This window comes from Daphnia pulex, chromosome 8, assembly GCF_021134715.1.
Source record: "Daphnia pulex isolate KAP4 chromosome 8, ASM2113471v1".
NCBI classification, from domain to species: Eukaryota; Metazoa; Arthropoda; class Branchiopoda; order Diplostraca; family Daphniidae; genus Daphnia; species Daphnia pulex.
Genome location: NC_060024.1, coordinates 3,558,274 through 3,610,921, shown reverse-complemented (window position 1 = coordinate 3,610,921; position 52,648 = coordinate 3,558,274). Strand labels below are relative to the sequence as shown.

General features: G+C 40.8%; 4 protein-coding genes and 1 long non-coding RNA gene across 6 annotated transcripts in view; 1 reads left to right on the top strand and 4 right to left on the bottom strand.

Annotated features, from left to right (window-relative positions):
• Positions 1–6,610: 6,610 nt before the first annotated feature.
• On the bottom strand, positions 6,611–7,453 carry LOC124199601. The gene is made up of 2 exons (XM_046595439.1): positions 6,999–7,453; positions 6,611–6,939 (listed from the first exon to the last, which is right to left on the bottom strand). The coding sequence occupies exons 1-2, from the start codon at positions 7,343–7,345 to the stop codon at positions 6,663–6,665; spliced, it is 624 nt and encodes a 207-aa protein (XP_046451395.1). The 5' UTR covers positions 7,346–7,453; the 3' UTR covers positions 6,611–6,662.
• Positions 7,454–10,141: 2,688 nt separating this feature from the next.
• Positions 10,142–11,281, top strand: LOC124200286. 2 transcript variants are annotated; one of them, XR_006877252.1, is made up of 5 exons: positions 10,142–10,466; positions 10,525–10,600; positions 10,661–10,736; positions 10,796–10,998; positions 11,086–11,151. It is a non-coding gene; the product is annotated as an uncharacterized LOC124200286 (long non-coding RNA). The 2 variants fall into 2 exon arrangements; XR_006877251.1 differs by having other exon boundaries at positions 10,796–11,281.
• A 14,163-nt stretch (positions 11,282–25,444) lies between these two features.
• On the bottom strand, positions 25,445–26,461 carry LOC124200525. The gene is made up of 2 exons (XM_046596795.1): positions 26,315–26,461; positions 25,445–26,037 (listed from the first exon to the last, which is right to left on the bottom strand). Exons 1-2 carry the CDS (start codon positions 26,459–26,461, stop codon positions 25,750–25,752), a joined length of 435 nt encoding a protein of 144 aa, XP_046452751.1. The 3' UTR covers positions 25,445–25,749.
• Positions 26,462–39,870: 13,409 nt separating this feature from the next.
• Positions 39,871–42,105, bottom strand: LOC124200524. The gene is made up of 4 exons (XM_046596794.1): positions 42,011–42,105; positions 41,792–41,937; positions 41,298–41,407; positions 39,871–41,229 (listed from the first exon to the last, which is right to left on the bottom strand). The coding sequence occupies exons 1-4, from the start codon at positions 42,103–42,105 to the stop codon at positions 40,966–40,968; spliced, it is 615 nt and encodes a 204-aa protein (XP_046452750.1). The 3' UTR covers positions 39,871–40,965.
• A 7,340-nt stretch (positions 42,106–49,445) lies between these two features.
• The window catches only part of LOC124200465 (N-acetylneuraminate 9-O-acetyltransferase-like), a 13,216-nt gene continuing 10,013 nt past the window's right edge, over positions 49,446–52,648 (bottom strand). Inside the window, exon 6 of the mRNA XM_046596712.1 lies at positions 49,446–50,067. Coding sequence (XP_046452668.1) covers positions 49,851–50,067 — 217 coding nt within the window. The 3' untranslated portion in view covers positions 49,446–49,850. The remainder of the gene's footprint in view (positions 50,068–52,648) is intronic.

The following is a 52,648-nucleotide window of genomic DNA, read 5'->3' as shown; positions in this document are numbered from 1 at the left end:
CGAACCCCTCCTCCAAAAATCTTAAAAAAAATCAGCAACTAGGTTGCTAATTAAAAAATAAAAACTAGAATCGCCTAGCGCCATAAGACGCCATGCTAAAAGCGGCTGAAATTGGTACAGTGTACCAATTTGGTATAGTGTACCAATTTCGTAGGTAGGTACTGTATTGAAGTCTATATTGTACAGTATGGTTCAAAAAAATCCGAACAACCTAAAAGCCACCTATCAGTCATGCGGGAACTATGTTAGGCTTTTTGTTCCTAATTTTGGGGGCTAAGAACAAAGCGAAAGGTGGGAAGAAGGGAAAAGGAGTAATAGGCTCATTTAGCCACCGGTCATGCCTTTCCCCCCAAAAAAATCATGAATGAAACCAGTCTGGAATTTCCTTTGCGGGTAAAAACGAATAACCGCATTTCAATAGCCTTAGGCCTGAGGCCCTAGGCTCACTGTCAATATTTCGACAAGTGACAAGAAAAGAAAAAAGCTGTCCAAATCCTGCACCATAAAGCGGGAAAAATTCAAAGTTATCGTAATGTTGCTTTGAATCACGTTTCATGCAAGTCAATTTTGACCGAATGTCGTGTACATATATATGCTCTTTTTTAAGCCTTATTGAACCCACCTAGCCTACTGTTTCTTCCCGTAAAAGAGAGCAAAAGTAGTAACATTTACTACTGGTCCTCTCTACTGTCCGGAAACTTTTACTCTCTATTTAAAAGAGCCCTTCCCGTAAACAAAACAAAATCCCCAAAAATATATGTTATAAAATTTAAGCCTAAGAAACCCCTGTCCAAAAATCGTTTTCGTCCGACGAAAACTTTTTTAACGACGAAAACGATTTTTGGCAAATTTTCAAAAAACCCGTTTTCCCATAAGCTTCTCTCAGCTGTCCGGAAACTTTGGGTAGTTACAGTAACTACAACGATTTCAAAATTACATTCCTCTCGGTCAATCATTTGTCTCTTTGCCTGTCTTGCCGAATGAATCAGAAGTATCTCAGATCAGGAACATGGCTTTGTATACGGGCAGGTCCAGTGAGTCAACTTAAATCATAACATTGACCCACCAATTCATCGCCTTGTTGAGAAATCAGCCAACCAGATTAATTGATCAATCGTGATCCTTGGCTTACGCGGGACTCAAAAAAGCACGAAAATTATCCTTTTCACTGATGGCCGGAAAACATTGGGAACTGTAAACTACGAGCCACTGGTGAGCGTTTCGTACGAGCAACTCACGACACTGTCACAAAACGGAAAGCCGCTGAAGCTCTTGCCCCGATCCTTGCGTTTGATTCATCCCGTGACTAATACCAAAAGAAGCACCGTTCACGTAGTAAAATGAACAACAACGACGCTAGTCTGACATGCTCGACTGGCTATACCAATGGGATCCTTTCAGGGCCAACGGCAACGTTACGGTCACAATAATTCCGCGGAAACGATCGGAAACTGGGCGCGCGGATGGCTTCAGGAAACGTGGAGGCTCGAAAGAATTCCTTTTTCAGGTGGATGAATTTGGATGGCATTGAAAAAGTTTGACTCCGATTGTCCGTCAGTTTTGGGTCCAGCTAAAGATAAGCCTTAGGTCCATGGAACACGAACGCACACAAACAAAACCAGTTTATGGGATTTCGACAAGCGGGGGGTCAACAGCAATTTCTCTCCTTTTAAGACAAGCGACCAGACGGTTTCGTACAACGGATGCGAATGTTATGAGGTCAACAGCTCCCGATGGCGATTTTCTGAATCCAACATGTTGGAGGGAGGATTTGCACTGACTGGGTCCATTTTCTGTCGATATCTTCGCTACATGAGTCGTTCGCTCATGGAGAGCAACAGACAATTTATGTCGCATCTTGTCGAATTCATCCCTCTCGTGGACCTTTAGAAAGCACAATAGAGGATGATTTGGAAATCACATCCCATTTGAAGTCCTGATTTATTTCGACATAGTCCTTCATCTTTTCAAGAGTCGAGCTGAAGATGATCGTTTACCATCTCAATTTAGATCGAAGCTCAGAATGACATCAGTGAGGGTCTCGATCACGTCCGTTTCTAGAAAAAGCTAGAAAAAATGACGACATCAACTAATATCGGACGTTATTTGGTCCGTACACATAAAAGAACTTCAATAAATTGCCACCACAACTTTTTCGTGTCGTTTCGTCTTAAAGTCAGTTTTTATTATGAAATCAAACGATTTTTCGACAATTTTAAGATTAAAAATTTTAGAATTTAAGAATTTTTTACGAAAAATCAGTAAGAAATCAGCTACATTTGATGAGATACTACAGATGTGAAATATAAATTATGGAATTTCATTGCCCCGAGTCCGTTTTCCCCGTGCATTTCTCATGGGGGAAAATGGTGTCTCGCGAAACCGTTAATTGGTAATTAACAGTTTTCACTAGGATCTCGGGAATAATATCAATAGAAAGGTAAGTGAATAAGCTTTATTATAGTATTAATTGTTGTGACGTATTTTAATGAAAATACGTCAAATTTAAATCTTTTCCCTGATGTTTATGGTTTTAGAGACCGAATCCACATAGAATCGGCCCAAGGGAATAAAAGGGAGAAGAGGAAAATATGGGCCCCCTTTTTCATACTTTCCTTTTGGGGAAATGTGACCGCATAATAGAGCAGTGACAGGTGCTATGGTCTTTCAAATTTTAAAAATTTCAATTTATCAATTTAATTGATCTTTATTTTTCGACTTGGTCGAGATTCGATCCTTGGTCCTTCGACATATCAACCGAGATACTGACCATTACGCCACCGTTGATATGGTAGCCATGGGGGGAAACATGGGCCCGTATAGTATGGTACAGGTAAACCCCCCTTTCACTCACCCCTCTCCCAAGGGTGCGCGCAGTCCCCTCCGCTCGACACCCCTTTAGGCCGGCTTGGGAAGCGCGTCAGCTCCGTAAAACTCAAAACTTTGAACGCGTTTTACGGGCACTTCCGCTCATTTGCACACCCTAAACCCTATGTTAAAATGATCACCGTAACGAGATCTACAACCCTGTATCAATCTTTCTTCGATATTAGAAAACCTGTCTTGCTAGGGAAGAGCCCTTTCGGTAATGTCCTTCGGACATATTTGAAAAAAAACATTGTACAGACATGTAACGTGGGTCAAAGATAAACAGATTTTGGATACAGGGTTGTAGATCTTTTCATGCTGATTATTTTTAATGCATGGTTTAGGGTGTGCAAATGAGCAAGAGTGTCCGTAAAACGCGTTCAAAGTTTTGAGTTTTACGGGGTAAGTGAAGGGGTATGCCTGTCCCGCATACCCCATATATACGGGCCCATGTTTTTTCGTGACACAGGAGGTCTAATGGTCAGCAGCCCGGGATGCCATTCTAAATGACTATGGTTCGAGTCTCGGACAAGTTGAAATAGAAATTACCAAAAACTTTAAATCAATCTATTGCTCAATATTTATTGCTCTATAACCCGCAGAGTTGCTATTTCAACCTTGGCTTTATGTGTGATGATGTTTGTTTGTTGGTTTGAACGTTTGGTTGTTACTGTTGCCGCTCCACTGACGTTTGCCTGTAGCGGCGAGACGCAACCAGTGGCGATAAATTTGCAATTTTTCCATTTTGATTTATTTTGAATAAGACTCTTTCTCTCATTTATATTATTTATACTCCATGTGACGCCACTATTATACTCAGCTCATGAAAAATCAAGGGCAAGGGAATAAGCTTCAACAAAGGATTTCACTTGCGGGGAAGAGATCCACGGGCAAGGGAAAAATAACGGGCAAGGGAATTTGCATAAATGGCCTAATTTACACTAGACCAACTGATGACCGGCCCGGGACGGGCTTAAATTTACTAGTTTTGAAATAATAAAATACAATAGCATCAGTCACTGCTATATCATACGGTCACATGTTGCATTACAAAAGTCAATGTCTTGGCTAATTGATAGCGAGCTACCAACCGGCCCATGCCAACCTGCCAACCCCATGCCAACCTGGCCCAATTAAATGTTAATGGTGGTCTAATGGTGAGCAACCCGGGCTGTCACTCATAGATTTTTGTTGAAACGTATTATTCAGCGGGTATAATATAACATAGGGATTACGTTGAGTAACTAGAGTTACAAAAGATTGACAGTAACATATTATTATAGATTAGGAGACGGGAGATAATAGTTACCGTACCAGAGTTAGTTTCGAAGTAAGATCAGTAATTAAAAGCTTCAAGAACTGACCAGCAGAAGATATCCAGATTCCCAATTGGCTTTGGCAACCGTCACCATTAAGTCGCGGAAACCTATAGCTTTAACAGTTTTGTGTTTCGAATCTCGATCACGCCGGTTGAGAATACTAACCTAGATTTTTGAAAGTTTACACTTAAAAAGCTTGCGGAGGTAATGGAAGTGGAAAATCAGTGGTATCTCTCACGACCACGAACAGATCTTGATTACTGTGGAGAGGACAAGAGAAGAAGATAGAGATAACCCAGAGCTTCAAAATGAGTATTATCTAACATTTTAAAAATGTTCCTCAACTTCTTCGTTGATGACTAACTGTTAAAAAAACGAGTCATAGAAATTTTACTTGGCCAAAAAATTTATTAAAATCAAGACAAAAACAGTAAACAGAAAAAGAGGTGAAGCAATGAAACATCCAAGTTAAAAAAGTAATAATGGGAAAATACAAAGTAAAATTAACAATAAAGACGAAATCGAACGAAAATAATGAAAACCAAATCAAATCAAATAAGAACAATTTCGTCATCTCTATCTTCTTCCCTTGTCCTCTCCACTCCGATAGCTGAATACTTGTCTTGCTAGGGAAGAGCCAAACTTTTTATCTTGTTGTTTTTGTTTACACTGCTGTGTACTCACTGCACTGTGCACTGCAATAACAGTTTTAAGGTTACGAAAACAAAAGCGAATTCACTGCCTAAGATTCGGCAACCAGCTAGGTAACAAGTACGCAAATTAATTTTTTAAAACATTAATTAAAACAAATGAAAACCCCACTATACGGTGTATCAAATTTCGACAGAATTATGTACAAATTTTGATGACGATTGGTCATTCAGGGAAGAAACGTATAAGGCAATACATAACGGACATTGAACCTTCTGAGATCTACTACTACTACCCTACCCCCTATTCCCCACACCCTAATATTGTTAAGGACCTTCGTATTTAAATATACCTCAGGGATGGCCCAGGTAAATATCGGATCGAACGCACATTTCTTTAACTTTTCCAATGAATTTTTCAATAAATACACCCAAAGTTTAATATTTACAAATTGTAATTATTTATTACATAAAACTTACATTTATATAAAATTAAAAAGTTTAGGGCCGAAAAAATTTACAGTATACTCAAACCGAAGTTTGAATTTTCAAAAAATAAATTATCATAATTTCACATTAAATTACGCTGAAGTTTTACTTTGCACCCGTTATCATATTCTCTAAAATACTGCATTTCCATTTGCATACAGTACCCACCAAGCTATTAGGTACACCCTCTTTTTTCACTGCATTCTTATGGCACTACGTGTCTTAGAAAAAGTGCAAAAACGCACCGAACGGCTTGGGCTAGATTTTTTTTCTTTTTTTCCTGAGTAGATATAATGATGATCTACATTTTTTACACACACAAAGTTGTCGTAGGATTAACCCCCATGGCACTAAGGTATCCTTCAATTTATTAGGTACACCCCGTTTTCCCTCATATGCGCCGTGTTAAATACGGCGTTTTCAAAAATAGACAAAAAATACTAAAAATTAAGCTAAAATCTTTTTCTTTGTGCCAAAAGATGCAGATTTCTTCAATATTTATGAATTTAAAGAATGATTCACAATAAAACCAATTCAGAGAACCCTTCCCTATACCTCAAAGTTTTCCACTTCAAAATTTGTACTTTTTACTACAAACTTGCACTGTCGCCACCAGAGGCATTACAAATTTCGACCAATTTTGAAGTGGAAAACTTAAAAAAACTGGACAAGTGACGAGAAAACCTAAAAGCTGCCGAAATCTTGCATATAAAGCGGGAATAATTTGTTGTTCATTTTTTCACGCCATGAATATTCCAGACAGCCTGTCTGATTTTGTTCATATTTTTTGGGGGGGATGGGGTGGAGACATGGTCAAGGGCTAATTGAGCCTATAACTCCTTTTTTCATTCTTCCTAATTCCCACCATTCGCTTTGTTCCTTGCCTCCCGAATTTATGTCTAAAGCCAAACAGTTTCCCGAAACTCCGAAAGATGGATAGGTGGCTCAAAACAAAAAAATTGCCTTTCGGATTTTTTTGTAGGATACTGTACCTCAACCTCTATCATAGGGCTCTATCACCTCTATATACCATCTACCAATACACAATAAAAATGCGGGTTTTTGAGCTACACGTAAAGAAACTTACAGCCACGACAGTATGTCTTCTTTAAGCAGGCATATTTTCTAGAGAATTATTGATTTTCATGCTCTATGTGTATTTCACATACTTGTAGCATTGATGCTTAAAACGATTTTTGTTTTCTTTTGAAACATACTAAAAAAATAAGAAAACAAAAAAGGAAACAAACAAAAACAAACAAAATTGATAATGCAGTAGTAGACAAGGTTTTTTAAAATGTATATTTGAGACCAACAAAGAAGCCGAGAATGGTATTCATTGTTTTAAAAAAATATGTGTTAATTTTTCAACGATATTAATTTTCTTTCCAGTGTTTCCACAGAGCGGGAATCCAGTTGTGCTACTGCAAATAGCTGTCAGACTGCTTGTTGAAGTAGTAATAACTATGCTTGTAATTGTTGATGTACCTGCTGCTAAAAGAAATCTATTAGGGCCTCCCTCTGGTGCAGAAAACCCAGGTTCGATTTCCAATGGGATTAAAGACAATTCTTCGATGGAGGTGTTTGGTTTCTCCATTGGAGGATTTTTTATTCTTTAATTTAAACTCATTAATCAGCCAAATATCCAATGAAGCTTCACTTTAATTCTTACTTTTTTTCACTTGAAAGAAAGTCGCTGCCTGTCTCAGTCTCATCGTCGTTATAGAAAAGTGCTCTACGACTACGACCATTAGCTGTAGCGTCGTCGTAAAAGAGTCCACGTCGACGACGGCCAATAGTGCAAGTAGTCAGAGTTGCCGTAGACGTTGTACATGTTGTTACGGATGTAAAGGTAGAAGTGGTCGTGGTAGTTGCTTTAATTATTGTAAATGTCGCAAAAGATAGAGAGGTGGAACCAAAGAAAAATCGGATCTGGTTAGCTTCGGTGGCTATTGCTGATATTACCACGTTAGCCAAACTAAATCCTAAGATCAACAAACAAGTTCTTCCCAACCTCATTATTTAAAATAAAATAACCGTTTTATACCGCTTTTGTTTGAATACCGTTTTAATAGTGTTACTTACTAATATTTATTTAGCACCAACTCGCACAGTGGGCATGAATGAATGGTTATCCAATGTGGAAATAACTCACTATTTATATTAAATCATCTCCCCGAGGGAAGAATAAAAATGAAAATCCTTCGCTCTTTTCATTTTCTTATCGCTTTTCTCCCCTCGGGAAGGATCTGTCTTATTCGCCATCTAAAGAAATTGTGACTTGTTTTTGCAAAAATCACAATTATTTTTTTATGTAATATTCATTTATAAATGGCCATATTATCTATTGGCTTTAAGTGATTTCAAATAAGAGGAATTACATTTGAATTGATTGTGATTTTTTAAGACACTGTTTAACGCGCAATTATATGAAGGAAACAGTGCTGTTTGATTTTCAAACGATTTGCTTTTACTTTTAAGCATATAGATATTAAAAGTGTGGAAACACCACCGCTTTGTTTTGGTACTGATTTACCTATTCATTTTTGAAATTTATGTAAAGCGCATTTTATATTTTCAAAATTGTAAAATAAAATAACGCTAATTTTCAAGACTTTTACTTTAAATTTTTTCACATCCTTTTTTTAAAAAATCCCTTTTTTATTCTCTTTCTTTCATTAGAAAGTTTTCTCATTTTAATACTCTGCTGTTTATTCACTCTTAGTCAGCACCATAGCCTATAATCTTATCTTAGTACATCACATTACATCATAGTACCAAAGTATATCATCGTTTGAATTCAGTATAAGAAGACCGAACCGGAGAATGCTTAATCAATACGTACTCTCTCGTACATTTTTCATTCGTTTTTTGTAGTCGAAGGCCGGGTAGGGTCTCTTCGAGTATGCCTTCGATTACCCTAAGCATAATCAAAGGTTTGTATACCCTATACCGACCTAAGAGTTCCATACCCAAATTCGGTTACCCTGGCGCACCGAAGCCCTTCGTTTTTCTCTTCGAGTACGCAGAACTAGCCTTGACAGTACTGGAGATTTTGAGTAGGTCAATCGAACAGTTAAACTTAGGGGAGACCGCTTCTATGTGGGACTAGGGGCTAAAATGTACAGGGAAATTTTTATATGTACAATTTGTCTACAAATTATGAAATATATACAGTGTATGTTAAATTATATTTTTTTTATCTTGTAAACTTTTTTTCTTGAAATTATGATTTATTTGTCGAGTTTTATGGGGAAAACAAAAACAATGGGAATTGGAAAATATTTCTGACGTTTAGTTTTTCATCATTGTAATACTTTTTTTAAACTTTTATAAAACCCAGATAGCTGTTTGATAGGGTTTTTTTCTAGTTTAAGATGCTATTAATATTTTATAAAAAATGTGTTTCTAAGTATGTTATAATTTTGTTTATTTCATGTTCGGGGGGAACTGTTAGGTTGGGTTCGGGTTAAACGGAACATGGAAAACGGGGTAAAACAGGTATTCCCAGATCAACGTTATTTCCAGAAAAACGCCCCCTGACAACAAAAACAAGGAAAAATAATCGAAAAAACTTTTTTTTTTAGTATCTCCACTTCCATTTTATAAAATAAATAAAAAGAAGGCACTTCTGAAAGGGAAATGAATTTCCTTTTCACAAGTGCATTATTTAATAAATATAATTAAGACGTTGCAGAGGAAAATTATGTTCCATTTTACCCCTGGTTCTGTTTCCGTTTAACCCATTTTTTCTTGTTTTTCGGCATTTTTTCATGTTGGCATTTCATCAAATAACTTTTAAATTATTTAACGAAAAAAATTTAAAAAATTACCATACGTAAATTAATGCCAGGGAATCACTCCCATACTTTTATTTTTTCATAATTCTTATTTTTATTTAAATGGCAGCGTAAAGAAAAAAAAATATCCCACATAGCCCCGGTCTCTTCTACTCGAAATTCGGTGCGAAAAGCTTAATTCTTACACCTGGCAACAAAGCAAGCCAATCTTAGTGTTTGGATCGTTTGTATACTTTCTGTGTTTCGAACTTTTATTATTTTAAGACTTCTAGGCTTCATTCAAATCGAATGAAAATTTGACCACTTTTTCGCCTTGCGAAACAGCGGTTTCCCATAAGGTTCTCTCGGGTGTCCGGACACTTTAGGTGCCCACTGTATAAAAATTGATTGGTCCAACCTTGTACACGTCCAACCTCAGATAACACAGCCCCGCGCATAAGACGTCCCTGAGACGTCTTTTTGGTACGACTGCGACATCCTAGGGGACGACAAGTTTTTCGACGTTCCATGGGACGCATTAGGAATGCCCCAATGTCCGCTTATTGCATCCATATGTAGTACCTAGTACATCCCTAAGCGCGGTGAAGGGACGCGATTTATAATAAAAAAAGGGACAATTTTCCGTATGCGATGCATTTCCTTTTCTATGTGATGTGCTGTTGACACGATTTCACGTGACAACGTGACGACAAGTGTCGTGTTGGAACAAACATCTATTAAAGTGAAGGACCAGAGATGTCAATAAGGGACTGTAAAAGTAGTTGGTTGCGGACTTAAAAAAATTGTCCAATTTAAAAGAATGGGTCAGCCGGTCAGTTTTAAGACGGATTTGAGACGACCCGTCTCAGCTGTCCCTCTGGCACGGATATTCGACTGGATTGGAACGACAATTCCTATCTGGGATGACTCCGCCCTCCCCTATACCCAGCAGTCGGGTCTAGGATGCCCCATCGACTTATTGATTTACTAGATGTAACAGTTAAATTGTAACAGTCAAGAATTTACCGTATGAAAGAAACTACGCACTCTTTCCAGAGGGCTTGGTACACAAACTCCAATTTGGGCAGACAGAGGGATAATCGAGCTACTTGTGTTCAGACAACCTGGATCGCCGAAATCTGTTCAATGTTAATCTGGCAACCCCGAGCAATTTTCCGCTTTTCTTTATTGCCTTCCCTCTCTTTAGCCCTCCTTTTCCCTCTGACTTCTTCGTCTGCTCTATAGCGTGGTGGACCTGTCAGAGTCCAGAACGACACATTTCTTTGTTTAAAGTTCTTTCATCGTCCTCAGAGTTATATACTCTTCTGATTGTTAGTGTCTCCTCTTCCTACATTTTCCAGGTATATATTGTTATAAGTTGTATTTGTGCCCCATACTAAATTACTGATCTGTGTCCAGTCGCCACCTTGGCTCTAAAGATTATTCGCCATTCTCTGGCCCTCCACGTGATAATCTGTCAATCATTCTGATTTGGGTAACATTCACTTATATATATCATATGTATCTGGCCCTAATTTGTGCTTCACTCCATCAGGTCTGATTGTGTCTGTCTGACTCTTTACAATCATTACGAGTCACTCTCTTCTCATTTTGTGTGTGTGCAATCCCAGGTATTGTTCGTTATCAAATTCATTATTCCCCCACACACTCATTCCCCTATCTTTTCCAGATACCACACGTTGTCTTTCATACCTGGTGTTCTCACCACCCCTTTATCGAATACAATATTCATCAGTCTACAGTCAGGAATTTAATTCAAGGTTTCACCAAGGGAACACAACCTTAAATAGATTACGAACGGGAAAATATCTTTCGAATAATTTGGCCGTATTCTTTTCCAATTCCAAGCCATTACCTAAAAAATAATTTCATGTAAACAGTTTAAATGTTTTATTTTATTCATTCTGAATTTTTTGGATTTATTTCGTAAATACGCTAGTTAATATGGCTATTTTAAAGGTCATTGATTGAAAAAGACGTAGCCAATTCAGGAAGGGGAGACCGGGGCAAGTAGGCTCTTTTTTCACACACCCGGGCCTGCATTTCATAATATTTATCGGAATGGTATTTTTAAAAAATTCAAGATTATTATCTTAGCTAAAATGTAGCGTAAAAACTACGTAAAAGTTATAAATATACAATCATATTGACTGGTTTATCACTTCAATTTTAAGGGAAAATCTCTACCGCTTCCAGGGGCACGTTGGCTAGTTTTTAAGGCGTAAGTATACCATCAAACAGCAACATGAGATAATTATGGAAATTCTATTTGGTGAGTGCAACAGTTCTTTTTTTCAAAAGGTTCTGGAAAAAAAATCTGTTCTCTTTTATAAACCAATAGTACCAGAATTTAGGTTACAAAAAAAAACGTTCTTGCTGATTGGAAAAAACCATCCATTTTCTTAAGGTAATCAATACTTTTTCTACCTACTGTTTAGTTTATATTTACCAACGAACATATTACTGAAAAAAAACTATGAATGTGTTGTTCGCATAGCAGCTAATGTTATTGATTAATATAATTTCTAGTTTCAATAAAAAAATGTTTGCATAAGCGCATGGTCAAAGTTGAAAGGCCTTGTTCTATAGTATACAGTGCAGTCGTCTCCATGAATATCCAATCCCTTCCCCCCAAAGGTGGGAAACTTGCTGGGTTCACTTCAATATTTGATAATTTTAATATCACTGGACTGGTATGTGCGGAATGCACATGGCATTTTTTTCTGTATCTGTAGACTTTATTATACATTGGAATGGCCTATAGGGGGGGGGGGTTAAATCAACACATATTGTCCATTAAAAAGGAGTCCGCCTTTAGAACAGACCAAAAAGTGTTTTTTGCGAAAATCTGCGCTTTAGGGGTTTTTTAAATAATCTATTTTTATTTGCTTCATTGATTTTCATTAAAAAATTTTACAGACAGGATAAGAATTTTGCGAAAAATTGTGAAATTTATTGATCCTGTTAGTTATTTTAGCGATTATTGTTAAAAGATTATTACAAAAAGTGCTGGCTAAGAAATACTGTCTAGATATATCTAGAAATGAGTTTTCCAGAAAATTTTCTAGACAATATGTCTAGATAAATCCGAACACCATGTCAAGAAACCAACCATTGTACAATCGCCCTTTGTAACAATGCGAAAACTCTGGTTTTTTACTCCTTTCGTCGGATTAGCCCCACTCCCTGTCAATCGGCCGACGGATTCCTAATTTTTAGTTGAAAGTAGATGAGAGGGGGGTCGAAAGCTGGAAACGGAAGGGAACGGACAGAAAAAGGTTTAGTAATTTTGTAAGAAATAATAACTCAGTCAGTAACACACTGAGCTACTAATCTTTAACAAGGAGTTCTTGGTTTCTATCCTGAATAGATCCATAAAATAAATTAAATGCCCTTATTTTGCTAATGGGAAATTAAACAAATGGAGTAAACAATTCTGAGGGAGGAGGCCATAGGAGTCCGAGGCGGTGGGTGGTGACATAAAAAAAAAGAGTTTGGACGTCTTTTCTTCTTCGCACCTTTTCTTTTCGAAACAAAGAATCGAGGTATGCGCATTGAAATTTCATATACACAATGTATCGGATCTCAGGGCTGTATAGAGAATGTATGTACACAAGTATACTTTTAGCATACGTCATTTTTTGAAGAGTGTATAGTCGGGTAGTTCTAAGTCTAGATTGTTTTACGGGATTTTATTCAATCTCTTATTTAGGTACACTCACTTCCATAAATAACTGTACAGGCCAAAGCGCGAAACAACGCACCAATGTTGGCTTTAACCAAAATTATCTTTTCTTACATTGAGAAAAATCTAACCGTTTCCTCTCGATTACAAACAACAAAGGCTGTACAAAACTGTGGCCAACACAGGTGCCTCGAGTAGTTCGCTTACTCTAAGCGTATCCAAAAGAATGCACACCCTATACCGACCTTCGAGTTCGATACCCGAATTCGATTACACTGGCGCACCAAAACCCTCCCTGCTAGCACGCTTACATCTCAACAACGTATTCCTGCTATCCATTTTCGACGATTGGATAGACATTTTGGTCATCCATGTTACGTTGAATGTCCGTCCTCATGTCACATCTTTCTACGTAGATTTTTAACGTATATAGGATATCCATTTTTGACGTAATTTGGACGTCCGAAACACGTAAAAATGTACGCTAGATATACAACGAAGATAAAATATCTGCTTTCACTTGGTATCGATCCTTCAACCTTTCCCGTCGCAACTCACCGCTCTATCCATTAGAACGGCCGCTCCTTATCAACGCATTACAATTTTATTATGAATATCTTATAACTTAGAAATTGTCAAATAACAAAAATTAACAGCTTATTACATTCACGTTAAATAAGCAATAGGATTAAAGAAGAAAAATAAAAAAAAAATATAGAAATAAATTTTTTGTACGTTTAAATTTTACTTTTTTATTGTTACTTAGCTTAAAACATTATTTAATGGAAATTAATACTTTTCACATGGTGAATTAAGGCTAGTTTTTATGAGTTCTGTCAACTAATAGAAATATTTTAGCTTTGATTCTGGCGTTTGTCCATTGGCCGTCTATTTGTTGTTCAAAAATGAACTTAAACAAAACTAGACGTATATTTGTATCCAATGGACGTCCAAACTAGGTACGTCCGTTTATCGTCCACTGTGGTCATCTGATGGACGTTATTTGTAACCAGAGAAAGGATATCCAGTTTATGTGAAAATATTACGTCTATTCGACAGTTAAAATTCATACAAAGTAGACAAGATCACAACATCGAAGAAAGACGTGAAAAGTACGTAGTATCGTCGTATTTTTTCGACGATAAATGGACACAACGAAGAATGGATAAACATACGTCGTATAAACGGATAGTAGACCAGCCGTGCTAGCAGGGCTTCGTTTACCTCTTCGAGTAAGCAGAACTAGCCTTGAACGTACTCGAGATTTTGAAAAGTTCACTTGAACAGTTAAACATACTCGAAGATTGGTACGAAAAACTACATTTGTAATAAGGGAAAACATTCAATCTCAAAAAGTTTATAAATATATCTTAAAATAATTTATAAATGAATAATATTGCTTGATAATAAAACTAGCATGTGAAATTTTCATTTGTAGAAAGGTAAAATTTGTAGTCTCAAAAAATTTTAAAGTCCCAACTGCAAAAGTATGATTTCCAAACTATGAAAAAATTTTCAATCTCGAAATACTTCTCTATTCTATTAAATCCGAACTCCGAACCAATCAAACCAATCGAACTTCGATCTATTTTTTCACTCGAATTCGAGTGGTGAAGCATTTCTTACCAAGCTTCAGTGCACTTCGAGTACCTTAAATCATGAGAGTGTGGGAGAACCTTGGAGCTAACGCATTTTGATTTTTTCTCTTTAATTTTTCTTATTCTTAAATTTTTAAATATTGGATCACCCCAATTTTTTTTTCGCAAGTTTCCCCACCCTCGGCATGGCCTTAGGGTATGAGGGTGGCAAAACGGAAGGAAATACTTTGTTCTACAATCCTTCCCTTTGTCCCCCATATCCTAAGGCCATGCCGCAGGTAGGAACAGACCATGCGAAATGTTTTGGGAGTGATTCCCTTTATTGAAGGGGGCGATCTAATACCTGTGGTGGTACTGTATGATGACATCGCATAAACATACAGTAGAATCAATTTCTCAGATTGAAAGAATTAATATTTAAGGTTTTGACTTTTTAGGATTTCTAACTTTAAAATATAAAAGAATAAGAGCTAAAATAAAAAAAGTGATCAGATCCCCCATTCTTCCCTGCACCTCAAATAATATTAAATGATATTTGTATTCAGAAATTCGCTAATAAAGTAACATTATTCTAATAAAACAATAACCCCCCCCCCCGTCAGCTTATGATATCAAATAGCTTTTTTGGGGTTGAGATTTCATTTGGTAAGCATATGACAGTAATAGCCTACTCAAAATAGTCGTTTTTGTGAACTAAATAATTTGTTTTGCATTGCTTAGTTTATTCCAGATTACGATAGAATTTCAAGTACGAAGAAATCCAACGATGGCAGAATCGTTCGTTCCACAATGATAATTCTGTGCGAAGCGAAATACTTTATGATCTTTTAGTATCTTTTCAATGGCACACGATCATTAATGAAACATTAATTTCAATTTTCAATCTATGGGCAGATTCAGAAGATTATAAAGCACCTGATCTTCTATTTATTGGTAATTACAGAAGTATACAGTCGCCGCTACAAGTTTCTTTAAGTGTAGCTAAAAAAAACGCCTTTTCCCTGTTCATTGGCGGATGGTATTAGCCTGTGATAGAGGTTGAGGTATCTTATTTGATCGTTTCTTTATTTTGACCATCCCTATTTACTTAACTCTACCTTTTAACATCAATTACTAATTTAACCGCGATATCGCAAACGTTATACAATCCTATTGCCTAATGCTAAAATGAAACTAATAGATGCAGAAATTGCCGATGAAACAAACTGCTTGTTATGTCACCGTTTAATTTAAGAGCTTTTGCTAGTTTATTGGGCATCGATTCAATGGTCTGATTATCGGCCATGGTTACCCATAGTTTAGAAAGCCGCCAACAAATAATTGTCGGTTGGGTAAGGGGTAGGGGGTAAAACATGAGAAAATCGAGCAAATAAGGTATCTCCACCTCTATCATAGGCTGATACCATCCGCCAATACACAGTAAAAATTGTTGGAAATAGACAAGGATAAGAGTAAGATATTTGCTCAACTAGGCTTCTGTATTTGTAACAGGAATTGATTTGTGCCAGCATGTGGGCTTTTCAATTACATAGGTATGTAACACAATAATCTTCCACAATGTGGGCTTCATGTCATATGACATGGATTGAACATAAATATATAATTACCTGAGTCCAATGGACTCGGATGAAATACAAACAGAAGAAACAGATCAATTCAATTTACGCCGCATTATATATAATTACCTGAGTCCAATGGACTCGGATGAAATACAAACAGAAGAAACAGATCAATTCAATTTACGCCAGGAATGTGAAAAGGTAAATCTGATTAGGAATCAAAACTCAGGACACAATGTAAATGGTTCTAGATACAGAGGTAGCTGCTGAGAAGCAACTTAAACAAAAACCCGCCAGCTACTAGAGCTAGTCTTTTTTTGAGAGCTGCTTGTCAGCGTGGTGCCAGGAGAGAAGTGAAAGAGGGAAACGGAAGGGCCTATACAGTAGATGAAAGAAGGCCGAGGAATCTCCCGCTTCACGAGTGCTGCCATCTAGGGTGCTGTTATCTAGGGTTGCATGGTTGCATATGAAATCACAACACTCCTCCTCAAACATTTAACACATAAAAATTAAATAAGGCAGCAAGTTTCTTCCTTGGGATTTGTTTGTTGTCTCCTTCTAATATTGGAAATGAGAAAAAGAAAAGATTAGATACTAGGAACAGGTACAACACCGATTGCCTCACGTAACACAGAGAAACAGGGGGTTCGGCAAAGGCTTTGTAAAAGGGTCTGCAAGTTGGTCAGCAGTCCGAATATACTTCACATCAATTTATTTCGCTTCCTGTTGTTCCCAGACAAAGTGGAAGCGCACATCTATGTGCTTGGTCCGCTGATGGAATTTTGGACTCCTTGTCAGTTCAATTGATGAAATGTTGTCGCACATTAGGAGTAGCGGTTGCTTCCATTCCGGAACTATCTCCATCAGAAGGCGTCGTAGCCAAACGCTTTCTTTGGCTGCTTCGGATGCGGCTACGTATTCCGCCTCAGTGGTAGAAGTGGATACACACTATTGACGGCAACTGCTCCTTGCGACTGTTCCTCCGTTTAAAATGAAGATGAAGCCAGACGTCGATTTCCTCGTGTCAGAGTCTCCGGCGTAGTCAGAGTCCGAGTATCCAGTGGGAATTGTAATTGAAGGACCGTATCGCAGTCCATAATTTCTCGTTCCCTGCAGGTATGAGAAAATTCTTCTTACAGCGTTCCAATGAGCCTGTTGAGGATTTTCGCAGAACTGTGAAATCTGATTCACGGCAAAGGCTATGTCTGGTCTGGTTGATAGCATAAGGTACATAGGGGATCCAGTGGCTTCCTTAAAGGGAACCTTTATTGCTTTTTCCGGGTTGCTGTACTTGCTGAGAAAGGAACCGGGTGTTGCTGGCAGATCGACTGGGTTGCATCCGTCCATGTGAAAGCGCTTGAGGATTTTCTCTGTGTAATCTGGCTGTGACACATAGAGAAGCTTTTCTTTCCGGTTGCGGGTGATTGAGAGCCCAACGAAATGATTCGCTTCGGATGATCGCATTTCAAAATGCTCTGCAAGGTAATTGATTATGTCGTTAATTGCTTTGTTGTTGTTGCTGCATACTAAACCATCGTCCACCCATATTACGACCATGATGATCTCCTCCTTGTGGTGGCGGTGGTAGAGACAGGGGTCAGACTCGCTGGGAACTAGGCCAAATTGTCGAAGAAAAGAATCAAAATGCTTGTTCCAGACACGAGACGCCTGTTTTAGCCCATACCGACATTTGTGTAGTCTGCAAACCATGTTTTCCTGCCCAGCTACTACGAATCCCTCTGGTTGCTGAAGGTAGATCTCTTCATCTAGCTCACCGTACAGGAAGGCTGTCTTGATGTCTAGTTGGTGCATCTCAAGATCATAGGATGCAACAAAAGATAAAATTATTCTCAGCGTGTCCTGTTTGGCGACTGGGGCGAATGTCTCTTCGTAGTCAATTCCAAAGCGCTGTGAGCAACCTTTGGCCACTAGTCTGGCTTTGTAGCGGGGTTCTGCATCACCTACACCTGGTTTCAGTTTGAGGACCCATCCTGATTTCATGACTGAGAATTGGTCCGTTGGGAGTGGTGTCAAAGTCCAGGTGTGGTTGTTCAGTAAAGAATCATACTCCTCCTGAATGGCTTTTTTCCATTCCTGGCAGTCAGGTGCATTCATTGCGTCCATGTAGGTTTTGGCTCGGATGTCTCGACTGTTGATTGAAGCGACTCGTCCCATTGTCTCTTCGGCTCTCGATGACTCAGGGGATATTTGAAGTGACGAATGCGAGTGGATGGAGTCTCGAGGTTGACATCATCTTCTGTTGCGGTTGGCGCGATGGGGTTGTGATGGATTTGGTCCGGTTGATTGACTTGGAGGATGTTATTTGCTGGACCTGAATTTAGATCTTCCAGGATTGGAGATTGATGTTGATGTGGCTCACTTGGATTCGCATAAATGAATGGGTCTGGGAAGTTATTGGTCTCGGGGGCTGCATGAATAATTTCCTTAGTGACAATGTTGGGTTTTGGTTGCATGAGAACATGGACATCATTGGGACGGTTAGTAATCAAATCATGAACATTGTCTGCTGCGGGATTATTAGCAGGTGCCGAATCTTCTTTCAATGTGGCAGTAGTCCATTCATTGAAGATGACATCTTTCCTGATTCGTATCTTCCTGGTTGTTCGGTCCCAGAAGCGATATGCCTTTTGGGTTGTGCAATATCCAACGAAAGAGCAGGAAATGCTTTTGGAGTCCAGTTTCTTCCTTTCAGCTTTTGGCACGTGAATGTAGGCGGTGGATCCAAAGATGCGTTGGTTGCTAACATCCAGCTTGGTTCCAAACCAGTTTTGGTAGGGAGTATTTGGGGCTGTTTTTGTGGACACACGGTTTAACGTGTAACTGCACAAGCAATCGCCTCCCCCAACAGCTCCAAAGGAATGCTCTTGGCGTGAATGAGACATCGTGCTGCCTCCATGACGGTTCTGTTGGCTCGTTCTGAAACGCCATTCTGCTCCGGGGTGTGTGGTGCAGACGTCTGCAATCTGATTCCGTTGTTGGACAGCCACTTTTTAAATTGATGTCCTGTATACTCGCTTCCATTGTCAGCTCTTAACCCTTTTTCGACGCCAAAGTTATTTTGGCCGTGCTTGACTGAAATTAAAAGTACAGATTGCTGAGGACGTCTCAAACCACTCAATTAAAAAGAAATAAAAAATTCCTTTTTTTACTGTACTTTTTTTGCTTTTTTGTTTTTTGTCCCGTCAGGAAAGTCCCGACCGGCACTTCAGTCACCGAAAAAAGGCCAAATTTCCAAGCGACTGCCGTCCGCCGGGACCAAAAAAATGTCCCGATGGTTACACGCAGCAGCCGCTTAAAAAAAATTTGTCCCGTCAGACGGCTCGCACTAAAAGTCTTAGGGGGTTTCAGCGAGTAGAACGCGAAAGATGAAAACAAAAATGATCCGACACTTCGGAAATTCTTCGTCTTTTCTCTTTCTCATTTTTCTCGGCCAAAAACGGAATCAAAATGAATCCATTTGAAACGGCGGAAGGAAAGGAGCTTTTCCACGAAGGTATAAACTACTGAACCGGACACTTCTGGTTCATTTTCGCTTATTCCAAACAGCTACATCCAACATCCGCTTCGAATCCATTTCTTTCGACCGTTCCTATTTCAGTTGATATCAATCCAGGCTTTCGCCCGCGCCGGTGACCGCTCATTCAGATCCCCAAACTCAGTAAAAAAAAACAAATTGATACAACATAAAACAGTTTATTTAAGCCATTCGTCTTCATCTAAAAGGACACCATCATTTACATCATTATTTAGCACGTCAAAATCAGAATCATCAGAGGAATCAGATGAAGGATAAATCCCCAAAGGATCCGTTTCGACGGTTTGGACTGCGATCTCTTCTTCAGGATCGACAGCAAGTACCGCTTCAGCAGCAGCCTTTGTTGGATCGAGTATCCGATCATCGTGAAATTCCAAAAAGCAGTTTCTTTTCTTGGACAGACAAAGAAAAATTTTGCACATACTGCACTGAGAGAATGGTCGAGATTCCTTCGTATGACCATTGGGTCTTCTCTCAGTCGTGGCTTGGCACCATTCGCATCGTCCTCTATTCTCAACGAAAATAGGATGATGGATTCCGACCTGACTGAAGCGTATTTCATCTGGCACGCTCAGTCTATCTTTCCTTCTTTTGGCACCGGGCTCTGCCGAAAGTGGAATCTCTTTCATTAATCTTGCTTCTGGAGCATCTCCTTTGCGGGCTATCTCAGCATTCAGCCCGTAAAGTAAAAGAGAAGTAGTCACGCTTCGCTTGAATTCCAAAAGATTTAGATATCCTTTGTCCTTCAGGAAGGTTTTTCCTTTCTTGTTTTTCATCGTCTGGAAAGAAATTGAACAGAAAACTATTGAAGCTTGGCACTCTGTCAATAAAATTTCTGAACTTACCACCAAATCGCAGTAAGTAATCCAGCTATTCACCATACATGTTTCCATGAGGGAGTAAAAGAGACGGTGCCACCATTTTTTTGATTTGCGGTCTCTCTCGTAGTAGGAACGCAGCTGGTTCGCCGTGTCTACACCGCCCATGTTATCGACGTAATCGCCAATAGCTTTTGGACAAGACTTTGTTCTGAACGAACCATCGCGCTGCTTCCTTTGCACCTTGACAGCCTCTGAGCCGTGGAAGTTGGAAGCGACCCGAAACGGCTTAGTGTCCTTCCAGATGAAAACACCCTTTCTTCCCGTTCCTGGTTCACCGCCAAACTTGGCCACAAATTCGTTCTGCGGAAGGTTCGATTCGTTGACCGTAAAAATGGGTTGCCCCACTCTGGTTTTAAGAATCGTTCCAAACGCATTGATCCCCCTTTTGTCGAGTTCTTCCAGGAGGGCTATGCTCGTGAAGAAGCGATCAAAGGCTACTACATGTCCGTTCTTTGCCAAGGGCTCGCAAATATCAAGAACTACTCCTTCCACCATCGTAAAATTGGAATCCTTGAGCGTTTCACCAATTCGAGCTCCATGATAGATCTCAAAATTATAGGTGTAGCCTCTACTACAGCATCGACTCCAGATTTTGAAGCCGCTTTTGATGGGTTTGCCCTTCATCGTTTGCCGAAGCATGGATCGACCTTTAAATTTCACCATGGATTCGTCTATACTTTGCCACCTGGGAGGCCGGCGACACTCACTAAATTGCTTATTGAGTACGTCCACCAACGATCGGATCTTATAAATAGGATCCTTTCGCACCTTCAACTGTTTATCCTTGTCTAATTCACCATGATCAGCGCAAGCCAAGTGTTTTGAAATGAATTTAAAACGCTCACGTGTCATTGCTTGGTGAACGATTCCAAGGCCGTAACCAGTATCCGGCTGCCTTTCCCAACACATCAACAGCTCCGGCAAACGATGATAACCCATCAAGAACTGTATTCCGAGGAACGCAACAAGTTCATATCTGTCGACTAAACCTCCAGGAAGCATTTCGCTAGATTGCCTCCCTTCTGGTCTGCCTCCAAATCTCCTAGATGGTGGATTGCCTTTTTCAACGTAATTCCAGGAGTCTCAGATCCGTTTATTTGTCTTTTCTAGCAAAAGATCAAAAGTTTGGAATCCGCCAAGCATAGACCAAAAGATGTGGAGAGTAGTATCACCCGGATGGAACTTAGAAAATACGGGGCCCACAGGTTCCTCTGGAGTAAACGGGTAGGAATACTGCCGGTACTGTGTCTCCTGATTCTCATCATCATTCTCTTGGTAATCTTCTTCCACATCAGTCCAATAACTCACACCCTTCCAATGCTTGTTGATGGCTTTATGGAGTGCGATTAATTTAGCATCGGCCTTTTGTTGCATTTTAAGCTTCACCGCATCTGAATTGACCTTTTTAGGGGCCATGGATGGATGTCCTTTAGAACTGCGAGGGCCACGATGTCTCAATTTCGCATTGGTCAGTCCGATTTTTTTTCGAGCGAAGTAACGAGTCACTTCATCGTCGGCAACTTGACCGTCAGAAGAGCACCCTACCTTGGCGGTTGACCGGGTCATTCTTCTCTTCTTTTGAGGTGGCGAGGAACCACCTTCAAGATCAGCATCTTGTGCTTTATTTTTTGTTGCCTTCGTCGAACCATCCGGATTAAAAGCCAGGCGTTCCAACCTGACGGTCACTTTCCTCAAATTTACCGCTGTTTTAGCTTTAACCGGAGGTTCTTCGTTGGCAGTCTCTTTTTCTTTTTCGGCAATTGATTCCTCCTCATCAGCCGGCCCCTGATCAAGAACCGGTTCCCTTTCAGGCGCCAGCTCCTGACCAGGCTCCTCAACCGGCTCCTCGGAGGCAACCGATTCCTCTACATTATTTTGAGCCTCATGTCCGGTATCAGTATCGATGGACGGCTCTTTATTCCCAGCTTCTCGTTCATTTGCCTCTTTCAATTGCTGCCTTTTTAATACAGAGGCGGCGTTGGCTTTCTTGGCTGAATTTTTCACGGCTCTCGACTTTGTATATCTTGCGTCTCTCTTTTTTTTTCGCCATTTTTAATTAATCTGAAAATACAGAATCGAAAAAAAAGGCACGATTAGTCTTTGTGAATTCGCCAAAAGGATAACGAATTGCCTTACGTCCTAAGCCTTATATGACGGTCTTATTCTATCATGCAGGGGAAAGGCATGCACATGCAAGAGTTACCGGGGCTGATTTTTATCCAGCGCCTTTCACCGCCTTTCGGAGTTTCCTCACGAGACAGCAGTAATCAACGCACGGATAAGAAAGTACAAGAGGCTTTGTGTAAAATTTAATTACACGGGCACTAATAGCGCCTCGAAGACTTCAAAATCAATTCAAAAGAACCGTTGGACGGAAAGGAGCTCAGCTAAGGTGGAAATCAAACTACAACTAACGCCGAACCGGACAACTTCCCATTCTGCGTCTTCGTTCCATTTCCCAAAGCTCCCCGTCGATACCAAAGTTTTTGCGTCGAAGCTACTAAAGAAATTTCGCGCTTTCTCTTCGCCTCTTTCGCCTTCCCTTCGATATCTATCCAACCACCGGCTTCAAATTCACTTGCTCCCTTTTTTTATTTGTATTTGAGACATCGCGGACACTTAAGTCGCGCGGCACCCAGATAGGAATAAAAATAAATAAGGAGCGTCGGGCAGAAAGGAGCTTTGCCACGGAGGAAATGAAACTACAACCAACGCCGAACCGGACACTCCCAATTCTTTGTCTTCGTTTCATTCCACAAAGCTCCCCTTCGATACCAAAGTTTTTGCGTCGAAGCTGTTAAAGAAATTTCGCGCTTTCTCTTCGCCTCTTTCGCCTTCCCTTCGATATCTATCCAACCACCGGCTTCAAATTCACTTGAACCCTTTTTTTTATTTGTATTTGAGGCATCGCGGACACTTAAGTCGCGCGGCACCCAGATCGCTAATTCCCAGGGGAATTAGGGGCTTGCAGCCGTCTGGAGGGACATATCTGGCGGAGACTTAAAATTCCCGACGGTTCGCGTTGAAAGGTTCTCGTGTAGACTTCGATCGGAGCCGCCTGACGTGCCTGAAATGTCCCTACACCAAAACTCGTAAAACACGAGAATGGCTCGTACGAATCGTTTGAAACTCGTACCCTCGATCTACCGATGGACGATTGACATATGCTAAAAAGGCGATTCAATTTTGTAGGTAGATCATTGAGAAAACTGCTTAAGTATGAGGCACTTTGTCTGGTTTTAATTTCTCGTGTCTGCCTACTGAAAAGCCGTCAATTTTTTTTGTCCCGACGGTAGATAAAGGGTTAAGGTGTGAACTTGTCGGCCGGTTTCAGTGCGTAGATGATTGGTGAACTCTTGGAATTTTGGCCACCTCTGACTTCTGTTTGAGAAAATAAACAGTTCGATAACCACTAAAATCATCGGTGAATAGGACAACGTATCTGGATCCTTTCGGTGTGGTTATATGCATTGGACCGCATACGTCAGAGTGCACAAGTTGGCCAACTTGTGTTGCTCTAGTCCTTCCTAGTTTGGACCTGGAACGAGTTATTTTTCCGTGCATGCATCCTGGACATGGATGATTAGCTGGAGTGCTATCTTCATTCAGGATCAAGCCATCGACCATCTGCTCAGACGCCATCTTGCGGATCTTCTTTACACTGGTGTGTGCCAAACGTTGATGCCAGACGTCGATGGATGTTGCTGGTGGTGTCGTGAAGCCTGCCCCATCACAAGGTGGGTCTACTGTTATCGCCAAATGATAAAGAGTTATTCCGATGCGTTCACCTACCATCACTACCGATTCGTCTTTGTTGAAACTCACTCGTGTTTCAATGAAGTGCACCGTGACTTCGACTTCCGTGATTGCGGCAATAGAGAGTAAGTTGACTCCAAGACCCGGAACATACAGAACGGCAGTCTTGCCGTTCGCTCAAACTTTTTGAGCTGTGCGCCGCACCTCCCAAACTAGTTTAAGCTGTGCGCCCGCACCCCTCAAACTAGTTTGGGAGGTGCTGCGCACGAGGTTTTACGCTCATTGAACCGCTCATTTCGCCATGACATCTAGCGGTAAAAATTTACACCTCTTGGTGAAATGACAGAATAGGGTTTTTTATATAATAAGAGATTAGGTGGAAATCAATATGATTCAAATCAGTTTTTTACGCTTATTCTCATAGTATTTTTAATTTATTTTTAAAATTATTATTTCCCCAAGTAATCTCTCTTCATAGTTGAAATAAACTCCCCCCACTTTATAACGCACCCCACTCCATTTTTGGTGGAAGACGTGACCTTCATCCAAATCCCCCTTTTCGTGTTCCCCCATTAGACCCTTAGGGCAAAAGAGGGTTGCAGGCAGCACGGTGAGAGAGGGGGAGAGGCAATCAGAGGCATGGTCGCGCTGATTGGCTGATACGTTTGAGCGGATGTTGAGCGTTCACAACTCAAACTTTTTTGTGCGGCGCACCTCCCAAGCTTAAGTTTGAGCTTGGGAGGTGCGCCGCACTAACTTTGAGCCGCTCGTTGCAAGACTGCAGAACGGTTTCTATCAATGCTGTCCGCTTCGTTTCTCCTATGAGCGTAGTAAATTCAATGCTGCCGATCCCTTGAACTGCAAGTTTAGCGTTGCCTATTCCTTTCACGAACGATGTGCCTGGAGTTACTGGTGTGAAGGTTTTAAAGAATTGTATTTGATCTGACATGTGCTGTGTAGCGCCTGAGTCGGCAAACCAATCTTGAGAGCGCCGTGAGATGAAGCAAGTAGAATGCGAAATAAAACTTTGATCTTGACTGGTGCTGGGTGAATCCCTATTCGACCTTTCTTGAGTTGAATTGGTATTCGTCTGTTGTGAAGGGGGAAAGTTGACTGCCGATGCTGCCGTTGAATTCTTCAGTCTGGCTAATTCTGCTTCATGTCATTTCCGTGTTCGGCATTCTTCTTGCGTGTGGTATAGAATTGAACAGTAGTCGCATTTCACGTACGGTCGATGTCTCGTTGAATTGAATCGATGGTCTCTTCTTCCACGATCGCCTCTTCCTCGATCACCTCTGCCTCGCTCATACCTTCCTCTACCTCCACGATTGCCTTGTTGGTTCGTGGGATTGACATTGGGGTAGTTTTGGGCAAATAACGCAGCGTCCCCTGCGTCTTGTTGTCCTCTTGACCAGCGAGCGGAGTTTGACTCCTCCTTCAGAAGGCGAGATGTGAGAAGGGAGATTGTACGTTCATCGACTGGCACGCTGTCCCATACTGTTGCAAAGTTGCGGTAGCTTGGAGGGACTGTGCAGATTATCTTCGTCATTATCTGGATTTCTGTCATGGCTGCTCCGACGTCGCTAAGTTATGACGCCAGGGTTTCAATCTCAGTGATGTGAGATATAATATCATGACTGGGTTGATATTGATATTCGTAGAATCTATGCTGCAACACGTGTTGATTCTCTGCGGCATCTTGAAGGTGCTGTGCGGACAGGCGCGTCCACATCTCGTGAGCAGTATGACAGTTAATGAGAGTCCTTTGTTGCTGATGTTCAATCGTAGCAATCAGGTAATTACGAGCAAGTATGTCCCTTCTTGCCCAATCTTTGATGGCTTCGAAGTTGACCACTTCGCCGTCTTCATTGAAATCCTGAATAAGAATTTTGGATTGTGTGTCAGAATAAACGAACGTGTTTCTCAGAAAACAGGTTAATGCATGTGTCTGTGTTGGAGATTTGAAATTGGAAGAAGAGGCGAGCCGCTTTTCTCGAGCTGCCCAAATTCCGCGCCCTTCGCACACGACCCACCACGTGGACGTGTTCGGGGGAATCCTTTTTCCTCTCCTTCCTCTTTCTCTCCTCTCTCTTTTTTTTTTTTTTTTTTTTTTTTAACATCAGTGAACGGATGCATGTGAAAGACATTTGTACCTGTTCTGGAATTTGTTCGGTTCCATTGACAATCTGCACAAGGTTGTGCTGTTCGAGTTTGAGCCAGCATCCGAACTTCCAGAGTGGAAAGTTCTTGCCATTGAATTTGACTGCATGGCTGATTTCTCTAGTCGGCGAGTTAGACATCTTGTCGCAACGGTAGTGTGGCTGGGCCCATAACCTGTTGGAAATAGACAAGGATAAGAGTAAGATATTTGCTCAACTAGGCTTCTGTATCTGTAACAGGAATTGATTTGTGCCAGCATGTGGGCTTTTCAATTACATAGGTATGTAACACAATAATCTTCCACAATGTGGGCTTCATGTCATATGACATGGATTGAACATAAATATATAATTACCTGAGTCCAATGGACTCGGATGAAATACAAACAGAAGAAACAGATCAATTCAATTTACGCCAGGAATGTGAAAAGGTAAATCAGATTAGGAATCAAAACTCAGGACACAATGTAAATGGTTCTAGATACAGAGGTAGCTGCTGAGAAGCAACTTAAACAAAAACCCGCCAGCTACTAGAGCTAGTCTTTTTTTGAGAGTTGCTTGTCAGCGTGGTGCCAGGAGAGAAGTGAAAGAGGGAAACGGAAGGGCCTATACAGTAGATGAAAGAAGGCCGAGGAATCTCCCGCTTCACGAGTGCTGCCATCTAGGGTGCTGCCATCTAGGGTTGCATGGTTGCATATGAAATCACAACAAAAATACAGGTTTTTTAGGTACACGTAAAGAAACTTGCACAGCCACGACTATTTGAATTTGGGAAACGCGCGATGAAACCTTTATTGAAATCAGATATTTTCGTGGTACTCCCTAAAAAATTGTAATTACTTTTTTACAGTTCTGTTAGGTAAAAATCGCAAATTAATTTTTTAAAGACGTAGTCAAATTTTCAGCAAAACTCAGTCTTGGCTGCGAGTTTCTTTACGTGTAGCTCAAAAGAACCGCCTTTTTACTATGTATTGGTGGGTGATAATGTTAGCCTATTGTACAGATTGAGGTATCTTATTTGGCCGTTTCTTTATTTTTTTACTGATTTGTTACTAACTACATACCTCTTAACATCAATTAGGGGAGACTTGGCATAGTTGGCGTGATTTTTTTTTTCGGTCACAGTTTCCTTATTTCCCAATATTAAAAACCCCCGATGGTCTTTAAATAAAAAATAAAAAATAAGCTTTCTAAAGCCTTTTTCACACCGGTCATAGTCCTTAATTGTTTTAACAAATGTCCATTATTAACTAAGTAAATTTTGTTTCATAATTTAGTTAAGCCTTATCGCTTGAAACACTCGATTCACACCGAATTTCTTCAGCTCACTAAATGCGACAACCAGAGGGGGCGGGGCAATTGAAATTGCAGGTATAATTTGCTGCATTGCTTACTTAAGGCTGCATAAGGCGTAAGTTTTCGCATGCTTAAAACAAGCCTTAAGTAAGTTTTTAGTGTTTTAAGCAAATTTTAGTGTGAGTGCATCTCACTTAGCAGTTTAATCCAAAAGTCTTCAAACAGCCTCAAAAACACGTTTTAGAGGGCTTAAAAGTAACTTAATGCATAAGGCGTAAGTTGTAACCGGAGACAACTTACGCACTAAATATCCTTAGTGTGTAATGGCGGACCAATTGCACCAATGGGCACCAATGGGCACCAATTGCCCCACCCCCTCTGGTTGTCGCATTAGAGAGCTGTAGAAATTCGGTGTGAATCGAGTGTTTTAAGCGATACGGCTTAACTAAATTCTTAAAACAAAATTTACTTAGTGATTAATGGACATTTGTTAAAACCATTAAGGACTAAGACCGGAGTGAAGAAGGCTTAAAACGTGTTTTTGATGCTGTTTTAAGTATTTGAACTAAACTGCTAAGTGAGATGCACTCGCACCAAAATCTGCTTCAAACACTAAAAACTTACTTAAGGCCTGTTGTAAGCTCTCTTATGACTATTGTGAAGAAGCCTTTTAATATTAAATAAAAACCTTGTATTAAACCTTAAATTAAATTTGAAAGCTTACAAATTTTAAAGACAAGATGCCCCACTGTTGGGGCATGTTGCTCCCTTTGTGAGGGTATGTTGGCCCATGTAATTCTTATGGCCCAACATAACTAATGAAAATATTACATTTAACATTAAATCATAATAAGAAAAATCATATGGCTTTAAATCTTGGTATAGCTCTGATAAAGCAGAGAGAAAACCCGTCATAATGAACTCTACAACAGAAGTAAAAAAGCATCAAAAGAATTGAAATCATATCATGAAGAAAAAACATAGGTTAGGTTGTCAGAGGTCTGGTACGGTCTGGATATCTTTTCAATAATCCACAGAGGGAGTGGGGCATGTTGCTCAATATGTGAGGATTTGTTGGCCAATGCTAATCTTATCGACCAACATGACTAGTGGAAACATAACATTTGACATAAATAAGAAAATTAACACAAAAATAAATAAAAAAATTCTATGATTTCAATTCTTTATAGCTGTGATAAAACAGAAAGAAAAGTATTTTTAATGAACATTGAAACAGAAAAAAAGTTCATGAAAAAGAATTTAAATCATATCTTGAAATCAAAACAAAGAAACGTAGATTAGCTGTCAGATGGTCTGGATATATTTTCAAGAATCCACAGAACGAATACTTTCCAGTTTCCTTATTTACACTTCTACGATGAGGGAAGTTAAACTTGACAGTGATGGGCTGGTGACAATCTAAATAATGCACTGGTTTTGCTCAATCACTTTTGACGTAGCCTAGTCATAGTTTCTGAGTTAAATTCCTAGAGCAAACAAAATTACTTTTGGGTACCAGATGAATATAGTGAAAAACAAATTAAGTTACCTTACAAGGCTTTTGGACCTCTACTTGAGTGTAAGAATACAGATTTTCACTAATCTGAAGCACATGAACATTAAGGTATAGAATTTTTTTTTTAAACTGAACTAATTTTTGTTTTCCATCGAACGTTTCTTAAAGTTTGAAACATCTAATAACCAGCGGGATTAAAATGCGTTTAGTTTTCAAGATAAATGTCTGAATATTTTAAAACTTAAACTAAAAACACAATTAAACCTAAATCGAAACAGCAAAAACCATAACAGGGACCTTGTAATGCCAACTTGCATAAAAAAGGCGCTATTAATTAAATTATTGTTTCAATTAATTCTGCAATAGATTTAAAAAAGAAAACAATTGCAGATGAAAAAAAATAACTTCCTTTCTTTATTATATTTTTATGAAATTTTAAGTTATAAACCCAAGTCTATACTAGATTAAATCTAAGAGACAGAGTCATACGGTTTTGGGGCGCAAAAATTCTTAATTATTCTCATTACATAACCGTTTGGACGATTTCAACATCTTGATAAAGATGCAGAATATTAAGGTGCAAAACTTGTAATTATAGGAAACAATATCCATATTTTCCTCTTCTCTCCTTTCTTCCCTCGGGCCACTTCATTGTGGATTCGGTCGCGAAAAAGTAAACAACAGGGGAAAATATATTTTTTTAAATACAAGGAATGTTATCTGGAGACAAAAATTGCTACACAAACTAACCCAGATACGTAGCAATTAACTGACACAAAAAAATAAAAAAAATAACACACTGATTCACAAAATCCACTTTGTATTGGGAAAACACACTTTCAGCCGATACAGAAAACGCAAAACAACGGCACAAAATGGCGGAAATCGAATTAATTGACTCGCGAAACCGCGAGGTGAATAGCCTCTTTTGTGTTGCTGGGTTAGAGATAGGAGGAAAAAAGTTTCGGAAAATATAGTTCACGACGCCATCGCCAGGTGTTCTTTTATCTCATGAGAATAACTGGGCCATTCTACTTCGTTTACCTGAGCAATTTGCTCCGCGACTCGACCCCCCCTCTCATTTTCAAAGCGCTTTCGGTTTTAAACAAGTGATATGTCATAAACTAAAATACACGTTTGATATCAATTTCCCTACTTTTTAAAAGAAAACAAGGTTGAAAACGTGTTTGTTTTGTCATATGATTTTATAGGCTACTTTATAGAATAATATGGAAAAACCTGTTTTAACATTGCGCTAAGGGTGGGAAGTGGGTGTGCTTAATTGGTAAACGAGGGTGTAAAGACGTAGGGTTAAATCCTACGAAAATGTCAAGTGTGTATGATTTGTAGACCCTCTTCTCTCCTGCTCGGGAAAGAAAGAAATTCTATCTCCAGTCGTCCAAAATTTATTTGAGTTACGATTAAACACGTAGTGCCAAAGAATCCCTCGCGCTCCGGGCGGATGACAGCAGAAGCTACGCGTTCTTGGCCTTCATTTTAGGGTAAGAGACATGCTATAGGCACTCTCATGTAGTCTAGCGGCCAGTATTTCGAAGCCCGAAGTGCAAAGAAATCGTATACTTCGGCTGTCATCTGCCAGGAGTGCGAGGGAGAGTGATAAAAAATGACGATTAGGCTGGGTGGGAAATTAGCCAAATAAGCACCCTACTAGATTGCTAATAACTCGGCCATCAAATCCGAAAAAAGATTTACTTTTGGATTGGACCCCCCCCCCCCCCCAAAAAAAAAAATCTACGAAATTTGAAGAAACTCAAACTTTAAAATGAAATAACTCCCCAACTGCAGGAAATATTAGAATTCTGCAAAAACAAGAAATCCAGGGTCGAAAACTATATCGATATTTTAGCTCCGTTTTTCATATCATGTTTCAATATACGCTTCAACTACAGAGACATTTTCCTATATAAGATAGTTACAATGGCAGCGGCTATGCCATTTTTCTAAAGCTCTGGCATACTGCTTCGTTGTGTATACCAAGGGTAGCAGCTTTTTTTCTCCCTAATACTTTTTTTCATTTTTGATTAAAACAGTTTTGGACGCCTGCCTCATTTTTCTATTGATACAAAGTCCAAAAACAAATCATAATACAGCCAACACTTCTTTAGAAGCTTTTGCAGTTAAGCCTACTATACGCATACGTATACGTCGTAGTCCTACTTTTCTCGTATCACTATGGGAACATAAATAGATAATTGTTCTCTTGTTGATGTGCTAAGATGATGATTTTAATTTTGTTGAAGCCGTGATTTTACAAAGATGTTTTATCTTAGCTTCAAAATAAATTTCACTTTTACATTATTATCATAGGGGAACTCGAGTAGTAATATGGGATTTATTACTACCTGCTGCAGAGGAATACATACGTTGTTGCGCTCATCAGAGGTTTAAACATGCTGACGATACGGTTTATGAATGGTGTGGGGACTTCATTCATTTCGGAAACCGAATATTATCAATAGGAAGCCAATTAATTTATAATCATTTATGTAACTTTTAAATGCCATCCCATTTTGGAAGAAGAAGAAGAATTTCAATGATTACCAATATTTTTGAGTTCCCATTTATTCTATAATGATTTTTATCCATTGATATCAATGTAAAAGATTAATCAATTCACATCACTGATATATCATTATATTCTCGTTAAGGATATTATTATTTAAAGTAGGTGTCAAAATTATGGTATCTTCTTTCATATTTTCGATGATTGCGCTTTTCGCCTATTAGTCGCTTTCGCGTTAAACCAAGACTACCACCCGTCTTACCATCATCACATGAAGAAGATCCTAACTGAGATAATAGTCAGAATTATTTCATTGTTTCTTATATATAAGACTGGATCTGGGATTTAACACGGTAAAATTCGTTCTATAGGAGAATGCGATAACCATTGGCATATGGTTGCACATTAAAATTTTCATTAAGCATGTTGACAACGCAGTATGGATCCTACATATGGTAACACGAAAATAATCCCAATATAATGATTTCAACGCAACCAAATAATATAAGTCAATGGTTCTTCATAAGAAATGGTTCTCATAAGAAGAACGTGAAAAGCAATTCAAAGGCCTTTCAGTGGTGGTAGTTTGTTGATAATTGGAAAGTTCTGGTTTTCCTCCCATTTCTACCATTCCCTTACGCGAAAGAGGATTTTTTTTTTCAAAAACACGCGGAAATAGTTTCCACACAACCATGAGTTTTTTTCAATTAAGTATCTCTAAAAGCATAGAAGTTATTGAGATTTGAATTTTTTCGTGTTTTTTTACCTGACCGGGGTAATATTGGACAGACGCCTGTACCATGTTAGACAGGATATTAAATAGGGATAGGAGGAAGAAAAATTATGAAAAATAGGGAAATGTAGATCTTAATGTGGTTAAACCAGTGTTCTGTATTTGACGAATAAAATATAAAAAAATACAAATAAAGCAGTATTTTATTTGTATTTTTGCCTTCTTTAGTGGGCGTATTAAAGTATTTTTTTTGTATTTTATTCGTCAAATACAGAACACTGGGTTAAACCCCCCAGAAATTTTGGAAATGATATCTTTAAAAATGAAAAAAGATTTCCTAAAGAAAAAGAATTGCAACTTTTAGATGGGGCGAGATAGGAAAAAAAGGTAGGTGGCGCTGAAGTCTCTCGTTAAGATTGGACAATTTCCCTGATCAAAATGACCCCGAAAGACCGTCCTCCACTAAAATGTAAAAATCGTCTAAACCATTATACTTAAAAATAAAAACTTTGATGAATAATGTAGGCAAATGACTAGCCTATGTTTTTATGTGAGCAGATTTTAATTCACCCGTCAAACTTGGGCAAAATTTCACCGTTAGTGGGGATAAAATGTGTGTATTTTTTACGGGTTTTTTCTTTAGAAAATAACCATGCGATTTTCATGAAACTTATTACAGTTAATGATTACACTACAAATATAAACTGTAGAAAAAAAGGATTTTTAAAATCATTTTTACTATTTTTACCCACCCTGTCTAACGTGGTACAGTGTCCAATATGGGTCGGTATCCCTAATGGTATTTCATTCACTATTTAGTTATAATCTGCAATAAAGTAAAATAAATATCAGGAAAATATCGATCGGGATAACTAAGGCTTTACACTGATAATAAGTTAAAATCCAATGATTCTAGAAATCACTGTAAAATCAATGTGAACTCTTATATCATTGATTAATAATTCCTTTGCGATAATTCTCAACTGTGCTAGTCACTGAAATATCATAAAAATTTTTGTTGGGAAAACATAGTGATTTAAACTGAGAAGTTTTCAAATAATGAATAGAAATCATTAGATAAAAAAATTATTGTAAATGGTGACTCTAAGATAACTGCTTAATCACTGGAATGATTAAACGAATTTTCTGAATGGTAACTAAGGTTGTGCTTTAGTCATTGAAATATCATTAAAATTCTAGTTAGCAAAACTGAGTGATGAACTGAGAAATATTCAAATAATCAATAAAAGTCATCGAATAAAAATCATTATAAAATCAATGGAAACACTAAAATCACTGCTTAATCACTGGAATTATTTTTTAGTGATAATTTTTTACTGTACTTAAATCCCTGAAATATCACTGAATTCTGAGATAAGGTCAGCGATATGAACTGAGAAGTATTTATAAAAATCAATAGAAATCCTTATACAAATCATTATAAAATAAAAAGGGACTCATTGAACAATCGTTTATTAATCTTTGGAATGATTTCATAAGTGATAAATAGATGCTGATTATTGACTTATACGTGTCAACGAAGTATGGCAATAAAATCATAAGAAATTCAAATGTTTACTAAAAATTACTGAAAATTTAAATATCAGTAGAAAATCAGTAATTTGTTAAAAGAAAATATTTCATGGATTTTTACGTGATGATTTATTGATTAGTTCAATGACTTAGTTCAGTGTAATCACTGCAAAATACTTCAATTTCATTTTCTAATCTGTTCCGAATCGGAGCCAGACGAGGCTTCTGTAAGAGTTGAACAAAATAGACAGAATCAGTTTGACAGAGGCTTCTGCATTTCTTTTGAGAACAGGAAAAAACATTCCATTTTGAATGGAGCTTCTGTGTAAACAGGATAATTTGAGGTTCTTGTGTGGACGACAACGATAACGTTCTGAACATCTTACTGATTAGTGACGACATGAATAAGGGAAATGTGATAAGCTTCGTGTGCACTCAACGATAACGTTCTGCACTTCAAGCATAAGATTTCTCACATACAAAGAATAAAGAATTGTTACACACAGGATAATTACCAGGTAAACGTGGATAAGTAACACTTTCGATGAAAAACAAAATATCGAAATGAAAAATCAGATCGTAGTCAAGAGAGAACCTTTCTCTTAGCGTGTGTGATGACTTGCGATATTGCAACATTGTATTGCCCGTCGGCTACTTGACAGCCTCCCATCCTCCCCTTGGGTTTACCCTTTGTCTAATCGACACACAGTAGATACACGACTGAGGCCTAGTGCACACCCACTACTCAGGCCCCTCCATTACTGTACACGACTCAATACATTCAGTTAATTCAATCACCGACGTCTAGCTTATTCCGCCGAGTGACGTCATTACATGGCGCAGTTGATAACTTATTCTACACCACCGTGTTAAGTATTGTTAATTATTAAACTAGTGTACCATTTTGTAGGGGTCGAAGCAAGAATACGACCCCACGTGACTAGTCTGCCATTTTTTCACAAAAATTTTTTCTGCTCGCTGTCATTCTTTTTACTCGTGATCTCAGCAATTCAAACGCCGTCTACGATCGACGAATTTAATTTTCATGGTGAAAACTGAAGACAGCAAATCACCAGCAGATATTTTTGGTTTATCCCGACTATTCATCGTGGATTCAGAAGAAGAAGAAGAAGAAGTTGCACACGTGCCAGCCATGCCACCGAAAGCTTTCAAGCCGTATGGATCACCTCCAAGATTTGATCTCGATGAATACAAAGATTCATTCGAGCTTTGGCACCAACAATGGAAGATTTTTCTCGCGCTTTCAACCATCGACTCTGTACTTGAAGACGGTGAGCGCCCAGCCTACAAAACTAACATTTTACTTTCTTGTCTCTCAAAGGAAACACTTCAATCCGTTATGTCTATGGGGCTAACTGATGCTCAGATGGGGGATCACGAGGTCGTGATCCAGAAGTTGCGCGAACGCTGTAATGCAGGACGAAATCGACACGTCTGGCGCCAACAATTCGCTTTAAGCAAACAACGAGCGAACGAGGCTGCCGACAATTGGCTTTGCGATCTCCGCGATCTAGCTCGCAAGTGCGAATTCGCCACCGACTGCTGCGCAAATTGTCAACCCACCCGCATCCTTGGTCAAGTAGTCTATGGAGTTTAAGACGACGAAATCCGACGGAAACTCCTCGAGAAAGGTGCAACCCTTACGCTCGACCAAGCCATCGACATTCTACGTGTAGCAGAGGCTGCTTCTCAACAAGCAACAAATCTGAAAACGGGCGATGCGGCAGCAATTCAAGCACTGCCCAAATCGTCATACAAGAAAGGTAAATCTCAAACACCGTCCAGCACGAAATCCAATCAGTCGGCGAAGGACAGACCGTCCGGTAAGCAGCCGAAAGATGACATCAAATCAGGAGGATGCTTTAACTGTGGCAGTGAAACCCGCCACTCACGTCAACTATGCCCAGCAAACGGAAAAGAATGCGGAAAATGCACGAAGATTGGTCATTTTGCAAGAGTGTGCAGCTCAAAGAAGAGCACAAAACCGCCTCAAACCGGATGCATCACGCTCGACCCTAATTCTCCAGCTCGTGTTGCAGGCATAGAAAAGTCCGATTTCGTCAAAGCAGGAATTCAACCCAATGGCAGTAAGAAAGAACTTATCATTCAAATTTTGCCAGACACAGGAGCACAAATCGACGACATCCCGGCCGATATGTACCACAACGAAATTCGAGACACCAAGCTTTTGCCCAGGGGCACCAACGCCATTACAGCTACCGGAAGCCCCATCATCAGCATCGGAACGTTCGAAGCAACAATCCGTTGGCCAACGGGTAAAAAGAGTAAATCAATCAAAACAATCTTTCACGTATTACAGGATCTTAAACAACCGGTGCTATCGAAGATGACTAAAAAAGCACTCGGAATGTTGTCAGCTGGTTACCCTCACGAGAGCATCAACGTGATCAAAAAGGAGGAGCCACGAAACGATCCTGGCTCCAAGTTTTTTCCACGTCTCATGGCTACAGTCGGAATCAACCCGACGGAAGAGAGGAAGAAGGAGGACCTAAACCAGTTAACGGCCGTCCATCCCCACATCTTTGACGGAATCTGTCGACCCATGGCGGGCCCGGCATGTCATTTCGAGCTCAAGGAAGGCGCGATTCCAGCCGCCATCCGCGGATCTCGTCCCGTCTCAGTCCCTCTCATGCCAAGATTAAAACAGGAGCTGGACCTCCTCGAGAAGCAGGAGATAATCCGGAAAGTAACGGAACCAACAGCTTGGGTCCATCCGATGGTGCTGGCCACGAAGAAAGATGGCGGCATCAGAGTTTGTGTGGATTTCACGATCTTAAACCACAACATCATCCGGCCGAGATTCGACACGGCCACACCTTTCCAAGCAGTGCGAACGATTCCACCAGGTATGAAATTTTTCACAATAATCGACGCCCTGAAAGGTTATCACCAAGTGCAACTGGACGAAGAATCGGCAGCCTTGACAACGTTTTCAACTCCGTATGGCCGGTATCAATATCGGCGCCTTCCGTTCGGCATCACGCACGCAGGAGACGACTACAGCCGTCGCGTCTCCGAAGTCTTTGACGACATCCCAAATTGCCGCCGGATCGTCGAAGACGTGATGGTTTTTTCTGCAACCTACGAGGAGCACATCGAGCTGGTGCGCCGTCTTTTTCAACGAGCGGCCGACCACAACATCGCGATCAACGTTGGCAAAATGGTATTTGCCCAGCCAACAGCGAGATTCGGAGGCTACATCGTGAGCTCCGAAGGTTTCCAGCCGAATCCGGATTTAACTAAAGCAATCCGCGAGTTCCCGCAGCCGAAAAACATCACAGACGTAAGAGCATTTCATGGTTTGTGTCAACAGGTTGGCAACTTTTCTACCAAAGTCGCCGAGTCGCTGAAGCCGCTGTCAACCCTTCTGAAAAAAGGAATGCTGTGGGAGTGGACGACAACGCATGAAGACGCGTTCCTAAAAGCCAGAAAAGCCCTGTCTGAAATGCACGACCTAGCCTTTTACGACCAGAATCAACCGACAGCTCTACACGTCGACGCATCTCGACTTTTCGACCTTGGTTTCATCTTGAAGCAAAAAGACGCCGAGGGGAGCTGGCGACTGGTCCAAGCAGGCTCCAGGTATTTATCAGAAACTAAATCGCGCTATGCGATGATCGAGTTGGAGTGCTTAGGAGCAGCATGGGCGATGCAGAAGTGTCGTCAATTCATCGAGGGTCTGCCAACGTTCGAGCTCATCACGGATCACAAGCCGCTAGTGCCGATCCTAAACGACCACAGCCTCGACAAACTTGACAACCCGCGAATCCTCCGTCTCCGACTCAAGATGCAACGTTATCAGTTTAAAGCCCGATGGGTGCCGGGAAAAGAAAACGTCGAAGCCGATGCACTATCCAGAGCGCCGGTAGACAGCGCATCCAAAGAAGACGAATTAGCAGAAGTAGCAGCGTCATTTTCTGCAAAGCTGGCCCTTATCAACGCCATCAGTGGGTCCGATGCAGCAGTACTGGACCCCGTGCTTGAACGCATCAAAATGGCAGCCCAAAAAGACAAGCAGATGATCGAGTTGCGGGAGACTATCATCAACGGTTTCCCAAACGACAAATGCAATTTATCTCTAACTCTCCGTCCATTTTGGAATATTTGGTCCCAGCTCGCAATAGACGAGACAGATGGAATGATCGTGGCAGGAGCCAGGGTCGTAATTCCAGCCAAATGCCGTCAACCCCTACTCCAAGACTTAATCAACATGCATCAAGGTGCCACGAAGCTAAGGCAGCGCGCAAGAATGTCCGTGTATTGGCCAGGAATGGACAACGACATCGCCAACGCCGCCAAAACATGCCCGTCGTGCACCGAAAAACTTCCGTCGCTTCCGCGTGAGCCGTTAAAACCACACGAAGCAGCGACCCGTCCGTTCGAACAGCTCCATTCGGACATTGCAACAGTGAACGGACGTGATTTTCTCATCATCGCCGACCAGTACAGCGGTTGGCCAGACGTCATCCCTTTCCCGAATAAAAACACGACAGCCCGTCGCGTCGTCGATGCAGTGCGTGAATTTTTTATCCGTGGTCCAGGAGCCCCTGTCAAATTCTGGAGTGATAACGGGCCCCAATTCAATGCCGTCGAATTCAAGAATTTTGCAAAAGACTGGGGCGTATCAATCGGAAATTCAGCGCCCCACTACCCCCAGTCAAATGGATTTGCCGAAGCGACCATCAAGAGCATGAAGAAACTCATCACTGGCTCATGGAGAAATGGCTCCTTCGACACAAACAAATTCGCAAAATCTATTTTACTTTTTAGGAACGCTCCTCGCTCAGGTGCAGCATCGCCAGCCCAAATGGTATTTAACCGACCAGTGCGCGACGCTCTACCGGCACACCGCCGATCTTTTGCACCTGAATGGCAGCTGAAAGCTGACATCTTAGAAAAAAGGGCGAGAAGAGCAAAAGAGGTGCAAATCGAGCACTAAAACCGGACAGCTCACCCATTGCAGCCCTTCAAAATTGGAGACCATGTGATTGTTCAACACCCCGTCTCCAAATGCTGGGCAACAACAGCAATCGTCGTAGAGATCGGCCCAAATAGGGATTACATCGTTAAGACACCAGCCGGTCGTCTTTTTCGCCAAAATCGACGAATGCTACGAAAAAGAGTGCCGGTCATGCCAGGCAATCCGCCTGCGGGGCCATCAATCCAGCCGGCCCCAACTCCACCGGAAGAAAATCAACCCGGATCAAATGGAACAGCTGGAACCACCCGCCGGAAGCGCGGAAAAGCCAAGAGATCGCCAAACGATACGCCGAGACGATCAACACGCCAGACTAAACGTCCAACGCGATACACCAAATAGAATAATTTCATTTTTCTTTAATGTATAATCGTCTCTTTCATCAATGTTATCTCTTCTCTTAATGTAATCAATTTAATCAAAAGTGAAAGTTCCCACTTTAACTCAAAAAAGGGGACGTGTGATGACTTACGCGATATTGCAACATTGTATTGCCCGTCGTCTACTTGATAGGCTCCCATCCTCCGCTTGGGTTTACCCTTTGTCTAATCGACACACAGTAGATACACGACTGAGGCCTAGTGCACACCCGCTACTCAGGCCCCTCCATTACTTTACACGACTCAATACATTCAGTTAATTCAATCACCGACGTCTAGCTTATTCCGCCGAGTGACGTCATTACAGCGTGGTCGGAAAAGAAGAAGAGAGTAGGCAGAGAGAGAATGAGACTAAACAGCAAATTGATGAATAGAAAAGATAGGCCGACTATTAGAGATTGTCAACCAGCACCATCTATCAATCGTTCCTCTCACTCAGAAGTAATGTGCTCCAACACTCCCTCTCATACCTTAGGAAGAGTGAGAAAAAAAATAAGAGAAAAATAAATAATGGATGATTGTTTGTGATAATTTGTTTTGCATTGTAGTTTGCAATACCAATTGTTCTCCCTCTCAAACAAGATAGAAGAACGGTTTGAGTCGACTGAATCGAGGAGAAAAAAAAATTGCAATTACGGTTGTTCTTTCTGCTTGGATTCCTGGATAGAAAGGAAGATAATTGAGAAAATGTGATTACAATACCAATCAGATTGTGGAGATTTGAAAAACGGGGTTTGGTGAATACTAGGATTTTTAATTAGCTTGATTGCCGACTGATTGTCGCATTTGATCGGTATTAGATTGTTTCATTTGGTAAAAAGTTCGAGATGGAGACGACGAATCCAGATGCTTTCTTTTGTTGCCTTACAGGCAGCAATAAATTTCGCTTTTGCGGTGGAAAGGGCGACGCACGATTTACGGCGGCTGCTCCAGGATATAGTGCCTTCGTTCACAAGAAAAATAAAACCGGATGTGGATTGACGAGTCTGAAAATTTCCAGCGTAGTCCGCGTCGGTATAGCCAAGCAAGGAAGTTATGTCCTGTGATGATGTCGATGATGACAGGAAGGCCACATCTTCTTGATGGTTGGTTGTGATTGCTAGTCGATAGAACGTTCGGCCGATGTGTTTTCCAATGAACATGGCCACATCTATATCAAAAATACTGACGCAGGATTCAACAAAATTTACAGACAGAACAACGTCCTTGACTGATTGAGCTGGATGCTGCTTCATCTTGAAGTCGCCTACGACACACTTCTTGCTTGTGATAAGGCTTGTCGCGATAACCGCATTTTGGATATGGATGATGTCTTGATGATCCACCTTGATTGGTTTCGCAACCTCCTCGTCCACGTGTGGATTAGCGGAATTCCGGGGAAGCTGGAGAAGGATGTGTAGCAAAAAAAAAACGGCATCAAGTGAGTTTTGCTGCCCAACGTTGAAGCGTTTTGCCATGGTTTCTTCTTTCACTAACCGAGATGTGAGCAAAGCATTTTTCTCGTTGGCTGGTACACTGTCCCAGGCTGTGGTGAAGCTGCGATATACTCGAAGGTAAAGTACAAATGAGTTTTGTCATGATCTGGAGAGGAGTAACAGGTGCACCAACATTATGGAGTTGAATGGCCATCGTTTCGATTTCAGTTATGTGGGACATAATGTCATGATCAGGTTGTATCTGATACTAGAAAAATCGCTGTTTGCAGGATGTGCTGGTTCTTGCCCGCATTTTGGAGATGCTGTGCGGACAGGCGGACCCACATCTCGTGTGCATAATTGCAGTTTACTAGCGATCATTGTTGCTGCGTTTCGATTGTTGCAACGAGGTAGTTTCGGGGCAGAATATCGCGCCTGATCCAATCCTCCATTTGTTGTTCGTTTTACAATCTCTCCTTCAGGATTAGCGTACTATCACAATAAGGAGGGAAAAATAAATTAACATCTGCTGGTAATTTGTGTTGTACAAAGGTAAATACTTCAGCAGGAAAAAGTTCATCTCCATTAAATTTGGCCACGTGGCTTACTTCTCTGAAACTGGAATTCGCTATTTTTTGTTCAATATAAGGCGAAAGGCTGGGCCCATAACCTGTAAGAGTTTTAACAAAATGGACAGAATCAGTTTGACAGAGGCTTCTGTATTTCTTTTGAGAACAGGATAAAACATTCCATTTTGAATGGAGCTTCTGTGTAAACAGGATAATTTGAGATTCTTGTGTGGATGGGAAAAACACGTGTGGTACCAGGAACGATAAGGTTCTGCACATACCAGTGATTGATAACACAAAAGATAAAATGATAATACACGTGTGCACTCAACGATGACGTTCTGCACATCTTACTGATTAGTGACGACATGAATAAGGGAAATGTGATAAGCTTCGTGTGCACTCAACGATAATGTTCTGTACTTCTAGCATGAGATTTCGTCCCATACACAGAAAAAAGAATTTGTTACACACAGGATAATTACCAGGTAAACGTGGATAAGTAACACTTTCGATGAAAAACAAAATATCAAAATGAAAAATCAGAGCGCAGTCAAGAGAGAACCTTTCTCTTAGCGTGGTCGGAAAAGAAGAAGAGAGTAGGCAGAGAGAGAATAAGACTAAACAGAAACTTGATGAAAATAAAAGAGAGGCCGACTATTAGGGATAGTCAACCAGCGCCATCTATCAATCGTTCCTCTCACTCAGAAGTAATGTATGCTCCAACAGCTTCCCCAGCCGCACGAGAATAGCCTCCCTCGTCTCGTAGTAGTTGGAGCAGAAGAGAGTATCGCTGCATTCACCGTAACGAGCTGTCGCAAGATGGTTGCGGACAAGTCGCAGTCGTAAGCGCAGTCGTAGTCGTTAGTCGATAGAATAAAGTCAAGTAAAGTCACGTTTTGGTGAGTGTGTAAAGACAAACTAGGTCGCGCCTACTAGCAGGTAGGCGTATTCCTCAAAGTTTTCCACTTAAAAATTTGTACTTTACAACAAACTTGCACTGTCGCCACCAGAGGCATTACAAATTTCGACAAATGTTGAAGTGAAAAAATTTGAGGTATAGGGAAGGGTTCTCTGAGTTGATTTCATTGTAAATCATTCTGTACATTCGTATAGAGTGAAAAATTCTGAATCTTTTTGCACCAAGAAAAAGATTTTAGCTTGATTTTTTGTATTTTTTGTATATTTTTGAAAACGTCCATCCATAAAGAATTGTTGATCGCAGAAGATACGGAAGAAAATGAAAAACAGGACGAAATACATCTTAGATGCGTCTGAGAGGCTTGAGCTGATGGTCAAGGTCGACCAACATCTCGACTCCAGGAAAGATGAAGCCCCGTCAGTTATCTAGCTCGGAGGAGTTGGTGGTCGCCGCCGTGCCAAACGAGAGGAGGAACTTAAAGCAGCCCGACAACGAGCAGATGACGCTCGAAGCCAAGCAGAATAAGCTCATTCTCGGGCCGAGGAGCTGCGCAATCTACAGCTGGGCGATGGTGATGCAGACGACCATCTCACTTCAGTCCGTCAATATAGTCATGCGTCACTGCTAGCCACTAACTGGAAGCTTCGAAAGCGTCAAGAGAACGTAGCTCCCGACGCCTGGAGCGACGGTTATGCAGCCGAAAAGCTGAAGCCGACCAATCCCCACAATTATAGGTCCTCTATCAAAGCGGATCTTGAGCCATACAGCGGTATAGCGTTGGATTGGTTCGCCTGGATGGACCTGTTCAGAGCCTTAGTTCACGACACAGCCAAAGCCCCTGGTGAAAAGCTAGCCCTACTTAAACGTCATTTAAGAGGAGATTGCCTGGATGTCGTTCACGGACTTGGAGGAGGAGAAGGAGCCTACATTGAAGCCTTGGTAGGGCTGAAGAAGTCATGCGGACGGCGTGACGTGATGCGGGCAGCGCACCTCCAAGCCATCGAAAAGCACGAGTTGAAGAATGATCTAGCGGTCTTCAAGCGGTATGCCGAGAAAATGGGGACGCATTTATTCGACCTCTCTCGCATTGGGGAGACGGCCACAGCTGATCTCATAGAGAGTATTTTGCCTCCGACTACAACTTCACGACCGACTGGCCTGGAAAGACGGCCGAAAAGGAGGATTGGAGACTTGGAGCCTGGACGCATTTGGAGTCTGGCTTTGTGATCGTGCCGCAGCCTACCAGAATGCTTACAGCATAGCCGCCGACCAATTTCAATCAACACCCAAACCCGTAGGGTTTGCAGCCCGAACGATTAAGGTCTCTTCGAAACAAGATTCCGGTTCCTTTCCACCGTCGAAGCCAGCCACTCGTAATTTCTGCTTCAAGTGTGAAGGCGAGCACAAACTCGAAACCTGTGGAGATTTTAAAAATCTTTCCGTCGGCAACCGCGTCGCGTTTTGCGCACGACACCGCTTATGTTTTGGTTGTTTAAAGGCCAAACACTCCGTCCGTTTCTGTTCTCAGAGAAAACCCTGCAGCCAACCGTATTGCACCCATTTCCATCATCCAATTGCTGCATGAAGCCAGACAGAGCAGCGTTGACACTTCCGTCACCGCCAGGCCGTCCATTCTGCACATCAAGTCAAGAAAACCCGGACGTGTGGCGATGGGGAGGATGCGGCTTCAAGTTCGAAAAGCGGATGGAAACTGGTCACTGGCCAACGTATTTGTAGACGAAGGCAGCGATTCAACTTTCATGCGGCAAGGTTTTGCAAATTACCTCAATCTACGTGGAACTCGTCACTTCTTAACAATTATTGGAGACGGCAATGTGATTAATCGTTATCCTTCCCAGCGAATCACCTTCGACATGCGAGACACCAACGGCGAATCCATCTTCATTCCATGTTCCGCTCTACCATCGGTGGCCAGCGACACTGCGACACCGCGGTTACCGATTGGCCGTCTCTGAAACAGCGTTGGAAGCAGACCTTCCAGTTACAGCAACCGGCGGAAGAGTCGACATCTTAATTGGAAAGGATCTTTCTCTTCTAGTTGCCGCCTTAGAGCCAAGAGTGGGAGGAGACTACGAACCGACGGCAACGCTGAACAGATTTGGATGGCTCGTCAGAGGAGTGGTGCAAGATGGCACCATGGCTATTTTACGTCTGAGGCTTGACAAGGGCTCCAGTTTGACACCAAGTAATTATCGTGGCTGCAGGAGTGGTGTTTGTGTGAAGAGATTGAGAGCATCAAAGAAGTTCCTGCCCATTGGTCTACTTAATGCGAGATCAGTTGCCTCAAAACCCGACGTTATCCACCACCATCTTCTCACTTTTGATCTTGATGTCCTTGCCATTACTGAGACCTGGCTTACACCTGAGCATGGAGATGAGATTTTGGCCAATACCATTCCTGAAGGATACGTTGGTATCCATGTGCCAAGAGTTGGTCGACGAGGTGGTGGGATTGCTGTCATTCACCGTTCAACGATTCGTGTCAACCGTCTCCCCATTGTTTTTGAGTCACCATTTTTTGAGCACTTAGCCATATCATTGACAGTAAATACTGTGTTTGTCAAAATTGCAATTATTTATCGACCACCTTTAGTGAGCTGTCCAAAGTTTCTCTCTGACTTTTCCGACTACCTTGAAATTCTCTCTGTCGGTGCTGGAAAACTCCTGATTCTTGGTGATTTTAATATCCATGTCGATGACAATGCATGTTCTATTGGTCGTAAGTTCCTTGCTACTCTTGATTCCTTCGGCTTGTGCCAACATGTCTCTACACCGACTCACGTCTCTGGTCGCCTACTTGATTTGGTTCTCTCCCGTCTTGCTGATAACTTTGTCATGCATTGCTACACCTCTGATCTCATCAGTGACCATTTTGCTGTCCATATTCTTGTTAAAGTGCATCGACTGGTGCGTCCTCAAAAGTCAGTGGTGTTTAGGAGGCTGAAGTCAATTGACCGTGAAGCCTTCGTTTCCGATCTTCTTGCCTCTTCAATATTCATCGATCCAGAGAACGACACTGCGAGTTTACTTGCCCAATACAACACCGATGTCCGGGCGGTTCTTGACAAGCACGCTCCCCTGATCACTAAGCGTCTTACGGTGAGACCTGACAATCCCTGGGACTGTGAAGAGATTCGTACCTGCCGGCGGAGCCTCAGGAGATGGGAACGCAAATATCGTGCTAGGGGTCTTACCATCGACCGAGAGTGCCTTACTAACGCCCGTGAAGCTTTAAAGAAACTGATTTTCGAGGAGAAATCATCTTTCATCACTCAGAAGATAACCGAGTCTGCTGGTAAACGTTCTCTCTTCAAACTGGTCGACTCTTTTCTCCTTAAGAAGCCTGCACTGCGACTCCCGGATCATGACTCACTGTCATCTTTGGTAGAGCGATTCAGCGTTTATTTTGACACCAAGATCTCGTCTATTCGTTCTGTCTTAGATTCAACTGACTCCTTTCCAAGTCTTGATGAATCTGTCAACCTGAAGTGTGATTTCTCTCTGTTTCGGCCCATCACTATCTGCGAGACAGTTGCTCTGATTATGTCGTGCCCAGCAAAGTCTTCACCACTTGACCCTCTTCCAACTTCCCTCCTTAAGGAATTCGTAGACGTCCTGGCTATTCCAATCACGACCATAATAAACCTGTCTCTCTCTAGTGGCGTTTTTCCAATGGGGATGAAAATCGCTTTCATCACACCACTTCTGAAGAAACCTAGCTTATGTCCCGACGATTTGTCAAATTACCGACCAGTGTCGAACCTGTCTTTTCTGTCTAAGCTCGTTGAGCGTGTCGCTGTGAAGCAACTCACCGCTCACCTCAACTTTTTCGACCTCTTCGCTCCGGTGCAATCTGCTTATCGTCGACATCATTCTCCAGAAACGGCACTCCTTCGAGTTGTCAACGACATGCGGATGGCCGTTGATGCTGGTGATGCTGTGCTACTTTCGTTGCTAGATCAAAGTGCTGCCTTTGACACTATCGATCACTCCACCTTATTGAATCGCCTCTCCGTACGTTACGGGGTAACTGGAGTTGCGCTTTCTTGGTTCTCTTCCTATCTGTCGGACCGTTGTCAATCTGTCAGCCTCCGAGGTGTCTCATCCACTCCTAAACCTCTGAGATATGGTGTTCCTCAAGGATCGGTTCTCGGACCCATTCTTTACATCCTGTACACTGCACCAGTTTGTGACATTGCCAATCAACATGACGTCCCGGTTCATTTCTATGCAGATGATACCCAACACATGGTTCGCTTTGTGCTGAAATCTGACGGCTCCCCTCAGAAAGTTGCTTTTGCTGCGTTATCGCGGTGCATTGCTGAGACGAAGGAATGGATGACGGCAAACAAACTGAAGCTGAATGAAGCAAAGACAGACTGTCTTCTCGTTTTCTCCGATTCATCGCGTGTAAAGCCTATTAGCATGCCGCTAATGGTAGGTTCTTCTCCAGTTCTCCCGTCTACTTTGGTCCACTACCTTGGTGCTGGGCTTGACTCTCAGCTATCTATGGAAGCCCAAATTTTGGCCACCCGGAAGAAGGCTCTATTTCACCTCAGCCGTATTTCCCGGATGAAGAGATTTCTGTCGAAACCTGCCCTGGCTCAACTGCTCCATGCATTCGTTCTCTCTACTCTTGACTGCAACAACTCTCTTCTGGTCGGATGTCCTGAATCAAAGCTATGTGTGCTTCAAAAGGTACAAAATTGGGCTGCTCGACTCGCGACTGGCTGCAATAGACGTGACCACATCACTCCGTGTCTTAAATCCCTTCATTGGCTTCCCGTCCGCCAACGCATTGATTTCAAGATATCGTTGCTTATGTTTAATTGCCTAAATGGTACTGCACCAAGCTATTTGACTTCCCTTGTCGCGCGCTACGAGCCACCCAGTTCTCTTCGTCGTTTGTCCTCCCGTCCTGAGCTTGTTGTACCAAGAATCAAAACAAAGAAGTATGGCTCCACCTCCTTCTCATATGCTGGCCCAGCAATCTGGAACGCATTACCCTTTTCCGTGAGATCTTCTACAACGTTGGCACAGTTCCGCTCCTCCTTGAAAACCCATCTCTGTCGTGTTGCTTTTGAAAACTGAAATTTATATGCTTCCTCTTCCCCAAGTCATTGCCGTGCCTTTGTCCATATTATTTGTAAAAGTGCACGTTAAATATGTATTACATTATTATTATTATTATATAAGTGAAGCCGGACCTGATCAAAAATCGTCGGATGGTTGAAGATCGATTCAGGAGTCTTCTACGCAGATTCAAACGTGATCCCTAATTTGAAGCAGATTATCGAGCCGTGATAAAGAACACTCTCAAACAAGGTTACTTGTCCCGTCTGGCTTGGCCGGCCGCAGATGAAGCAAGATATTTCCTCGCCAATCATGGAGTATACAAGGGGCACAAATTGAGAGTCGTCTTCGACGCCGCAGCACCTTTCAAAGGAAAATGCCTAAACGACGCGATCCTGAGTGGTCCCGCTTTGCAGCCATCACTTCCTGCCGTATTGATCCAGTTTCGTGAAGGAGAAGTGGCCTGGGCCTCCGATGTGGAAGCGATGTTCAGTCGTTTTCGACAACGCCCAGCGGATGCAAACTTCTTTTGTTTTTTATGGAAGGAACCTGATTCGCCAGATTATATCATCTAATCAAATATCATCAAAAACGTGGGGGGAGAGTAAGCAATTCCGTTGACCCGTAGCAGTGCATGGCTCTCATAAACGGAGATCTGAAACAAATCAATTTTGAGGGTGGGTTGAGAAAGAATACTAATTGTTTAAAAAAATCGTGACTCACGGGTGCCAAAGAAGAAACGCAGATTTTTTTTTAAAATACCGTTTGCGTTTCTCTAGCATTTCCCAGTGAGTCACAATTTGAACCTAAAATAAGCCCATTTACTTATGGGCCTCTCTACTGTCCGGACACATTTGCCTCGAAGAAAAACCTACCCTTCCCATTATTTTAAAATTCAACAAAAAATTAGGGTTGGTTCTGGCACCCGAGAGAACCTACGAAAAAAATTTTCATTCAAAGCGAATTAAAATTTGACCACTTTTTCGCCTTACGAAAACAGTGGTTTCCCATAAGGTTCTCTCGGGTGTCCGGACAGTTTTGGGCCCTACTGTAAGTCCCCTAATTCAAGTAACCCTTAGGGTCTAGGAAAAAAGCATTTCGCAATACAATTTTCGTTTTAATTTTTTATGTTTCAGATTTCAAGAATGACTAAAAAACCCTTTACCCATGGTTCATGAAATCAATCTGGTGGGTTTTCAAGCAACTCTTTGAGATAGGGCTGCCACTGTTCCCTTTGTTTGCCAGCGTAAAAGCTTTGTATGATAATAAAAGATGATTCAATTATTTTGTAATATAAATCATAATTTTGTTTTAAAACACAAAACAGTTGAAGAATTCCGGCTCTGGATCATCTAGAATTTTAACAGATCCCTACGTTACAGACGAACCCGGCATTGGTGTCGCACGTGGATTGTATATTTGTTAGTAAATTGCGTGAGGCATTGGAACTAACAATTTTCTTTGCTGTTTCATATTCTATATTCCATTGGTTTTATGGACTGGTTTCTTCAACAAATCACTCAATAAAATTTTATTGTTGACGGTATGATCTTAGCTACTGACGGCCAAAAAATGTCCAAGAAGAAGAAGAACTACTTTCACCTAATGCTGGCGATTTTTTTTTCTTTTTCTTTCCAACTTTTTTCGATTTTAATATGTTGTCAATAAATTTGGAGCTGATACTCTTCGTCTGTAATTGATCATCTCCTCAGTTGTTCGAGGGGAGAATCTGCGATTCAAAGAGGAAGGTGTTCGAGATATTAAGGACGTTTTCAAACTCTGGTACAACGCTTACCATTTCTTTGTCCACAATCTGGAACGTCTCGAGCGCATAAGTGTTTTCTTTAGATATTTGTTAGACATTCTGATCATTGACTCTTTGTTTTTGGCTTCAGAAAAATGGAATTGAATTCGGCTATGAGGAAGAGGTCTCAAACTTGTCTACGAATGTGATGGATAACTGGATCATTTTCTACCCTCAGTCCTTGCTGCTATTCGTCCACTAAGATATAGCCGCATTTCGGCTGTACACTGTAGTTCCTCGTCTCTACCCTCTCACAACAGACTTCCAACACGTACCAAGTCCCAACAGCGAAAGTCCCAATACATATAAATAAGTGTCATATCGTGTATATTATGAGTGTTCAAAAACATATAAGTAAGGGTAAAAGTAATCTAGAATAGTCCAGTGGAAGAACAGCCTACTGGAATGCGGGAGAATGGTGCTCAATATTTTGGAGGGTGTAATCTTTTTTCACAAATAATGCACACTTATTTCTTATCCACTTATGAATTGCCACACTTTTTTGCCCATTTGTGAGAGTGTGGTTTTTGGACCACACTTAGGCCATAAGTGGAGAGGCACGGACACATAAGGTGTATTTGGTAAAAGTAATTGACAGAAAAATAAGTCGAAACATTCCACTTAAACACAGTAACAATAATAATTATAAAAAAATAACAATGCGAAACTTTTGTCGACCAACGAGAGACAGAAGGGTCTTTTAGGTATGAAGTTTGTCCGCTATTTAAGAAGATTGGGAGGATGGGTTGCAAATTTCATTGAAAAGCAGTTGAGTAGCCTCTGAAAGAGCTGAATAACCAGTATGTATATAGTCTCTGCAAGAAATATATTGAAGAGAAAATTCTCCTGAAGTTTCTCGTTCGGAAAAAACAGCACAGCTTCGAACGTATTCTTCCACAAAAATATTACTTGAATCCCAAATCCGGACATTACTGTACATACTACAAATAAAGTAAATATTTTATTTTATTTTTCAACAACCATGGTGATCAAAGACGAACTAATATACATCAAACAAAAAAGTGCAAAGCTGGGGTTGACCCGGGTAGTCAGCGCCCCTTTCGGATGCCCCCTAAAATTTTCAAGCTTTAGCAGACTCCAAAGCAAGCAGCCGACAGTTCTTCGACCACAGTTTATAGACCATGCCCACACCACAAAAAAACCACCCATCGCTTTGCCCTTGAACAGGAATTAGGAGGGAAACGCTGACGCTGAAAGGAGTTTTTTGAAAGGCAATATGTCTTGAGCTATTGACGGACAGATTTTTCCGTCATTTTCAAGATAACAAGTATGAGCTGCAATTTAAACACATGACTGTCCAGCAATTTCAAGACAATTGTCTGTAAACGCTGGACACTTTTAACAAGACACATAACCTTTTATCTACCGTCAGGACAAATTGGATGAATCGACTAAAAAATTCTAAAGCTTGTCGGGACAAATCAATCCTCCCTGGACCCATGTTTACGCGGCGTCTAGCGTCGGAAAACTTTTATAGGTTCCAGGCTGAAAAGGGATAATGTCGTAAAACACAACTGATGATGTCTTTACAAAAGAATCACTCCATTTAGGGTCAATTTCGCAACACATATAAATAAAAAAATGTGTTCTTTTACCTTTAAAAATACAACCTTAAAACATTTCACTACTTTTTTGTATCTTTAGCTCCAAAAAATAAATGATATGAAAATGTCGTAGAATGAACCACAACGAAAATTTCGTGGTTAAAAATACGGAAAAAAATATTTGTCTGATGTGGGGAACTAAACTGCAACCCATGGAACTCTAGCTCAGCATTCTAACTACTACACTAGTCATTACTCGCAAACATTAGTAATTTTGTTCAATAAACTACCAATGAGCATATGAGTAAAATATTTACAGTGTCCAGTCTTGCATATCAGTTTTAACAAATAGATGCCTAGTATGTTTGCCCTAACAATTTTTCAGGGGTTATTCGAGCGAGAATTGAGAAAACTTACATGAACCTAAAATTAAGTTTACTTATACATAATAGGTAGATTAACAACTCAAGTTGCGGAAAAATATGCTACTTATATATGCTAACTTCAACTATCCTGAATGCTAACATCCCTTAGATTTTTTTCCCTCGATCAATTGAACATGCATGCCCTTGCACTTGGTCAATCAATTGATTAACACAAACATTGTGTTGCGTACAGAAAATTTATTCCTGTTGGCTTAAATCCAAGTAGCACAGAGATATCCCTTGGATATCCAGGAGATGGATTGGCAAACAAACTCGACGTCCAGTTTTATGTCTCTAGGACGTCCAGTTTTATGTCTCTAGGACATCCAGCGATAATCCAAATGTCGCTTCGTATGACATCAAAATGAGATATCAATGAGATATCTATTTAGATATCCAGCTGGATGTAGACTAGACATTACTTAGACGTCTGAAGACATAATTTTTAACGAATTTTATGCCTACAGGATCTTACATTTGGCGTACGCTCCCAGCGGAGATTTCATGAACCACAAAAGCATGGTGCAATTCATTTTATTGGTTTTATTTACTAGTCTTTTCAAGTTTCTATCGTATTTTGATATTAGTTACTTTCGTAATGAAATGTTATATATACAAGTTCTGTTTTTCTCGGGAATTGAACCCAGGTCTTTTGAATGGCAATCGAGTGCGATACAAGGACGCCACATTAGTTATATTAATTCTTATTCAGTTTTAATAGAGTAAAAGATTACTTACACACTGAAAACAATGAGTGATCACAATATATATCCAGACAATATCTATAGGATGTTATTTTATGATGCAGTTTCTTATCCCTTTTCCATCTTAGATTTACGTCCATAGGACATCCATGAATGGTCGCTCCAAGAGATTTCTCAGAGCAACGTCTAGATTACGTCCAATGGGACCTGGACGGAAATCAGATGTTCAGATATCCAATGGATATCCAGGAGATGGGCTGTGCTACCTGGGAGGGTGTAGGGTAGGAGGTCGGGTAGTAGTAGGAACTCAGTGGGGTTAATGCTCATTATGAATTTCCTTATAAGTTTCTTCCCTGAATGACCAATCGTCACCAAATTTTGTGCAAAATTCTGTAAAAATTTGATACGTGGCTAAGTGGTTTTTCATTTGATTCTAATACCATTTTCAAAAATTAATTTACGTACTTTTTACCTAGCTGGTTGCCGATTCCTAGGCAGTGAATTCGATTTTGTTTGCGTACCCTTATAATTGTCAGTGCAGTCAGTGCTCAGTGGTGCAGTGTTAACCAACGTGTGTCTTGCATGGCGTATTTACTAGCTTTTTAATGCTATTTGATTGAAATAGTTTTGATCATATTGTTAAAGATCAAACTTTGTTAGGAAAGTTGTGGTAAGCTGTTTTTGACTGCTGACATTATACTTGCATTTCTGTTGTTAATGTGACATATATTTTGCTAAAATAATCGTAGTGATAAAGTTTTTAATTGTTATTAGTTTTTGCATAGTTGCCAGGGCTTTTAATACCGATACCGGAAACGATACCGACAG

Coding starts and splice junctions, on each gene's coding strand:
- LOC124199601 (XM_046595439.1), bottom strand. CDS start 7,345: ATGAGGTTGGGAAGAACTTGTTTGTTGATCTTAGGATTTAGTTTGGCT. Junction 6,940..6,998: donor TTTCTTTCAAGTGAAAAAAA/GTAAGAATTAAA, acceptor TTTAAATTAAAG/AATAAAAAATCCTCCAATGG.
- LOC124200525 (XM_046596795.1), bottom strand. CDS start 26,461: ATGTCTAACTCGCCGACTAGAGAAATCAGCCATGCAGTCAAATTCAAT. Junction 26,038..26,314: donor CCGAACAAATTCCAGAACAG/GTACAAATGTCT, acceptor ATTCTTATTCAG/GATTTCAATGAAGACGGCGA.
- LOC124200524 (XM_046596794.1), bottom strand. CDS start 42,105: ATGCAGCGATACTCTCTTCTGCTCCAACTACTACGAGACGAGGGAGGC. Junction 41,408..41,791: donor TACTTATCCACGTTTACCTG/GTAATTATCCTG, acceptor AAACTCTTACAG/GTTATGGGCCCAGCCTTTCG. Junction 41,230..41,297: donor ATGAACTTTTTCCTGCTGAA/GTATTTACCTTT, acceptor TTATTGTGATAG/TACGCTAATCCTGAAGGAGA.